Source organism: Selaginella moellendorffii, unplaced genomic scaffold (genome assembly GCF_000143415.4).
Source record: "Selaginella moellendorffii unplaced genomic scaffold, v1.0 SELMOscaffold_127, whole genome shotgun sequence".
NCBI lineage: Eukaryota > Viridiplantae > Streptophyta > Lycopodiopsida > Selaginellales > Selaginellaceae > Selaginella > Selaginella moellendorffii.
The window spans coordinates 9025-71574 of NW_003314388.1; the positions used below are offsets into that span (position 1 = coordinate 9025).

The 62550-nt window shown below is 46.2% G+C and overlaps 19 protein-coding genes and 1 long non-coding RNA gene across 26 annotated transcripts; 11 read left to right on the top strand and 9 right to left on the bottom strand.

Annotated features, from left to right (window-relative positions):
• The first annotated feature begins 7107 nt into the window (after positions 1-7107).
• LOC9650268 lies at positions 7108-8798 on the top strand. Its single transcript, XM_024665796.1, has 2 exons — positions 7108-7355; positions 7405-8798. The coding sequence occupies exons 1-2, from the start codon at positions 7154-7156 to the stop codon at positions 8721-8723; spliced, it is 1521 nt and encodes a 506-aa protein (XP_024521564.1). The 5' UTR covers positions 7108-7153; the 3' UTR covers positions 8724-8798.
• A 358-nt stretch (positions 8799-9156) lies between these two features.
• LOC9645231 (DNA-(apurinic or apyrimidinic site) lyase 2) lies at positions 9157-11384 on the bottom strand. Its single transcript, XM_024665771.1, is given in 7 exon segments — positions 9157-9892; positions 9895-10024; positions 10113-10292; positions 10445-10534; positions 10586-10662; positions 10734-11154; positions 11213-11384. Coding segments are annotated over 7 exon segments (1488 nt in total). The 5' UTR covers positions 11321-11384; the 3' UTR covers positions 9157-9410.
• A 479-nt stretch (positions 11385-11863) lies between these two features.
• LOC112343006 (peptide chain release factor 2-like) lies at positions 11864-12687 on the bottom strand. The gene is made up of 3 exons (XM_024665772.1): positions 12606-12687; positions 12123-12412; positions 11864-11998 (listed from the first exon to the last, which is right to left on the bottom strand). The coding sequence occupies exons 1-3, from the start codon at positions 12685-12687 to the stop codon at positions 11864-11866; spliced, it is 507 nt and encodes a 168-aa protein (XP_024521540.1).
• A 1046-nt stretch (positions 12688-13733) lies between these two features.
• Positions 13734-15489, top strand: LOC9650231 (protein JINGUBANG). The gene has a single exon (XM_024665773.1). It carries the CDS (start codon positions 14017-14019, stop codon positions 15487-15489), a length of 1473 nt encoding a protein of 490 aa, XP_024521541.1. The 5' UTR covers positions 13734-14016.
• On the top strand, positions 15486-16217 carry LOC9645232 (60S ribosomal protein L37-3). Its single transcript, XM_002991967.2, has 4 exons — positions 15486-15564; positions 15626-15761; positions 15835-15936; positions 16076-16217. The coding sequence occupies exons 1-4, from the start codon at positions 15562-15564 to the stop codon at positions 16117-16119; spliced, it is 285 nt and encodes a 94-aa protein (XP_002992013.2). The 5' UTR covers positions 15486-15561; the 3' UTR covers positions 16120-16217.
• LOC9645233 (protein JINGUBANG) lies at positions 16150-17625 on the bottom strand. Its single transcript, XM_024665774.1, has one exon. It carries the CDS (start codon positions 17623-17625, stop codon positions 16234-16236), a length of 1392 nt encoding a protein of 463 aa, XP_024521542.1. The 3' UTR covers positions 16150-16233.
• A 1124-nt stretch (positions 17626-18749) lies between these two features.
• LOC9650232 (pre-mRNA-splicing factor 18) lies at positions 18750-20091 on the bottom strand. The gene is made up of 2 exons (XM_002991994.2): positions 19260-20091; positions 18750-19167 (listed from the first exon to the last, which is right to left on the bottom strand). Exons 1-2 carry the CDS (start codon positions 20046-20048, stop codon positions 18787-18789), a joined length of 1170 nt encoding a protein of 389 aa, XP_002992040.1. The 5' UTR covers positions 20049-20091; the 3' UTR covers positions 18750-18786.
• A 14-nt stretch (positions 20092-20105) lies between these two features.
• LOC9650233 (thylakoid lumenal 17.9 kDa protein, chloroplastic) lies at positions 20106-21031 on the bottom strand. The gene is made up of 4 exons (XM_002991995.2): positions 20750-21031; positions 20566-20686; positions 20448-20517; positions 20106-20380 (listed from the first exon to the last, which is right to left on the bottom strand). The coding sequence occupies exons 1-4, from the start codon at positions 20998-21000 to the stop codon at positions 20142-20144; spliced, it is 681 nt and encodes a 226-aa protein (XP_002992041.2). The 5' UTR covers positions 21001-21031; the 3' UTR covers positions 20106-20141.
• Positions 21032-21067: 36 nt separating this feature from the next.
• Positions 21068-22778, top strand: LOC9650234 (peptide chain release factor PrfB1, chloroplastic). The gene is made up of 6 exons (XM_002991968.2): positions 21068-21289; positions 21345-21565; positions 21616-21819; positions 21884-22099; positions 22158-22344; positions 22399-22778. Exons 1-6 carry the CDS (start codon positions 21070-21072, stop codon positions 22695-22697), a joined length of 1347 nt encoding a protein of 448 aa, XP_002992014.2. The 5' UTR covers positions 21068-21069; the 3' UTR covers positions 22698-22778.
• Positions 22779-22811: 33 nt separating this feature from the next.
• Positions 22812-25184, top strand: LOC9645234 (DNA-(apurinic or apyrimidinic site) lyase 2). Its single transcript, XM_024665795.1, has 10 exons — positions 22812-22946; positions 23003-23114; positions 23218-23445; positions 23517-23602; positions 23654-23769; positions 23821-23901; positions 23961-24182; positions 24237-24388; positions 24448-24950; positions 25000-25184. Exons 1-10 carry the CDS (start codon positions 22839-22841, stop codon positions 25069-25071), a joined length of 1680 nt encoding a protein of 559 aa, XP_024521563.1. The 5' UTR covers positions 22812-22838; the 3' UTR covers positions 25072-25184.
• LOC9645235 lies at positions 25150-26095 on the bottom strand. Its single transcript, XM_002991996.2, has 3 exons — positions 25964-26095; positions 25810-25905; positions 25150-25743 (listed from the first exon to the last, which is right to left on the bottom strand). The coding sequence occupies exons 1-3, from the start codon at positions 26087-26089 to the stop codon at positions 25561-25563; spliced, it is 405 nt and encodes a 134-aa protein (XP_002992042.1). The 5' UTR covers positions 26090-26095; the 3' UTR covers positions 25150-25560.
• Positions 26096-26903: 808 nt separating this feature from the next.
• On the bottom strand, positions 26904-30822 carry LOC9650235 (protein TORNADO 1). Of its 2 annotated transcripts, none has more exons than XM_024665794.1 (2): positions 28312-30822; positions 26904-28248 (listed from the first exon to the last, which is right to left on the bottom strand). In XM_024665794.1, exons 1-2 carry the CDS (start codon positions 30638-30640, stop codon positions 26942-26944), a joined length of 3636 nt encoding a protein of 1211 aa, XP_024521562.1. In that variant the 5' UTR covers positions 30641-30822; the 3' UTR covers positions 26904-26941. The 2 variants fall into 2 exon arrangements, with proteins under 2 accessions (XP_024521562.1, XP_002992043.1); XM_002991997.2 differs by having other exon boundaries at positions 26904-28260.
• Positions 30823-31876: 1054 nt separating this feature from the next.
• LOC9650236 (DNA-(apurinic or apyrimidinic site) lyase 2) lies at positions 31877-33314 on the top strand. Its single transcript, XM_024665775.1, is given in 8 exon segments — positions 31877-31939; positions 32176-32287; positions 32409-32473; positions 32565-32622; positions 32694-32919; positions 32971-32996; positions 32999-33050; positions 33110-33314. Coding segments are annotated over 8 exon segments (726 nt in total). The 3' UTR covers positions 33234-33314.
• Positions 33315-33757: 443 nt separating this feature from the next.
• Positions 33758-34949, bottom strand: LOC9645236 (KAT8 regulatory NSL complex subunit 3). Its single transcript, XM_002991998.2, has 6 exons — positions 34760-34949; positions 34640-34701; positions 34449-34584; positions 34317-34392; positions 34200-34265; positions 33758-34135 (listed from the first exon to the last, which is right to left on the bottom strand). Exons 1-6 carry the CDS (start codon positions 34858-34860, stop codon positions 33920-33922), a joined length of 657 nt encoding a protein of 218 aa, XP_002992044.1. The 5' UTR covers positions 34861-34949; the 3' UTR covers positions 33758-33919.
• An 84-nt stretch (positions 34950-35033) lies between these two features.
• On the top strand, positions 35034-37247 carry LOC9650237 (cyclin-dependent kinase G-2). Of its 2 annotated transcripts, XM_024665789.1 has the most exons (8): positions 35034-35991; positions 36063-36191; positions 36243-36378; positions 36432-36520; positions 36576-36687; positions 36738-36844; positions 36903-37083; positions 37133-37247. In XM_024665789.1, exons 1-7 carry the CDS (start codon positions 35147-35149, stop codon positions 36994-36996), a joined length of 1512 nt encoding a protein of 503 aa, XP_024521557.1. In that variant the 5' UTR covers positions 35034-35146; the 3' UTR covers positions 36997-37083; positions 37133-37247. The 2 variants fall into 2 exon arrangements, with proteins under 2 accessions (XP_024521557.1, XP_024521556.1); XM_024665788.1 differs by lacking the exon at positions 37133-37247 and having other exon boundaries at positions 36738-37065.
• A 63-nt stretch (positions 37248-37310) lies between these two features.
• LOC9650211 (laccase-4) lies at positions 37311-39911 on the top strand. 3 transcript variants are annotated; one of them, XM_024665786.1, is made up of 7 exons: positions 37311-37527; positions 37575-37726; positions 37799-38199; positions 38246-39175; positions 39233-39361; positions 39548-39567; positions 39626-39911. In XM_024665786.1, the coding sequence occupies exons 1-5, from the start codon at positions 37447-37449 to the stop codon at positions 39358-39360; spliced, it is 1692 nt and encodes a 563-aa protein (XP_024521554.1). In that variant the 5' UTR covers positions 37311-37446; the 3' UTR covers position 39361; positions 39548-39567; positions 39626-39911. The 3 variants fall into 3 exon arrangements, with proteins under 3 accessions (XP_024521554.1, XP_024521555.1, XP_002992018.2); XM_024665787.1 differs by lacking the exons at positions 39548-39567; positions 39626-39911 and having other exon boundaries at positions 37799-38025; positions 38068-38199; positions 39233-39404; XM_002991972.2 differs by lacking the exons at positions 39548-39567; positions 39626-39911 and having other exon boundaries at positions 39233-39404.
• Positions 39912-40175: 264 nt separating this feature from the next.
• LOC112343015 lies at positions 40176-40900 on the top strand. Its single transcript, XR_002991148.1, has 3 exons — positions 40176-40220; positions 40292-40764; positions 40816-40900. It is a non-coding gene; the product is annotated as an uncharacterized LOC112343015 (long non-coding RNA).
• Positions 40901-41806: 906 nt separating this feature from the next.
• Positions 41807-42954, bottom strand: LOC9650212 (probable protein phosphatase 2C 10). Its single transcript, XM_002991999.2, has one exon. It carries the CDS (start codon positions 42952-42954, stop codon positions 42085-42087), a length of 870 nt encoding a protein of 289 aa, XP_002992045.2. The 3' UTR covers positions 41807-42084.
• A 141-nt stretch (positions 42955-43095) lies between these two features.
• On the top strand, positions 43096-46558 carry LOC9650238. Of its 3 annotated transcripts, XM_024665792.1 has the most exons (7): positions 43096-43154; positions 43201-43265; positions 43347-43528; positions 43595-44193; positions 44252-45524; positions 45580-46387; positions 46454-46545. In XM_024665792.1, the coding sequence occupies exons 3-6, from the start codon at positions 43361-43363 to the stop codon at positions 46375-46377; spliced, it is 2838 nt and encodes a 945-aa protein (XP_024521560.1). In that variant the 5' UTR covers positions 43096-43154; positions 43201-43265; positions 43347-43360; the 3' UTR covers positions 46378-46387; positions 46454-46545. The 3 variants fall into 3 exon arrangements, with proteins under 3 accessions (XP_024521560.1, XP_024521561.1, XP_024521559.1); XM_024665793.1 differs by having other exon boundaries at positions 43096-43265; positions 46476-46558; XM_024665791.1 differs by having other exon boundaries at positions 43096-43265.
• Positions 46559-48273: 1715 nt separating this feature from the next.
• LOC112343007 (pentatricopeptide repeat-containing protein At4g02750-like) lies at positions 48274-50268 on the top strand. The gene has a single exon (XM_024665776.1). It carries the CDS (start codon positions 48274-48276, stop codon positions 50266-50268), a length of 1995 nt encoding a protein of 664 aa, XP_024521544.1.
• Positions 50269-62550: the final 12282 nt, after the last annotated feature.

Sequence of the window (62550 nt, forward strand, 5' to 3'; positions counted from 1 at the left end):
CTAGTGAAGTCTGTGAAGCCGGGTGGGAAACTTGGTCATTTGTCGTCACCGTAGATGGGGTTGGTGAATGTACCTTTGAAGTGGTTGTATGCTGCTTGAAAAATGTTTTGTTGCTCGGGTGTAGTTTGTGTCAACTGCTCGAATGTTTGGTCAAGCTCAGGCACTTCGGTGGGTGCCATCGAGGGTGTTGGTTCAGGCTCGGGCACTTCGGTGGGTGCCGTCAAGGGTGCTGCCAGTGGTGTGTCTAGTGGTGTTGTGTAGTTGTTGTATTTTTCGCAGATGTTCGAGATTGGTTCATTGGAGTTAGCTCGTGGTAACAATTCGTGTCGGATGTAATTCTCTCTCTTGGAGGGTTTGATAACTTGATTCAACTTCTCTTGGTCTTTCTTTCTCTTTGTTTCTAAATTCTTCAAATCTTTATCTAAACATTGGATAAGCCATTGTCAATCTTCTTCCGACTTGCTGGATGTTCTTCTTGGTTTTGGATATATGCATTCTTCTACTTGTTGTCAGTGTCAGATTTGCATCCGCAGTCGGTCATGCAGTTCTGGCAGAACTTCGGGAAAACTGGCAGCAAGTCAATTGTTGATAAAGTTGTTGTGAGTTTGTTCTTTCTTTTTGGTGCAAATGTCAACAGTGGTGCATGTTGGGTTGGGTTGTGTTCAGTCGAGGTATGTGGGGTTGAGTTTGTTGGTGCAGTATGCAGACTGGTCTTCCACTTGCTAGTGCCAAGATGGAGTTTAATGAAAAGTTTCGGATACTCAGGTTTTTCAGGAATGATTTCTTCGATAATGTCATCGAGTTGTTCAAGTCCGGATTGGGCAATGGCGTGATTGGCGAGAGTTGTCGCGGCGAACGTGTTGACTTTGAACCGAGTTCAGACTGTCATTTCGGTGTTGAGCTGCTGACTCTGTCGGAGGGGTTGTCAAAAAATCAGTGGTGTGTGCTCAAGTTGTCCCTTGACGAGTTGTCCAATAGCGGGTAACAGAGTGATGGGTTCGTCGTTGGTGTAGGTTCTGAGGATGTGCTTCAGGATTGGGAGTGGGTGCAAGAACTGGAATCACATCAGAGCGCTAGGATTACTGGGTTGATGCCTGTATGGAAGAGGGGTTCATTTCAGCAGCGGTGTCGATTTGTGTCGAGCGCGTTGGTTGAGTTCTCGAGCTTGGAGTGTGTGTTCTTGTGCTTGGAGTTGGAGTTGGCCAATGAAGTTGCCGAGGGTGTTTGCCGATGAAAGTGCTGGTGTAAGCTCCTGAGTTTTGGACTTCCCGGGAGGTCACCCAACCCAATACTATTCAAACCCAAGGACGCTTAACCCCAAATATCCCAAGACCCTTAACCGATTGGAAAAGGGGGTGCACTCTTCTTCATGGGCCCTTTCCCTCTATATTTGAACCCCATGGATCGTCTCTCAAGTCGTTCCCTTTGGTTGCTTACAATCCACCATGCTTCCCTGCAAGTTCACGCCCTCGTGAACGGAAGCTGAGAGCCGCAGCTCTCCCGAGAGCTCTGCTCTCTTGACACCCTACCGCTCGGGTCTCTCAGCTCTCCCGAGAGCTCTGCTCTCTTGACACCCTACCGCTCGGGTCGAGCCTAGCGGGAGCAAACTGGACCAGCCAGATGTCAATCAACATGTGGTGTGAGTCCCCTAGCTAACCAACAGAGTCGGACCCGAGACCTCTCTGATACCAAATGTAAACTCTTGAGTTTTGGACTTCCCGGGAGGTCACCCAGCCCAGTACTATTCAAACCCAAGGACGCTTAACCCCAAATATCCCAAGACCCTTAACCGATTGGAAAAGGGGGTGCACTCTTCTTCATGGGCCCTTTCCCTCTATATTTAAACCCCATGGACCGTCTCTCAAGTCGTTCTCTTTGGTTGCTTACAGCTGGGTGATTGGAGTTTCTTGTCGAAAAGGGTTGTTGGTGTCCTTCATCGGTGATTGGACTTGGAAATCTTGAGAGAGAGCTTGGAGATTTTTCAAAAATCTCCTTTGGAAAGCATCTAGCTCTACTGCATTGGGTAGCACTGTTGATCCATGTTGGTGGTGGCATTTTCTTGTTGAATTTGGGCTAATTTTGGCGAGTTGGGTAGATTGCTTGATTGTTCTTACTATCTGTGCACAGAAAATGGAGAAAGAATGGAAGAATTTGTGAACTTGAAGGGGAATTCAGAAGTCGTGGTTGCCAAATGAAGAGGTGTGGATATTCCTCTTCGCTGGAAATCTATTGCTAGTAAGAAAACAAAAGAGAAAAGGGCCCGATCTCCAAGGGCTAAGAAGAAGGATAAGTGAAAGAATGTTGTGTATTGATAAGAAAATGATAAATGGAGATGGGGATCCACAATTCAGATTCCCTCCTTTGAAAGGCTAGTGGTTCTAACTGCTAGCATATGCTAATGAATGGTATATACTTATGACTCTAATGTAACCCTAAGGTTAGAGTCAAGGTACTTAAACTTTTTCTTCTATCGCTAAACCCTAGAAACCTCGAGCAATTTAAAAAAAAAGCCCTTTAATGGATATGGTCTAAAGAATTCCAAAAAGATCTTTTCGTTTCTTAGTACCACACTCGATGATTTCACGTGAAATGAATATACTCGCTTTTCTTTGCTTCTTTGTTTTGCGTATCCTCGTTCTTCGTCGCGGATGTTCTAAACCAAAAAAAAAAGCAAGAAAATCAAGTCAATAACATTGACGTGTTCTCTTCCAAGAAATGTACCTCCCAAGTCGCTGCCATGAAAGCATACCGCAAAAAAACTCTAAACAAATCCCTCCACCAAAAAGCTGTCTAGGCCGCTGTGGATGAGCTGAAATCATCCAAGCCAGCTCTTCCAAGAAATGTACCTCCCACGTCGCTGCCATGAAAGCCAGTCCCCCGTACCGCAAAAGAACTCTAAACAAATCCCTCCACCAAAAAGCTGTCTAGCCCGCTGTGGATGAGCTCGAAACCATCCAAACAAAGCGACCGCGCCTGAATCCGGTGCCGCACGGCGCTGGGCCTCCATCCTCATCCGACTGCATGATCAGGTTTGTCTCTCCGGATCTTGCTTTAATCCTCTTTTCTTTTCTTTTTTTCTTTCTTCCGGCAAGATGGAAGAACCTGTTGGCAACGGCGACCCAACGCCGTGGATGTGATATCCCTGTGGGTCTTCTTTCTTATTCTTTTTCTTCTTTCTTGGAAGATCTTGTTAGTTTTCTAGTTAAATGACATACTCTGTTTCCCCTAAATCATTTTCTCCATGTAAATATATGCATTTTTGCGGGCTAAAATCCATTCAAGATCGAGAATTTGAGAGCATGTAATTAAATCGTTGTTATTGTAAACTTCTAGACTCGGAGACGCTCTGAGTGAGAGAACGAGTGCTGCTTGCCATTCTTCTCTTCGCAAGCTACCTGGCCTGTGCTCAAACATCGGACGACATACGAAACTTGTACAGCTTGTCTAACGCATGTGTTTTGCTAATTGCTTACAAAAACAATTACCTTTACAAAGCAAAAGCAAAAGAAAGAGAAATAGATTTGGCATGATTGATGCCACTTTATACGACGTGCACCGTAGGGTTGCGTTGCAATCAGAGTATCTGATTTCATGTTTAAAGACAAGCAGCATGCCAAGCCACTGACTCATCTTTGCTAGCCACTTCCAAGTTGTCATTTGGATGTTGATTCATCAACGACATTTGTTATAATTTCTGAGGGTATTCCATTTGCATGTGGCTTGTGGTTATGGCGAATAAATGCCCAAGGCAAAAAAAAAAAGAAAGAAAGAATAAAACCTAGATATATTGTGAATGAATAGAATATTCATTCATATACTGTTTAGTCTCGGGGCGCTCACAAATGAAAGTCCGAGACCAAAAGATATAGAAATGCCGTTTTGGATGGATGTTTTCGAATATCATGGATAAATTCATATGAATTCTTGCCAAATTTGATCTCTTTGGACTTTTTGATAGAATAGAAGCGGTCAATGTCTAATTGAATGAAGGTGATGGTACAATCATATGGTATGAGTGATTGGCAAGATCAGCAATATAATGACCCCCTACCTGCTGCTGGCACCCTGCGATGCATCGAGATGCTCCAAGAAATTTACCACCACCCAGACAAAAGGAGCTGTAAAAAGAAGTGGTAAAAAAGGAGATATGGAACCCTCTACCTCGTTGCCATCGTGCTGGATCCATAGGCTTGGCCCAGTTTTATATCTCCTGGCGAGCGAGCTGGACGCCAGGATCGAATAAGAAACGAGGTGAAATTGGATGAAGGAAAGGGTAGAAAAGATTTAAGGGTGTCCGTAGCGCTTTCGTTGAGTTTGTGCTTAACAAATTTTTAATGCTGGCTCGTACGATCGAAGAACATTACGTGCTAATCGCCAAAAGAATGGCAGAGGCCGTGAAAGCCTTGTCTGGAAGTTATGGGGGAGCCAAAGCCGGCCCGGATAGATGATTACGAGAATTGGGAAGCATTTTCACTGAGACGCTTTTTCTATATTCCTGTGCTGTAGATTTAGCTCCTTTAGCGGGATCAACACTTCTTTTTTCGGACTAAAATCCATTCAATATCGAGAATCATGTAAGTAAATCGTTATTGTAAAATTCTAGACTCAGAGACGCTCCGAGTGAGAGAACGAGCTGCTGCTTGCCATTCTTCTCTTCGCAAGCTACCTGGCCTGTGCTCAAGCATCGGACGACATACGAAACTTGTACAGCTTGTCTAACGCATGTGCTTTGCTAATTGCTTACAAAAACAATTACCTTTACAAAGCAAAAGCAAAAGAAAGAGAAATAGATTTGGCATGATTGATGCCACTTTGTACGACGTGCACCGTAGGTCAGAGTTGGCATCTGATTTCATGTTTAAAGCCAAGCAACATCCCAAGCCACTGACTCATCTTTGCTAGCCACTTCCAAGTTGTCATTTGGATGTTGATTCATCGACGACATTTGTTGTAATTTCTGAGGGTATTCCATTGGAAGTTATGGGGGAGCCAAAGCAGGCCCGGATAGATGAGTACGAGCATTTGCCAAGCATTCGCTCTGAGATGTGGAACCATTCGGTGTGGAATGTGAGGGAGCTGAAGGAACAGAGATACAGAGCAGCAAACTTCGATTCAGAAGACTTCGAAGGCTTGCGCGAGCTGCTGCTGCAGGAGGACAACACTCTGGAGCACGTAATGCTGTCCTGCGAGGGCTACCACAAAGTAGAGGGGTTTCTAGAAGCAGCTGTGTCCAAGCTAAGCATCCTTCGCATTAGAAATTACAAATTTGGCGAGGAGGTGATTTGCAGCTTGGATGAAGCTATTGCTGATGCCAAGCACGAGAATATGCCAATCAAGCTCAAGACGCTTCTTCTAAATTCTTGTGTTGTAGATTTAGATGCTTTAGCAGGATCAACACTTCCAAAGTATTTAGAACGTCTGGAGCTTTATAATTGCCGTTGCTCGCGCAACCTGGAGAAGCTGCTGCAAGATCCAGCCTGCAAGATCTGGGAGCTGTCCCTCAATCAGAATGAATACTTGACTCCTGCCCTCTTCCAGGCTGGAACAAGTCTTCGGAAGCTTACGCTGGTCGACATCCCAAATGATCAGGCTCTACTCAGCCAAATCTGCGGAGCAATAGAGGGCCTTGGAATTTCAAATGAGCCCAGCCGTCACGACATCTCCGTGCTGGCAGGTTGCATGAACAACAATGCCAACTCCAAGGTCTGGTTCCTGGAGTTAACACATTTAGATTTATCTTTCGCGCAGCTCGTGGGCCAGCTGCTGAAGAACCCATATTGCAAGCTTCGAAGTTTCTCCTTGTTACCTGGGGTAAAGGTGAGTGGTTTTTTCAACATGTTCGTCTTGATATTGACACTCATTTTCTTAAGCAGAAAGAAAGCCCCTCCTCACGTGACCTTCATCTTCTCAAGGAGTATCAAGATGCGATTCTCAGCAATTTGGAGGCCAACTACAGCAGCCGGATCCAGAGACTGCGCATTCGCGGGGAATGGGCTTCCAAACTGTTGGAGGACAGATGGTTGAGGGTGAAGTACCGGAATGCTCTATTTCAGAAGAGCCCCGTTCTTGCACAAAGCGCTCCAGTCACACCATCAACTGCCAAGCTGTTCATGTGCGGCCACACTGCCTCGGGCAAGACCACCATCTCCACCAATCTGGTCCGCCCCTATGCAGCCCTCTGGCAGTGTGTGAAACCGCCATGTCAGGATCATGCATCAACGGTGGGAATTGAGAGGAGGACTCTCAGATTGGGAGAGGGGAAGAAACTCCTGATTTACGATCTGGGAGGCCAGGAGGTCTACCACGCTTTTCATCACTATTTCCTCAGGGGCAGCGACAAAGATCTCTTCATGGTGGTGTGCAAGGTTGGAGGTCCTGGAGGTGAGATGAAAGCTGAGCTCCAATACTGGCTTCGCTTCATAGCGGCCCACCAAACTGCAACACCAGCTAGGAAACCCACCATTTTCTTAGTACTCAACATCTTTGTTCGTGATTACCGTCTTTTCGAAGAAGCTCAAACAGCTGCGACGTCACTGTTCCTCGAGTATAAGGACAGGCTAGACTTTGTTCAGGGCCAACGTGATCATCACTATTTCGAGGTGAATGGGTTGAATGCTCGTCAGGTACAGAAGGAACTGAAGCCCAAGCTGGCAATAGCAGTGGGCGAAATGATCAATGAAGTTCCTGTGATTCCCTGGACTTGTGATGAGGTTATCAGAAGGCGGGCTTCATCCACACCATGGTATCATATCCACACACGGGCACAAACAATTGTCCAGCAGAGGGTGGTCGACCTACATGAGATGTCCAAGGCTTGGTTCCAGGGGGAGAACGAAGTTCAGGCATTTGCTGCACAATACACATTCATCTGCCTACATGACATGGGAGAAGCTGTCTACTTTGGGGCAGATGACACATATCAAAACACGGATCCAAACGACAAGGAAGCTGCATTGATTGTCAACAATGCAGTTCTAGACATGCCATGGTTTCTCCACACTGTGTTAGGAATTTTCATTCCTAAGCAAGACAGAAACGATACGATGAAGTGGGGGGAACCCAAGTGGTCTGCTGCGAAAGCAGTACAAGAGCTCAAAACACTGGGGAGACTGCAGAGGGCAACATCTATTTCCTGCTCAAGCTGCTCTGTGAGATGGGGGTTCTCATTCCTGATGGCATGAGGAGCTGGGACATAAGGTGGTCAGAGCCACGAAATCGGCCAGAACACCTCATTGTGCCTGCATTATTGAGTGATGAGTTCACAGGATGGATTGAAAGCGAGCAAACATATGATTGTTGGGGTCGGAGATTGCAAGCAGACGACACTATGAAGGGCTTCGTTCTTCTCCCATCAGGTAATTATGCTTTGACTTGTTGGATTGGACTAATACTGATTGAAAGCAGGACTATTTGCGGTTATTCAAGCCAAGGTGAAGGAAATGTGTGACAGATGGGGCCATGGAAGTAAGATTGGTGCTGGTTGGGTTTCCTTCCAAGAGGATCTCATTCAAGTTCTGGTGACTATTGGTGGGGATTATAAGCATTGGACAGATCGGCAATGGGTGGATATTATGTTGATGGTGCCCAAGGAGGAAAAGAGGGGACTCAAAGGGGAGCAGTTCATGAAGGAGATACGAGATTGTGTAATAAAGGAAACTAATAGGGCCTGTCCTTTCATCAAGCTTGAAGAACATGTTTTGAATCCAGGGAAGGTAAGACAGTTTGGAAAAGCATCAGGACAACAGGGGTCATGCAGCAAGAGCTCTCGGGCACTGCAAGAAGTTAAAAAGATGGTAGCTAGGGAGGGGTTTGATTATCATTTTACTTGGGATTTTGGTGACTCCACTAGTGCCATGGAACTCTTGATGCAAAGTGAAGTCAACGAGATTATTCAGCGATGTAAGGGTGTTATTGAAGAGGTTGTCACAGAATACAACCAGCACATAGTGCCAGTGTATCAAAACCAGCAGCAACAGCTTGTGCAGGTCGAGATCCCAAAGTTTGAAAGTGAAGACATGAACAAGCTTGCCAACTTTTGCTATCAATTACACAAGCATCAAGAGAAATCTATGCAGGGGATTCATTTATATATGGAGGACTTTAAGGTCTCCATAACAGATATCAAAGAATCTTTACAGAAGCTGCAAAAGGGCCTGAAGGACACAGAAAACGCATTGATCAAGAGCTGCTCATCACTGTTGGAATCCATTAAGCTGGAGTGTCCTAAACTCCCGCACCTTACAATGGAGTCAAATCTGTTGCTCAAATATTCACCACTGATTGGGAAACGAGCAAATATTAGCTACTTATGTGAGCATCCAAGCGGCTGTCACCCAGTTGATTTGAAGAAGTACCCAGGAGTACCAATCACTATCCCAAATCAATGGTTCAAAAAGTATCGCAACGTCTTCGTCCCAGGCATCACAATGTGTTTCACCCTTGCAAAGCTCGGTAAAGTGGCATTGCCTGTGGGAGGGGAGCTGGTCGGCACCTTGATTGAGCTTGGTGCAAATGGCTTGAAGGCTACAATCGACTCCTGCTTTGAAGGCGATCTCAATAACAGGTTGCAACCAGCATCAAAAGATGACATTATGGAGTTGTTTGAGTACGTGAAAAAGAATTCACCTCAACGATATGGCGAGGACCGAATCTTGATGATGAAGAAGTGCTTTGGACTCGTCAAAAGTCCAAGTGGCTGGGTCTGTGAAGATCACTATTATTGAAGAAGAAGGGCACAGGCTTAGTAAAACTACTAAAATGCAGAAGCAGTGAAGTGAAGGAATTTTTATTCAAAGAAAGAAAACAAAAGAAAGCAGCTAAGTTCTGGGCGAAATGTTTGGAACGATATGCCTGGGTTATCCACAAGGTTATAGTTCATATATTGTATGTCTAGAGCTCATATAATCCATCTGCTGTCCAGGGAAGTTAGAGATCAAACCTTAAGACCTCTCTCCACACCATCGGACACTCCAAAGTTTCCACAAAGCAACGGTGCAAGTCCTACGATTCAGCCCCTGTGCACGCATGAGCGTAGCATGTAAGTAAAAAATTCTCATTGAAAATTCTAGACTAGGGAAAGAGCTTTCTGCTTGGCCATTCTTCTCCTCCAGCCTCCTGGCCTGTGCTCCAGGATCAGACGGGGTGATCCAGGCCGGGAACATGTTCGTGTCGGGTCATGTTTCCTCGGGTCGTCGTTGGGAAGGAGAGCTGTGGGGATCGCCACGTTTAACGGGCAGAATCCGGGGACTTCGAGGTTGCAAAGGCGGTCTTTGCTTCCAGGCCGGACGTGAGCGACGATGTAATTACCAAGGCGTTCCAAGTCTCGGATCCCGAGCTTGTGAGCGAGCTCAGGAAACTCATCAAGTAGACTTGAGTCACCTTAGATATGATTGTCTGGAAAAAAAAAACATTCACAAACAGAAGGACCTGTGTAAAAACGCTCTCAGAACTTCCTTTCCTAATATTTTACTTTTCTGTGGTTTAGGGCTCGTGGCTCTGGAGTGGAGCGAATGGCGCTCGCCGGTAAGCTCCTCCCGCCCGAGCAAGCCAATGGAAGGGCCTACATTGCCACGGATTCCAGGGACGTAGAGGGCGACGATGGGGAAGTACTCTCCCATTGTTTGGGACCTTGACGACGGCAGGAAATCTGTACCTGCGCCGCCCTTGTCTATATTCTCCGAGGCGGCTGCTGCTGGAAAGGATGAAACACAGCCGATTGCCAACCGATGTGCTTTCCAGCGGTGGTGGTGACAAGACAAATCCGGGAGCCGAGATGAGGAGCAGCGGTACGAGCAGGAACTTAACGAGAAAGAGCTTGTGGAACTTAGCGACAACGAGGTATGGAGCTTACCGATACTTTGCTGACGACTGCGAAGCTCAGGCATAAATCGAGTGGAGCTTCATGTGGTGGAATGGAAGGTAAATGCTTAAGCTGCAGAATAACAGGAGCATGATCTGAACCATCCAGTTTTAAGCTTCTCCCACCACTCCATCTCCCATAGAGAAACATCAACACTGGCAACAACTAGTCTGTCTTTTTGGCGCACCTCGGAACGCTTAAAACTTGAGAAGAATGTCACACATATCTGTTCCACACTTTGCAAATCCGTCACAGGTACTATTGTCATGCGATCCATCAGTAGCCCGACAATGTCCAGTGCAGGGACCGGCAATAAGAACATGATCAATGCGACTGCCGTAGTTAAACATGCCTGAGACCAGTAAGCCTCTGCTCTGGACAAGATACTAATAAGCACGTATGATTTGCCCAGACAAAAACCGTGAACAGTTACCTTTCAGGATGAAACACGCGAAACGCGTCTGAAAACGCACCACCCTCACTCACCAGCAATGATGTAAGCCATTGACGGCTCATGTTAAAATGAACATGCTAGAAAGTACTAGAAATCAGTGAGTGATTTACGGATTGGTATCAAATTTTGGGCCAACATGAATCAATAGGATATGAAGAAATGTTCAAGTCCCCCACGATAATAATCCTCCTGCCTTGTTTTATGACGCTTTCCAGCCTACACTGCGAAGGAAGAAAAAGTTTGACAACAAACAGCAACGCATCTGTCAATACCTGTAACACTTTCAGCTTAAAGTCCTGCCGTTCAGCATCTCCACAGCCAACATTAGGACCATAGATATTGAAGAGTACTAGGTAGAAAGAATCCATCAACAAACAGAAGAGAACAATCAGTGCGAATGAAAGCGAGGAAGCTCCATACCAAAATGCCCGTGATCCGTGACGATGCATCGGCCTTCGTTGTCCAAATCGAGAAGTTCCTGCCTCGTAAATCCTTCCACGGTTAGAACTGGATCGTAGCTTCCAAGCCAGAACTCTTTGTCACCTTCACCAGCTCTGGCACTAGTCAAGGGACCCGTAAAGCCTTCCTCGGCAGCCACAGGCAACGCTACATTGTTGCCACACTCCACCTTGCAAAACGTAGCCACACCTGACCAGCAATGCGCTTTATTCCGATTCCAAGGATGAAGAAAAGTTCTAAATCGCAAAGTCTCTACCCAGTCCAACAATGCAAAACAATACCCGAGGCAGCCTTTCTTCACGGTGCGCGTGCAAGAGAAGAAGGATTCGGATATTGCTGTGGCAATATCCGCGGTGAGCTCCTGCCTGCGGATCTTAGTCTCCTAGCTCGAGAGCAAAGAACAAATCAGCAACAACAATCCAAAATCCAATCCAAATCACCTGGAGGCAGATGATGTTTGCGTCGAGCGAGTCCAAGAAGGCGCGCAGCGATCTCGCTGGAGACAATCGCGCTCTCAGTCCATTCACATTGTAGCTCACGATCCTCATTTCCCCGCCCAGCAACGGAGGAGCTCAAACGAAATAGGGCAAAAGCAATCTTATAGTCTATCAAAGAGTTATACTCCAATCTATAGTAGTTAACAAGGAATAGAATACAATGTATTTGTCAAGTAGCTTACACTGGCACTGGCGAGGAGCTCGACTGCTTGGACATGAGATACGCTGTGAGAAGTGGCTCCAACTTCCCGTCCATGATTCCACTGATATCCGACGTCTCCACGTTTGTTCTCAAATCCATGACGAGCTTGTAAGGATGGAAGACGTAGTTTCTTATTTGCTGCCCCCACTCCGCCTTGACGACGTCCCCTCGAATCTCTTTGATCTCGGCAGCCCTTTGGTCCTCGAGAATCACCAGGAGCTTGGATTTGAGCAGCACGATTGCTTTTATCTTGTTCTGGAGTTGGCTTCTTTTCTCTAGAAACATGAAGAATGTTTTAGAGCACTGCGCTGTTACATCGTTTCATGTACCTGAGCAGCGAAGAGCAATCCCGGTTGGAATGTGCGTGACACGAACAGCAGTCTCGACCATGTTTACGTTCTGCCCGCCTTTGCCTCCAGATCTACACAAGGTCGCCTTCGGGTCTCCACCTCGATCTCGCTCTCTGCATTATTGGAAAATGGATCTTGACACGCCGGGGATTGAACCCAGGACCACCACTGAGCTACCTGCCCTGGTTGTGTGCTGTTCAGCTTAGTTCTAACATGCATCACTTCTACTCCTGCAAAGCTCGTCTGTGAAGAGAAGCAAACGTTGAGACAAGAGTTTTGATAAAACGACCGTTTGGCTCACCTGTCGGAGACCTTTAGAGTTGAAAGGCAATTGTCTCACCAGCCTGTGCGTGCCTTTCTCTCCGGAGATATAACCATACGCATATCTCCCGTCGATCTCGAGTGTGGCCGATTTGATCCCAGCTTCCTCGCCAGGAGAACTCTCCCCCACATGTATTAACCATGGAACTATCTCAAGCAACTTACACCAGCACTCGATTGCTTGGACATGAGATATGCTGTGAGAAGTGGCTCCAAATTCCCACCCATGATGACACTGATGTCCGACGTTTCCGTGTTTGTTCTCAAATCCTGTAAGGATGGAAGACGTAGTTTCTTATTTGCTGCCCCCACTCCGCCTTGACAACGTCTCCTTGGCTTCTCTCGAACTCGAAGAAAGTTTTAGAGCGCTAGATCTCTAGAAACATTGTTTCATGTAACTTAGAAGCGAAGAGCAATCTGTTGGAATGTGCGTGACACGAACAGCAGTCTCGACCTTGTTTACGTTCTGCCCGCGTTTGCCTCCAGATAATCTCAAGGTCTTTTTCGGGTATCTCCGCCTCGATCTCGCTCTCTTCCAGCATCATTTCTACTCCTGTAAAGCTCGTCTGTGAAGAGAAGCAACCGTTGAGACAGGAGTTTCGATGAAACTAAAGATTGTGTCGTAGACCTTTAGAGTTGAAGGCGATTGTCTCACGATGAGCCTGTAGATGCGTTGTTTTACATACATTTCAGCACAGGATTGAGCTGAGATGCTTCTAAGGATGTACAAGCGATGGGTTACCAGTCAGGCCTTAAGTGGACTGTGGTGGAGAGTTCTCTAGGTGAGGAAGCTGGGATTAAATGGGCCACACTCGGTATGATTATATCTCTGGAGAGGCATCTCAAACCTTGGAAATAGATATCAGCAGACACTGTTCGGTTCAGTCAGCGCCTGCAATAATAGTGATCCGAGCTTGTTATATATTGGACAGACTAGCAATTTTTTGATCTTTCCCCTAAGCATTTCTTCAAGTTCATCAAGCCAATTGTGTATAATATTGGCTGGCTTACTGTGTGAATTTCTCTTATTTGTAACAAATTGCTGTTGACTAAAAGGAATGACAAAGAGAAGCAGTACATCAGAGGTCTACTAGCAACAATTTGCACCGGAAATCGTTGCTGTTCTTAACCTCCAGAACCTCTGGAGCAATGGATCTGATTTGGTTTGATATACGAAGTTTTCCTTGGCAGTGGTGGATTTTGCTGGGGAGGGTCATAAAACTTGTATCCAACTCTAGATTCTAGAATTATGGAAGAGCCGGGAGGACAAGAAACAGGATCAAAGCGGCTTAGCTGAAGCACTACCTGGATGAAAAGGTACGATTTCACACTCTCGTCACCTTGCAGTCAGCACAGCCTGATATAAGTTCAAGAAGACGGCGGCGTAGCTATACGTAGAAGTTTACCGTCTCTCTCTCCCTTCCGTCCACGTAAAAACTTTCCCTTCCAGGCTCCAGGAAAAGGTTCGTGGACCATGTCTACTAAAGCTCAGAAATCTTGTGTGTCTATTTCTTCCAGGGAAAGGAATCACGCGGGCGTCCAATCACAAACAAACAGCTCGACCAAAAACAGTGGCTAAGAAACTCTCGTATCAATCTAGCACTTTTTGATGTGTTTGATTTTGCGTGAATGCCCAGAACTTCGAAGGCAAAAAATATCATGTCCTGCAAACCCAATCGCGACACATTTTACTTTTAATCGAGACTTTCGAGCCAAAGTGCGGCCCAATGCGGCGCTGTGGTGATTTTTCGATAGCTAGCACACATTTCTCGCGGATTTTCTTCCCGAAAACACGTCCTCCACCTCCTTTTGTTCTTGATTGTTTGTTTCCAGCCAGCCAAGCCAGCGTCTTGTTAGACTTCTCGTCCGTTTAAATGTCAACACAATGGTGGCGACTTTTGTGGAACTTCTCTTTTCCCGTGCTAGATCCTTATCTCCGGGTGAGATTCCTCTTAACACCTGTGTTCTCCAGGCTCGGGATCTTTCGTCGTCAGGGAGGAGCTTCAATCATGAAGTGCTTGGCGCTCTTCAAACATCTCAAGTCTGGCTCCAAGGCGAAGGAACCACTGGACAAGTTCTCATCATCTAGCACGAGCGGTAGTAGCTGCAACAGCGGCAGCAAATTATCGTCGCGATCAAGCAGCCGAGACGATCGCAGCTCGGCCTCCTCGTCTTCCTCCTCGTCTTCCAGGTGCGATCGCAGAGCTAATTTGGAGTGTGTAACAAGCTTTCCCGGCGATCAAGCCGTGGCTATGGCACTCGCCTCCACCGAAGGGGAGCACTGTTTCCTTTACGTGTCATCAAACACTTCCAGCTCCCGGCGGATCGACGTGCTCGACTGTAGCAGCAGGGAATTGTCCACAGTTGGCAGCCTTGCTCCCAAAACCCCACCGGTGAGAGCAATCCTCGCGAGCGGCGCCAGAGTTTTCACCGCCCATCGCGATATGAAGATCAGAGTGTGGACGAGAAGGATCGCCGAGAGCCAGGACGAGCTCATGGTCGTCAAGCACGAGCTCTCCGCAACGCTACCAAGCCTCCAGGATAGAATGTGTTTCCGATCGCTTTCCATGAGTCGCGACCGCGACCACCACCACCACCACCACCATAGCCATCGCCTTCCAAGACGAAGACGACGATCAGACGCCTCGGACTCCACCAAGCTCGTCCAGCACAGGGACGCCATCTCGGGGCTAGCAATCAGTCCTTCTGGGAAGATCCTCTACTCGGGATCCTGGGACAAGACCATCAAGGTGTGGAGGATCGCCGCATCCTCCAGCTCCTCCTCCATCGCCATCAAGTGCGTGGAATCCTTCACGGCTCACGACGACGCAGTGAATGCGCTCGCGGTGGCTTCTTGTGATGGCGATGGATTGACGACACTCTACTCGGCCTCCGCCAGCGGCGAGATCAGAGCCTGGGAGTCATCAGATCACCGCAAGATCAAGCACCGCCTCGCCGCCAGCTTCCACGATCACTCTTCGGCCGTCAACGCATTGCTGCTCAGCCGCGATTCTACTCTCCTCTACTCGGGATCGGGCGACAAGACCGTGAGAGTGTGGGCGCGATCGAACGAGAATCTCCACGATCTGAGGGTGGTGGAGATCCTGAGAGGGCACAGGCGAGCGGTGCTGTGCCTGGCGGCGACCATCGACGGCGAGCTCCTGTGCAGCGGCTCCGCGGACAAGAGCGTGAGGATCTGGCGGGGCCATTGCTGCGTGGCCGCGCTGGATTTGCACTGTGCGCCCGTGAAATCGCTCGCCATGGCCCGCGATCTCGAGAGCTCCTCCTACACTGTCTATAGTAGCGCCCTAGACGGGAATTTTAAAATCTATACCGCTTTGCCCTAAAACGCGCAGAGCTCCCTTTACTACCGTCGGATATAGGGTTAGAGTTTTAGGGTTTGTGGGCGGCTCGCGGCTATGGTAATGCTCCTCTTTCGCGTCCTCCGCTCGTCTTGATTCTTCTCGATTCGTGTTCTTCCAGGGCAAGGGAACCGGGAGCTTCGGCAAGCGCCGGAACAAGTCGCACACGCTCTGCCGTCGCTGCGGCCGGCGCAGCTTCCACATCCAGAAGGCCAGATGCGCGGCGTGTGCCTACCCTGCCAAGCGCATCCGAAAATGTGAGAAGAGTTCTTCTCCCTTGTTCTTGGTGGATCCGCGAGCTCACGAAATCTCGAAATCTCTCGTGTGTAGATAACTGGAGCGAGAAGGCGATCCGGCGCAAGACCACTGGAACCGGGCGGATGAGGTACCTGCGCCATCTCCCCAGGCGATTCAAGAGCAACTTCAGAGAAGGTACTACTGCTAGCGCATCCATTTCAGTGTCATCGGTGTCTAGCCGGGGCTAATGAAAGAGGATTTGCCGCTTGCCACGGATTGATCGATCGATCGACCAATATGTGTTCTAAGCTCGTTCTTCTTGCTTTTTCCCTAGGAGAGCCTCTCCAGAAGAAAGCTCCAGCGTCCGCGGCCACATAGAGAAGCGCTCGAGCACCCATGAATCGATCAAGCAGGCATTTTGGTTACATCTGAGATTTCTTTCTAGGTGCCAAACACTAAGAAAAACTTTTTCTCTACGAGCGTGTCTCTCTCTCACCGATAGTCTAGAACAGAGCAAGGGCTCTCGCCAAAGATCTTGGGCTTGCTCCTCAGCGACACCCACCACGCCTTGAGAAATCCATCCAGCCCGCCGCTGTAGACCATGCATCCGTCCACAATCCCCTCGATCGAGACGATGACGCTCTTGATCGGGCAGCGGCTGTGCAAATCCTGGACCACGCACACGCAGGAATGCCGCTCGTCCTCGCGCCTCCACACCCGGATTGTCCGATCCGCCGATCCGCTGCACACGACGTCGCGCGCCGCCGAGATCGACAGCACTGACATGGAATGCCCGCACAGCGCCGCGAATTCCTCGCGATAAACCCTAATCTCTGGCTCTTCGCGAAGAACCCTAATTCCCTGGTTTTCCTCTTCCCCGGACTCCGACGATGATGGGTCCTCTGCTCCTCGCGGAGGCGATGCTTCGTCCTCCTGCTCGATCGCCACCATCCACACCGAGATCCTCCCATCGCTGCACCCCGCGTAGACCCAGCTCCCCCACAGCGCGATGCAATTCACGGGGCTGGGCTGCGCGAGCTCCACCACGAAGCTCAGCCCATCGCTCGATCCCTTCGTGTTCTTGTGGTTCTTCCTCGATCGATCGCACTTCCCCCACCTCCACACCTTGACTGACGAGTCCGCCGAGGCCGAGAACAGGAACCCGCCTCGCGGCGCCACCGCCAGCGCGTTGATCGCGTCCGTGTGAGCGTCCCCGATGGATTCCAGGCAGCGCAGGTCGCGCAGCCGCCACGCCTTGAGCGATCGGTCCCAGGAGCCCGAGTAGAGGATCCCGGCGGCCTCGTCCACGGCCAGCGACGAGATGGTGTCGAAGTGCTGGTTCCAGGGGCTCTTGCGGTGGCGCCGGATCCTCACCAGGCCCTTGCTGCCGCGGATGGAGGTCGCCACCACGTCCCGGATGGTGGGGAGAGTGGCGATCAAGCGGTGCTGCGATGGTGGCGATGGCGATGCCCGGCTCCAAGCCCGGATCTTGTGATCCTGGTGGGCGCTGTAGATCTCGAGGCCGGCGCGGCGTACGAGGAGGGCCTTGACGGAGCCCGAGGAGGCAGCGGCGAGGCGATCGCTGGGCTGGAGATCGGCGAGGCGATACGAGCAGACGAGGCCATCCTCGGAGCCCGAGTAGAGCGAGTGGTCGGAGATGGCGAGCGCGCAGATGCCAGACGCGTGGGGCTTGAAGGAGAGGAGGCAGCGGAAGCCCGCGGAGGATCTGGAGGAGCTGCTGGGGCGGAGTTGATCGATCGCGGTGGCGAGGAGGAACTGCTGCTGCTGCTGCTCCGATTGATCCTTGTCGGAGGTGGTGGTGTCCGAGATGGAGTCCGAGATGGGGAGATCATCAAATGGGTCACGGAAGGACGAGGAGGCCATTGCGATCGAGGTGGAGCTGGATGGAAAGCACGCGAAGCTCCTCTTCTTCATCAATCCGACCATAGCTAGCTAGCTTCCTTTCTTCACACTCAAGTCTTCTCTATTGGCGAAGAAGATGATCGCTTTGTTCCACACCCCACACACAACAAATGCGTGATCTTCCAGGACAGAAAAAGAGGGAAAACTCCCTTGAAACGACCCACCGGACGCTGACAATGTAAAGATGTTCTCCAGAACCGATCGACACCCAAAGCACAGGGAAAACAAGAAGGAATCTCTTCGATCAAACAGATCGTTCCCAAGGAAAGGAAAAGTCCTTCCAAGTACTGCTCCAAACCGAAAACTGGGGGAAAACAAGAACAGTGAGCATCACCAGCGACGAGAAAACGATTGCAATGCCCGATTGCCGCTCGATTCTCCGTGGCACAGCGCCTTCGATTCCTCGGTTTCTCTCTCCTGGACGCAACGGATCAAGAGGAAAAGCGAGAGAAACAGGAAAAAGAGGAAGAAAAAGCCCACAGCACTCTTTCTCCGCGGCGAGAGAGCAAAGAAAAAACAAAGAGAAGGGAATCCAACGTATTGATCACGGTAGCGTTAGCAGCATTCCACCCAGTCCGTGGGCTCCATTCTGCCCCGCCATCGCCAAAAGCCCTAGAAACAGAGCACCCCACAAACCCTAAAGCATGTTTAGGCGGCAAACGCGCGTGGGGGTTTACGAAATCAACGGGGCTACCGCTGGCCACGTGTCACGCAGGGTGGGGACCATAAACCGCCACGTGTGAAAGTAACCGTTGGGAGGAGAATATCCGCGCATCTGCTCAGTCAAGTAAAGCGCAATTTAAATAAGCGTTAAGCTTACGTCTTGGCGCCAAAGTTTGAAATTTTAAGATATTTTAACATTAGTCCAAGATTACATTTACCCGGAATCACTAAAAAGATTCTAAATCTAACACATGGAAATCGTGTTTGTTTGTTTGTCACTTTTTGTGATTTCCAGATCTCTACATTGATACTCAAGGTGGCATGCTTTGTCACTAAATCATCAGGTATCTCTAGCACTGGAGATGATCTGGTAGTGACATTAACACTAAGATCCAAAAAGAGATCTCTCTTTTGCAAAAATCTTCCGAGGTTATGGGATTTGCAATCTGTGTTTATTTTTTATGATTGATGATGAGTCCCTTCCAGAAGCTTTTGCTCCTCGTCCAGGAGCGTCTGGAGATCGCTACCATTTGCGAGGCTGTTAAACTCCACCGCGCGAGAGGGGAGCGAAGGATACCGTCGCTGGCAAAGCGTCATGAGCCGCTTGATCGACTGGAGGTACTTCCGCGTCGTCTCGTCGTTCATGATGTGAGCCACGCTGTTGGCGTAGATCTTCTCGCGCGCCGACCGCTCGTGGATGCCAACCATGGTGACACCGATCGGCCAGGGAGCGTTTCCAATCGCGAGCTTGATGTACTGGTCCATGGCGGCCAGGTAGTCGCGCCTCCGGCAGCAGTCCACCACGATCACCAAAGCCTGCCGGATATCATCCGGAAGAAGCTGCAAGGGAGAGAAACCATGAGAAAATCCATCTCCGGAGACAAACCAACTAGAAAAGCTTGCGAGAGAGAGAGAGAGTATCAAAGCGTCACCTTCTTGGAGCACAGCTTGAACAGGGGCTTGAGATATCTGGAGCACTGCTTGAAAGTAGCGACGATACGACCACCTCGCTTCTCGGCGTCGGGCCGCGCCTTGATCTCTTGCTCCCATTCCTGGATAAGCCTCTTGAAGAAGACCAGGATCTTGTCCTCGTCGCACAGCTCCTCGAAGTTGGCCTTCATGAGGAGATCCTTGTCCTTGTCTCCGCCGCTCTCGCCATCCAGCGCTTCTCCCCCGGCGTTATCGTCTCCGCGATCGTCGTCCTCCTTCTCCTTGTTCTTCTCCTTCCTGGGCTCCAATCCGTGCTTCTCCCTCTTCTTGAGCTCCGCCAGATCCATGAGGAAATCGTTCCTCTGGCCCTCCATGAGCTCGCTGTCCGTGTCGGTCACCCCCGCCCGGAGCGCCACCTTGAGCCTCTCCAGCCGCATTTCATCGTCCTCGCCAAACAGCGTGATGGGCTGCTTGAGGAGGCGGAGGCGGCGGATCACCTCCGCGTTTGGGAGGACGAGATCGTCCAGCTTCTCCTCCTCGCTGAGATTTACCCGGGATTTCGACGACGTCGCCGACGCCGACGGCCGCTCGCTGCTCTGGTCATCGCTCCTCACCTCGCCGCCCTTGCTGCTGCCCGCCGCCCTAGCTCTGGCCGCCGCCGCGTCCTCCTCCCTCCGCCGCTTCTCTAGCTCCTTCTTCTCCAACTCCGCGCGCTTCACGAACTTGCGGCTCCCGAATTCCTCCTGCATTTGCTTGCGCTTGCGCTCGATCTCCTGCTTGAGCGCGTCCATCCTCCCGTGCGCGAAAGCCCTAACCTGGGATTTTAGGGCTCTTCGAAACCTAGAATATATACTTGAGGATATTCTTTCATTTTAAATGTGACGCTATTCTTCTGGGTAATCGCCAAAGCCCTGGAACGATGGCGATGTCCATCCGAGGCGATTTTCCAGGGACACGATTCTACTCTGTTGCTTGCCAAAATCGGTGAGCGGCGTGGTGAGAGGATAGATGTAGACCACTTTCTTTGCGATTGATCTGTAAGTCACCGTGTTGTTCTTCACCAGGAACTCGATGGCGTCTCGTCCCAAAAATCCATCCATCTCGGCCAGGAGGTAGTCACCACCTGGAGAGATTTTGGAACAAACTTAGTTGAGCTTCGATCGATTCAAGCTATAGATCCATTGCTATACCATTTTCTAAGTGTTTGATTTCCACAATGGTTGGATTCTTCTCGGTAGACAAGATTGCGTCCTTGATTTTCTGGAAGATCGAGAGAGATTAAGAAAGTGAAAGAGAGAATTCTTCTACCTGGATAGCGGTAGAAGAATCCTTGTCTGGAATCGTCCACGGAATCGCCGCGGAGGCTCCATATCTCGAAGAAGTGGAGATGCAATTGGGATTAATGTCCAGTGGACACGGACGAATTCTCCTGCGAGCAAGAAATGTTTGCAAGCTTGGTCCAAAGAAAAGGAGATTTTCGTGAATCACTCACCCGTCCAATAATCCCATCTCCGGAGGCTCCTGCGCTCGAGAATACGGCGTCACAGGATCAGCATTTGCCCAGGCAGGCTGCGCGGCGAGCAAAATCGATCCGGCCAAAGCAACCAGTGCCTGCATTCTTCTCGCTCCTCGCGATTCTTCGCTCCAGCAGCACGAAACAGCTATCGATTTCGTGGAGAGCTCCGGCCGTGTGCCTGGACTCCTCAGCCGGAGCGGCATTGCGACGGGAGAGAGGAGCGCCATAGCCCATAGCCCTAAAAACAGAGGACCGAAATATTTCTATCTAGCCTAAAACCCTAGTTTCCGTTTGCCATGGAGGCTTTGAGAGCGAGCGCCTTGGCTATGGCGCCGACAACACAGCAGCGCCTCCAGTTGCCCTCGCAGGTATCCAAGAGGTTCTCAGTGGATACTGGATTTTGTGCAAGAACTCGATTCCATGAGCAAGCTCTCGAGGGGGGGAAGAGAATGTCATCGATTTCATGGACGGTATGTGCTGCTTTAGATACTGGCAGCCAATCGGTGACAGAGCTAGGTAAGTGTCTCGATTCTCTAGGAGCAAAGGCTGATGAATCGATCAAACTCGGCAGAATTTTACAGTTTGAGGAAGGATGTAGAGAATGTGGCCGCTCGCGTTCGCCAGCTCCTCGATTCGGCAGATCTGGAGCAACAGGAAGCTGTTCTGGCCGACCTGGAGAACCAAGCGAGCGATCCAGCGTTTTGGGAAGAGCGTTCCAAGGCACAGAAGATACTCTCCGAGCTCAACGAGATCAAAGATCGCGTCAATCTTTACAAAACTTTTCGAGCCAAGGTAATTTGCTGAGAAAAACAAACTACAAGCACTTTAACTTGGAAGAACAGGTTGACGATGCCCAATGCATAGTGGAACTTTTGGAGGAAATGGAGAGTCCGGACGCTGCTTTGAAACTGGAAGCCGCGGAGACGGTCTCGTGGATCACCGCGGCGATGGATAGGTTCGAGTTAAACAAGCTCCTGTCTGGAACTTATGACAAAGAAGGAGCTCGGATCACTATTACCGCAGGCGCTGGCGGAACCGATGCGCAGGTAACATCTTGTGCTGATATCTTTTTGGAAGGTTTGAGATTGTTCTACATACATTCCAGCACAGGATTGGGCTGAGATGCTTCTAAGGATGTACCAGCGATGGGCTACCAGGTCGGGATTTAAGTCGACTGTGGTGGAGAGTTCTCCTGGCGAGGAAGCTGGGATCAAATCGGCCACACTCGAGATCGACGGGAGATATGCGTATGGTTATATCTCCGGAGAGAAAGGCACGCACAGGCTGGTGAGACAATCGCCTTTCAACTCTAAAGGTCTCCGACAGGTGAGGCAAACGGTAGTTTCATCGAAACTCTTGTCTCAACGTTTGCTTCTCTTCACAGACAAGCTTTGCAGGAGTGGAAGTGATGCCTCTGCTGGAAGAGAGCGAGATCGAGGTGGAGATACCCGAAGGCGACCTCGAGATTACAACGTGTAGATCTGGAGGCAAAGGCGGGCAGAACGTAAACAAGGTCGAGACTGCTGTTCGTGTCACGCACATTCCAACAGGGATTGCTCTTCGCTGCTCAGGTACATGAAACGAAGTAACAGCGCAGTGCTCTAAAACTTTCTTCATGTTTCCAGAGGAAAGAAGCCAACTCCAGAACAAGATAAAAGCAATCGCGCTGCTCAAATCCAAGCTCCTGGTGATTCTCGAGGACCAAAGGGCTGCCGAGATCAAAGAGATTCGAGGGGACGTTGTCAAGGCGGAGTGGGGGCAGCAAATAAGAAACTACGTCTTCCATCCTTACAAGCTCGTCAAGGATTTGAGAACAAACGTGGAGACGTCGGATATCAGTGGAATCATGGACGGGAATTTGGAGCCACTTCTCACAGCGTATCTCATGTCCAAGCAGTCGAGCTCCTCGCCAGTGCCAGCGTAAGTTACATGAGATCGTTCCATAGTTCCATAGTTAATACATTGTATTCTTTTCTTTGGTAACTACTATAACACTTTGATATGATAGACTATAAGATTGCTTTTGCCCTATTTCGTTTGAGCTCCTCCGTGGCTGGGCGGGGAAATGAGGATCGTGAGCTACAATGTGAATGGACTGAGAGCGCGATTGTCTCCAGCGAGATCGCTGCGCGCCTTCTTGGACTCGCTTGACGCAGACATCATATGCCTCCAGGTGAGAGATTGGATTTTCGATTGTTCTTGCTGATTTGTTCTTTGTTCTCGGGCTAGGAGACTAAGATTCGCAGGCAGGAGCTCACGGCGGATATTGCCACGCCGCAAGGATACGAATCCTTCTTCTCTTGCACGCGCACCGTGAAGAAAGGCCGCCTCGGCTACTCAGGTATGATTTTGGTATTGTTTTGCATTGTTGGACTGGGTAGAGACTTTGCGATTTAGAACTTTTCTTCATCCTTGGCATTGGATTAAAGCGCACTGCTGGTCAGGTGTGGCTACGTTTTGCAAGGTGGAGTGTGGAAACAATGTAGCGTTGCCTGTGGCTGCCGAGGAAGGCTTTACGGGTCTCTTGACTAGTGCCAGAGCTGGTGAAGGTGACAAAGAGTTCTGGCTTGGAAGCTACGATCCAGTTCTAACCGTGGAAGGATTTACGAGGCAGGAACTTCTCGATTTGGACAACGAAGGCCGATGCATCGTCACGGATCACGGGCATTTTGGTATGGAGCTTCCTCGCTTTCATTCGCACTGATTGTTCTGTTCTGTTTGTTGATGGATTCTTTCTACCTAGTACTCTTCAATGTCTATGGTCCTAATGTTGGCTGTGGAGACGCTGAACGACAGGACTTTAAGCTCAACTTTTACCAAGTGTTACAGGTATTGACAGATGCGTTGCTGTTTGTTGTGAACCTTTTTCTTCCTTCGCAGTGTAGGCTGGAAAGCATCTTAAAACAAGGCAGGAGGATTATTATTGTGGGGGACTTGAACATTTCTCCATATCCTATCGACTCATGTGACCCTGGCCCAGAATTTGATACCAGTCCGTAAGTCACTCACTGATTTCTAGTACTTTTTTAACATGTTCATTTTAACAGGAGCCGTCAATGGTTTAGATCATTGCTGGTGAGCGAGGGTGGTGCGTTTTCAGACGCGTTTCGCGTGTTTCATCCTGAAAGGTAACTCTTCACGGTTTTTGTCTGGCCAAAACATATGTGCTTATAAATATGTTGTTCAGAGCAGAGGCTTACACATGCTGGTCTCAGGCATCGGGTGCGGAGGAGTTTAACTACGGCAGTCGTATTGATCACGTTCTTATTGCCGGTCCCTGCGCTGGCCATTGCCAGTCTCCTGATGGATCGCATGGCAATAGTAGCTGTGACGGATTTGCAAAGTGTGGAACAGATATGTGTGACATTCTTCTCGAGTTTAAGCGTGCAAAGCTGGACACCCTTCCGAGGTACGCAAAAAAGACAGACTAGTTGTTGCCAGTGTTGATGTTTCTCTATGGCAGATGGAGTGGTGGGAGAAGCTTAAAACTGGATGGTTCAGATCATGCTCCTGTTATTCTGCAGCTTAAGCATTTACCTTCCATTCCACCACATGAAGCTCCACAACTGGCTGCTCGATTTATGCCTGAGCTCCGCGGTCGTCAGCAAAGTATCGGTAAGTAACTTCTTATAGCGAAGGACGTTTCTGACAACCGCTAGCGCTGACTGGTGCAGTTTCCATTTTCCAAAAGCTCAACGACAAAGCAACAGCTAACACGGAGCCTGATACAAGCCGAAATGTTTCCAAGCCCGCTTTTACACAGGAAACGGGCAGCAGGAAACTACAGAGGCTGTCACAAAGCAGATTGACACGGTTTTGCTATCAAAGGCATGAATCTTCTGACAAAATGAGCTGCACAGAGGTCGCAGTGCATGGGCAGAGCTCCAGCCTTACGGATGAAATCCAGCAATCACCTGAATCATGCGACAATAACAACTGCTCAGAGGTTGCAGCTTGCGGGGAGAGTGCCAGTCTGATGGATATGTCAGATGAAACACCGACGGAAAGCTCTCAGCAAAGCTTGGAAAAATCTGCAGCAGGCTGGGAAAGACTGAAGAGCCTGATGTCGCGAAATCTTCCATTGTGCAAGGGACACGGTGAGCCTTGTGTCGTGAGAACAGTTAAGAAGGCTGGTCCCAATCTTGGCCGTGGTTTCTACGTCTGTGCTCGAGCAAAGGTGATCTTCCTTGAAAGATTCTTCATAATTTATTCGTTGTTTCGAGCAGGGCCCAGCTTCCAATCCTGAAGCGAGGTGCGATCATTTTCAGTGGTCTTCGTCCAGGACAAGAAAGAAGTGAAAAGTTGCTTCTATATCTAAGCTATTAACGTGCATTCGAGTACACCGATTGTTATATCTCAGCTTCGCTGCTTAGGTGAGAGCGTCTTAACACAGGTACTTCTATTATGAGTTTCCTGAGCTCGCTCACAAGCTCGCGTTCCGAGAACTGGAACGCCTTGGCAATCACGTCGTCGCTCTTGGGAAGTTCCCAGATTCTGGCTGTTAAACGCGCCGATCCCCACAGCTACCTCCTTCGCAACGTTGAGCTGAAAGTGGACGACCCGAGGAAACACGAACATGTTCCCGGCCTGGATCACCCCTCTGAACAAAGAGGAGCTCTGTGACGAGCGACCTCAACTTGTTACACGTTATTATCGTCCTCGAAGAATCTTGTTGGACATCTTGAATGGCTTCCAAGCTTTCTTCAAGTACGAAGATGGTCGAGGATCTATGTCTTGGAAGCTAAGCTGTCAATGGAAGCCTCAAAGATGTGTGAGCTTTGAAAGTACTATCTACTTTCGTCTGGAGGCGACGAGGCCATGGCGTTTGATCGCTCCCCCGTGATGACTGGCATCCACAGCTTAGAAGTCTCTCTCAAGAGGCTCTCGGCCTCTTCGTCCTGGGCCAATTCCGCGACTTTGGCTTCCAAGAGTCCCATCCTCTCGCTCAAATCGCTAAGCTGGTTCTCGATCTATACACAAACAAAACACACACACTCAGTGAACAACAAGAAGGTTAAAAAAAAAAAACCTCTTACATCCTCCGCAGGCGCAGGAACTTTGCTCGTTTCGGCGAAGAGATCACTGAGCTTGTCCCGGAGCTCCAAATCGGCAGCCCCTTCAGCCTCCTCGAACTGCCAATTCAAAGGAGGTAGCACCAATCAATTCCACAGACTTGAAGGCTAGCTCTACCTGATTCAAGATGGCGTGAAGGCAATTAAACAGATCAGAAGTGGTGGCCGCCTGCTGGGGTGGCGCTACATTCTCCACGGGGGCCTCTTCTTCTTCTTCTTCAGGCGCCAAGCTCGTCATAGCCATGAACCCTAAATTTGACAAAAGTAAATCATATAATCTTAAACATATTCAAAAAAATTCTGAACCCTAAATTTGAAAAAATTAAATCATATCATCTTATACGTTACCTAATTCACTCCACGTGTTCTTCATGCTCCAGTCCAACCAACTTCCCTTCTCTCTCTCAGATCGGGTTGGTGCATTCAAAATACAAGAATACAATTCGTGTTGAACTAAAAGTTTAATACAGAATTGAGTGCCATTCCAGAATGGCTCCTCTTTTTCTCTGTTTCTTTGTCCTTTTACTGTACAAAATGGCCTACCTTGCGACGAACAAGGCTTTGTTAGTTTCCTTGTTACGCATCAGGCGAAGGAGACGACTGAGTCGAGATCGATGGCGATGATGCCTCGAGTAGAGATTGTGGAACCGGAATGAGGGAGTTTCTGCATCTCTCACACAAAAGAGTCCTCGTCCGATCCTCGAGCACAGGCCAGGAGGCTGGCGGCCGCTCCTGCGAAGACTAGAATGGCCAAGCAGCAGCTCATTGAGAAAGTTTGCTGGCTCTTTCCCTAGTCTAGAATTTTCAATGAGAATTTTTTACTTACATGCTAGGCTCATGCGTGCACAGGGAGTAACTGAGGAACAGCTAAATCGCAGGACTCCTTTGCACCGTTGCTTTGTGGAAACTTTGGAGTGTCCGATGGTGTGGAGAGAGGTCTTAAGGTTTGATCTCTAATCGACATACAATACATGAACTATGGATAACCCAGGCATATCAGCAAAAACATTCCACCTGCTTTCTTTTGTTTTTTTTCTTTGAATACAAACTCCTTTTCTTCATTTTAGTAGTTTTACAAAGCCTGTGCCCTTCTTCTTCAATAATGGTGATCTTCACAGACCCAGCCACATGGACTTTTGACGAGTCCAAAGCACTTCTTCATCATCAAGATTCGGTCCTCGCCATATCGTTGAGGTGAATTCTTTTTCACATACTCAAACAACTCCATAATGTCATCTTTTGATGCTGGTTGCAACCTGTTATTGAGATCGCCTTCAAAGCAGGAGTCAATTGTAGCCTTCAAGCCATTTGCACCAAGCTCAATCAAGGTACCGACCAGCTCCCCTCCCACTGGCGATGCCACTTTACCGAGCTTTGCAAGGGTGAAACACATTGTGATGCCTGGGACGAAGACGTTGCTATACTTTTTGAACCATTGATTTGGGATAGTGATTGGTACTCCTGGGTACTTCTTCAAATCAACTGGGTGACAGCCGCTTGTATGCTCACATAAGTAGCTAATATTTGCCCGTTTCCCAATCAGTGGTGAATATTTTAGCAACAGATTTGACTCCATTGTAAGGTGCGGGAGTTTCGGACACTCCAGCTTAATGGATTCCAACAGTGATGAGCAGCTCTTGATCAATGCGTTTTCTGTGTCCTTCAGGCCCTTTTGCAGCTTTTGTAAAGATTCTTTGATATCTGTTATGGAGACCTTAAAGTCCTCCATATATATCTGAATCCCCTGCATAGATTTCTGTTGATGCTTGTGTAATTGGTAGCAAAAGTTAGCAAGGTTGCTCATGTCATCACTTTCAAACTTTGGGATCTCGACCTGCACAAGCTGTAGCTGCTGGTTTTGGTACACTGACACTATGTGCTGGTTGTATTCTTTGACAACCTCTTCAACAGCATGCTTACGTGGCTGAATAATCTCGTTGACTTCACTTGGCATCAAGAGTTCCAAGGCACTTGTGGAGTCACCAAAACCCCAGGTAAAGTGATAATCAAAGCCCTCCCTGGCTACCATCTGTTTGACCTCTTGCAGTGTCCAAGAGCTCTTGCTGCATGATCCCTCTTGTCCTGATGCTTTTCCAAACTGTCTTACCTTCCCTGGATTCAAAACATGTTCTTCAAGCTTGATGAAAGGACAGGCCCTATTAGTTTCCTTTACTACACAATCTCGTATCTCCTTCATGAACTGCTCCCCTTTGAGTCCCCTCTCTTCCTGCTTGGGCACCATCAACATAATATCCACCCATTGCCTATCTGTCCAATGCTTATAATCCCCACCAACAGTAACCAGAACTTGAATGCGATCCTCTTCAAATGAAACCCAACCTGCACCAAGCTCACTTCCATGGCCCCATTTGTCACACATCTCCTTCACCTTAGCTTGAATAACTGCAAATAGTCCTGCTTTCAATCAGTATTAGTCTAATCCAACAAGTAATCCAGCATAATTACCTGATGGGAGAAGAACGAAGCCCTTCATAGTGTCGTCTGCTTGCAATCTCCGACCCCAACAATCATATGTTTGCTCGCTTTCAATCCATCCACTGAACTCATCACACAATAATGCAGGCACAATGAGGTGTTCTGGCCGATTTCGTGGCTCTGACCACCTTATCTCCCAGCTAGTCATGCCATCAGGAATCAAAACCCCCATCTCACAGAGCAGCTTGAGCAGGAAATAGATGTTGCCCTCCGCAGTCTCTCCAAGTGTTTTGAGCTCTTGTACTGCTTTCACAGTAGACCACTTGGGTTCCCCCCACTTCATCGTATCGTTTCTGTCTTGCTTAGGAATGAAAATTCCTAACACAGTGTGGAGAAACCATGGCATGTCTAGAACTGCATTGTTGACAATCAATGCAGCTTCTTTGTCGTTTGGATCCCTGTCTTGATATGTGTCATCTGCCCCAAAGTAGACAGCTTCTCCCATGTCATGTAAGCAGATGAATGTGTATTGTGCAGCAAATGCCTGATCTTCTTTCTCCTCCTTGAACCAAGCCTTGGACATCTCATGTAGGTCTACCACCCTCTGTTGGACAAGTGTTTGTGCCCGTGTGTGGATATGATACCATGGTGTGGATGAACCCCGCCTTCTGATAACCTCATCACAAGTCCAGGGAATCACAGGAAGTTTATTTATCATTTCGTCCACTGCTATCGCGAGCTTGGGCTTCAGTTCCTTCTGTACCTGACGAGCATTCAACCCATTCACCTCGAAATAGTGATCACCACGTTGGCCCTGAACAAAGTCTAGCTTGTCCTTATACTTGAGTAACAGTGTCGTCGCAGCTGCTCGAGCTTCTACCAAGAAACGGTTATCACGAACAAAGATGTTGAGTACTAAGAAAATGGTGGGTTTCCTAGCTGGTGTTGCAGATTGGTGGGCCGCTATGAAGCGAAACCAGTATTGGAGCTCTGTTTCCAAGTCACCTCCAGGACCTCCAACCTTGCACACCACCATGAAGAGATCTTTGTCGCTGCCCCTGAGGAAATAGTGATGAAAAGCGTGGTAGACCTCCTGGCCTCCCAGATCGTAGATCAGGAGTTTCTTCCTCTCTCCAAATCTGAGAGTCCTCCTCTCAATTCCCACTGTTGATGATGCATGATCCTGACGCGGCGGCTTGACGCACTGCCGGAGGGCTGCACAGGTGCGGACAAGATTGGTGGAGATGGTGGTCTTGCCCGAGGCAGTGTGGCCGCACATGAACAGCTTGGCAGTTGATGGTGTGACTGGAGTGCTTTTTGCAAAAACGGGGCTCTTCTGAAATAGAGCATTCCGGTACTTTACCCTCAACCACCTGCCCTCCTGCACTTTAGAAGCCCATTTGCCTCCAATTTGCAGTCTCTGGATCCGGCTGCTGTAGTTAGCCTCCAAGCTGCTGAGAACCACACCTTGAAGTCTTGAATTTCTTATAAATTCACTCCTGAGAAAAATAAGTTGAGGACTTTCCCATAACGGAGACAAGGAGACACTTTCAAGCTTGCAATATGGGCTCGCCAGTAACTGACCCACGGGCTTCATTAAAGTTACTGGATCGATTGATTCTAACTCCAGGAACCAGAGCTTGCACTTGGCATTGTTGTTTATGCATTCTGCCAGCAGGGAGATCTCCTCATGGCTGGCCACATTTGAAATTCCAAGGCCTTCTATTGATCCGCAGATTTGGCTGAGTAGCGCCTGATCATTTGGGGTGTTGACCAGCCTAAGCTTCCGTAGACTTGTTCGAGCCTGAAAGAGGGCAGGGGTCAAGTATTCATTCTGATCCAGGGACAGCTCCCAGATCTTGCAGGCTGGATCTTGCAGCAGCTTCTCCAGGTGGGGCGAGCAATCGCATTGTTTAAGCTCCAGACGTTCTAAATACTTTGGAAGTGTTGATTCTGCTAAAGCATCTAAATCTACAGCACAGGAATATAGAAAAAGCGTCTTGAGCTTGATTGGCATCCCCTTGTGCTTGGCAGCAGCAATAGCATCATCCAAGCTGCGAATCACCTCCTCACCAAATTTGTGTCTAATTCTAAGGCTGCTCAGCTTGGACACAGCTGCTTCTAGAAACCCCTCCACTTTGTGGTAGCCCTCCCTCCACACGAATACGTGCTCCAGAGTGTTGTCCTCCAGCAGCAGCAGGTTGCGCAAGCCTTTGAAGTCTTCTGAATCGAATTTTGCTGCTCTGTATCTCTGTTCCTTCAGCTGACTCACACTCGACACCCAATGGTTCCAACTCTCAAAGCGAATGCTTCCCAAATTCTCGTAATCATCTATCCGGGCCTGCTTTGGCTCCCCCATAACTGACAATGGAATACCCTCAGAAATTACAACAAATGTCGTTGATGAATCAACATCCAAATGACAACTTGGAAGTGGCTAGCAAAGATGAGTCAGTGGCTTGGCATGCTGCTTGGCTTCAAACATGAAATCAGATACTCTGATCGCAACGCAACCCTACGGTGCACGTCGTACAAAGTGGCATCAATCATGGCAAATATTTTTCTTTTTCTTTTGCTTTCGCTTTGTAAAGGTAAGCAATTAGCAAGCGCGCTAGACAACGCATAAACTTATGTATGCGTATGCCACTTTACTCACATGCATAAGAGTTGACAATGCAGAAGTAGACAATGCACAAGTACTCTTCAAGAGATTCCACGTGCCGCGCGAGTTCGTCAGCTCCTCGATTGGGTAGACCTGGAGCAACAGTAAGCTATTCAGGCTGACCTGGAGAACGAAGCGAGCGATCCTGCCTTTTGGGAAAAGTGTTCCAAAGCAAAGAAAATACTCTCCAATGGAAGCCGCGGAGACGGTCTCATGGATCACCGCGGCACTGGATAGGTTCGAGCTAAACAAGCTCTTGTCTGGAAATTATGACAAGCTCGGATCACTATTACTGAACAGTGTCTGCTGATATCTATTTCCAAGGTTTGAGATGCCTCCCCAGAGATATAATCATACGCATATCCCCGTGGATCTCGAGTGTGGCCGATTTAATCTCAGCTTCCTCACCAGGAGACCCTCCACCACAGTCGACTTAAAGCCCGACCTGGTAGCCCATCGCTGGTACATCCTTAGAAGCATCTCAGCCCAATCCTGTACTGAAATGTATGTAAAACAACGCATAGGCTGGTGAGACAATCGCCTTTCAACTCTAAAGGTCTACGACACAATCTTTAGTTTCGTCGAAACTCCTGTCTCAACGGTTGCTTCTCTTCACAGACAGTGATGCGAGATCGAGGAGATACCCGAAAAGACCTTGAAAGTATATGGAGGCAAACGCGGGCAGACTGCTGTTCGTGTCATGCACATTCATGATGTTTCTAAAGATCTAGTGCTCTAAGACATTCTAACTAAAGTAAAAAATAAAAGCAATCGCGCTACTCAATCCAAGCTCCTGGTGATTCTCGAGGAACAAAGGGCCGCCGAGATCAAAGAGATTCAAGGAGACATTGTCAAGGCGGTCTGGGGACAGCAAATAAAAAACTACGTCTTCCATCCTTACAAATCCTTACAAGGATTGTGGAGACGGTGATCATGGACGGAAATTTGGAGCCACTTCTCACAGCGTATCTCATGTTCAAGCAATCCAGTGCCAGTGTAAGTTGAGTGAGATAGTGGTTAATACATTGTATTCTATTTCTCGTGATACTCTTTGATAGGCTATAAGTAAACATGAGCTACAATGTGAATGGACTGAGAGCGCGATTGTCTCCGGCGAGATCGCTGCGGTCCTTCTTGGACTCGCTCGACGCAAACATCATATGCCTCCGAGAGATTGGATTTTGGATTGGCTCTAGCTGTTCTTGCTGATTCATTCTATGTTCTCGAGCTAGGAGACTAAGATTCGCAGGCAGGAGGTCACCGCGGATATTGCCACAGCGCAAGGAAACGAATCCTTCTTCTCTTGCTCGCGCACCGTGAAGAAAGGCCGCCTGGGCTACTCAGGTAAGAATCACATCACTAGGTATTAAAGATTTTGGTTTTTTTTGCATTCTTCGACTACAGACATTGCGAGTTAGAACTTTTGTTCTCCCTTGGCAAGGGATTAAAGCGCATTGCTGGTCAGGTGTGGCTACGTTTTGCAAGGTGGTGTGTGGAAACAATGTAGCGTTGCCTGTGGCTGCCGAGGAAGTTGACTAGTGCCAAAGCTGGTGAAGGTGACAAAGAGTTCTGGCTTGGAAGCTACGATCCAATTCTAACCTTGGAAGGATTTACGAGGCAGGAACTTCTCGACTTGGACAACGAAGGCCGATGCATCGTCACGGACCACGGGTATTTTGGTATGGAGCTTCCTTGCTTTCATTCGCACTGATTGTTCTGTTCTGTTTGTTGATGGATTCTTTCTACCTAGTACTCTTCAATATCTATGGTCCTAATGTTGGCTGTGGAGACGTTGAACGGCAGGACTTTATGCTACAGGTATTGACAGATGCGTTGCTGTTTGTTGTGAATCTTTCGCAGTGTAGGCTGGAAAGCATCTTAAAACAAGGCAGGAGGATTATTATCGTGGGTGACTTGAACATTTCTCCATATCCTATCAACTCCTGTGACCCTGGCCCAGAATTTGATACCAATCCGTAAGTCACTCACTGATTTCTAGTACTTTTTTAACATGTTCATTTTAATAGGAGCCGTCAATGGTTTAGATCATTGCTGGTGAGCGAGGTGGTGCGTTTTCAGACGCGTTTCGCGTGTTTCATCCTGAAAGGTAACTCTTCACGGTTTTTGTCTGGCCAAAACATATGTGCTTATAAACATGTTGTTCAGAGCAGAGGCTTACACTTGCTGGTCTCAGGCATCGGGTGCGGAGGAGTTTAACTACGGCAGTCGTATTGATCACGTTCTTATTGCTGGTCCCTGCGCTGGCCATTGTCAGTCTCCTGATGGATAGCATGGCAATAGTAGCTGTGACGGATTTGCAAAGTGTGGAACAGATATGTGTGACATTCTTCTCGAGTTTAAGCGTGCAAAGCTGGACACTCTTCCGAGGTACGCAAAAAAGACAGACTAGTTGTTGCCAGTGTTGATGTCTCTCTATGGCAGATGGAGTGGTGGGAGAAGCTTAAAACTGGATGGTTCAGATCACGCTCCTGTTATTCTGCAGTTTAAGCATTTACCTTCCATTCCACCACATGAAGCTCCACAACTGGCTGCTCATACCTTCTATACACTTCAGAATTGACAACAAATGCTGTTAATCAATCAACATCAAAATGGCAACTGAAAACGAAGAATTGCAAGGCAGCATGACAAGCGTGAGAGCATGCCATGCAATGCGAGTCAGTGGCTCGGCAGTTTGCTAGTTTTAAACATGAAATCAGATGCCAACCCTGATCTCAACGCTACTGTACAGTGCACGTCGCACAAAGTGGCACCTTTAAACATGGTATCATGATCGAACGCTACGCTACAATGGACGTCGTACACAGTGGCACCAATTTAATTACTGTAACCTGGTTTTGCAACCGATTGGCCTGCGACGTGAAGAATGGCCAAGCAGGAGCTCATTGAGTTCTCTCGCTTGGAGCCTCCCAAGTCGAGAATTTTTAAAGAGAATTGTTTACTCACATGCTAGGCTCATTGCATGCACAGGGAGTCCGCGAGGAACAGCTGGATCGCATTTACGGCGTGGAGCTCAAGGGACTCCTGCGTTGTGCTGTTCTTGTCAAGCACCTTCTTTGGGACTTTGAAGGAGTGGTCTCCTCCTTCGATGGTGTGGAGAGAGGTCTTGACTGGCATCTTTGTGACGACGCTGTGGAGCTTATCGAGCGGACACATCGTGTCTTTGGTCCCCTGCCAAAACGAAAAAGAACAAAAGAGAGCTGTGAAGTTCACAGTGATGGTTGATCGCAAGTACCTGGACGAACATTGTTGGTACTGGAACTTCAAGCAAGGTTTGATCTCTAAGCGATCCCTTGCTTCCCTGGACACCGGATGGATTACATACCAGGCTATATAAACAGGAGAACTATACCTTAAGCGGATAACCCAGACATATTACAGCAGCTATCTGGTGTGAGCCAGCTTTCGCAGCTACCATGCAACCCACCCTGTGAAAATGGAGAAGAACTTGTATAAAGATGACAAGAGGAAAAAAGAAAAGAACCTTGAACCCATAGATTTGCCCACGAGAACTACTGGGTGTCCTGGGTATTTCTCCACGCCCTTGTTAACTTGCTGGAGATGGAAATCGACGAGCTTCTCGGCCTTGGGTGGAGCACCCTTCTTTCCTCCAGAAAGATCTTCCAAGAAAGAAGAAAAAGAATAAGAAAGAAGACCCAAGAGCTTGCTTCTTACAGGGATAGTCGAATGTTATCACATCCACGGCGTTGGTCGCCGTTGCCAACAGGTTCTTCCATCTTGCCAAAAGAAAGAAAAAAGAAAAAGAGGATTAAAGCAAGATCCGGAGAGACAAACCTGATCATCCAGTCGGATGAGGACGGAGCCCCAGCGCCGTGGGCAAAAACGAGCAGCGGCGCCGGATTCAGGCGCGGTCGCTTTGCTTCACGCTCTTCCATTTTAACACTTACCCGATAGAAGAAAACGTTTTAAGTACCTAGAAATCCTCCTCGTCGATAGACGAGAACTTTCTTTCCTCCTCTCATAAAGAATCGAGAAACATAAAATGCAATAATGATTAGACCAAAGGTTAGAAAGGGTAATATTTTACGTCTAGGGTCTAGGGCTTCTTCACTCTGTGTTTTAGGGCTCGTGGCGCTCGCCGGTAAGTTCCAAATGCGCTAGCTCTCCTGCTCCCGCCCGATCGAGCTGGATGGATCGCAGTAGCTTAGGGACTAGCAGGAGATGCATCTGGTGAGGGGCATGGATCTCGATAGGGATAGACCAGACAATGAGCGCAATGGAGTCAGGGCCTACATTGCCACGGATTCCAGGGACGTAGAGGGCGACGATGGGATTTCGAGGAAGAGGAAGTACTCTCCCATTGTTTGGGACCTTGACGACGGCAGAAAATCTGATGCGGCGCCGCCCTTGTCTAGATTCTCCGAGGCGGCTGCTGCTGGAGAGGATGAAACACAGCCGATTGACACCGATGTGCTCTCCAGCGGTGGTGGTTGTGCTCAGGACAATTCCGGGAGCCGAGATGAGGAGCAGCGGTACGAGCAGGAACTTAACGAGAAAGAGCTTGTGGAACTTAGCGACGACGATGGTAGTGCTCCAGACGAGCGCTCGGGGTCGGACTCGGACTATGACGATCGATCGCCGCCCCCGCAGCTACGTAGTATTGATATGCTGCGAGGCTGCCGAAGCGTGGACGAGTTTGAGAGGCTTAACAAAATCGACGAGGGGACTTACGGGGTCGTCTATCGTGCTCGGGACAAGAAAAGTGGAGAGATTGTCGCCCTCAAGAGAGTGAAGATGGACCACGAGAGAGAAGGATTCCCCATGACGTCTCTACGGGAAATCAACGTTCTTCTCTCGTTTCACCATCCATCGATCGTGGATGTCAAGGAAGTGGTGGTCGGCAGCAACTTGGACAGCATCTTCATGGTGATGGAGTATATGGAGCACGATTTGAAAGGATTGATGGACGCCATGAAGCAGCCTTTTACTCAAAGTGAGGCGAAGTGTCTGATGCTACAGCTCTTCGAAGGCGTCAAGTATCTGCACGACAACTGGGTTTTGCATAGGTATGCCTTCTATCTTTCCTTTCTGTTTTCTTTTTTCTTTTGGTCTTACTGTAAACAAGCGATCTTTTCAGGGATTTAAAGACTTCAAATCTCCTACTAAACAACCGTGGAGATTTGAAGATATGTGACTTTGGTTTGGCAAGACAATATGGTAGTCCTCTTAAGACGTACACACGCATGGTAGTCACGTTATGGTACAGGTATGCATTCCTTTTCAGAGCACATAGATGGAAGTCTGAAACCTGTTCTAGGGCCCCCGAGCTGCTTCTCGGCTCAAAGAAATACAATGCTGCCATTGACATGTGGTCCTTGGGTTGCATTATGGCAGAATTCCTCGCCAAAGAACCTTTGTTCACCGGGAAGTCTGAAATAGACCAGCTGGACAAGGTCAGTAATTCTGAAGTACATCTACAATATATCTGTGTCTTTCTACACTGCAGATATTTAAGACATTAGGAACGCCAAATGAGAAGATCTGGCCCAATTTTGTAAACTTGCCAGGGGTCAAATGCAACTTTGTGCGCCAACCGTGAGTTTCGTTTGTCCTGGGACTCGGCAATTCTAACTGGTGTAATCTTTGATAGGTATAATAGGCTTCGGGAAAAGTTTCCTCCAGTTGCTTTTGGAGGAAGACCGGCTTTATCCGAGAAGGGTTATGACTTGCTTAACAAACTCCTTACCTACGATCCATCGAAGGTATTTATTCCACACGGCAAGGCCTCCTAACTGACTCCAGGAATTTGCAGAGAATTACAGCTGAAGAAGCGTTGAATCACGAATGGTTTGACGAAGTTCCACTTCCAAAAATGAAAGAGCTTATGCCGACTTTTCCAGTACGAAGCGATCAGGACAGGTACACATTGTTCAGTAGAGAAGAACATTACGTGGCTATTATGGTTATCGTCTGCCAGGAGACTGAGAAGAGCCATGAAAAGCCCGGATCCACTCGAAGAACAAAGAAGGCGTGAGTTACGGGGCGAGTTTGGGGCAGGAGTGTTTGGCTAACTACCGAGCTGCAAGCATTTTTGTTTCGGAATTGTACAACTCGTGCAGCACCTTTTGACTATCGAAGAAGCCGCGTCCAGATGGCAGGTTTGTAGTTTGTCTATTTCGAACACGCGGGCTCATATATGGCATGCAGGATCTTTTTTACATACAGTTTTCTAAGCTCGTCGGGATTTGTGCTGAGTGTACTTGCGGCTGTAAAATACTTGTAGAGGTTCTTCTCTGGTAATGATCATGACCATTCGTTTTAATCTCTAACACTGCATGGGAGTTGCCGTGGGGCATGAAAGTCTTGATTCTATCCATTGTTTTAGTGTGGCAAGAGTAATTGTAGTCACTCACGCAACTCCTGAATCCCACTGAGGTGGTGTGAATGGTCAAAATGAGAACGGAGGGTGGATAGACTTGAATATATAGCAAGGTAAGTTTTGAATGTTTATTTAGACTGTTATGTCGATTCTAACAATATTATTTCTTGTAGCGACTACTTTTCAAACTGTTCATTCTTCAACTAAACACTACTATTTTACTGTAAGCCTTGATCTAGGAGGCTTTCCGAGTAATAGTTTCTCTTGCAGGTAGAGAATAAGACTATCACTAGACTCTGTCGAACCAGAACGATTGTTACTGTGAACGGCGAGTTTCCAGGCCCGCAAATTGAAGTAGATGAAGAGGATAGAGTGATTATTGAAGTAACAAACAAAGCGAGTTCTGGCATCAGCATTCACTGGTAAGTGCTAGAAAGCGTTTCTTTCTTCCTTTTTTTTCTGAGCTTGATTTTAAGAGACGACTGGAATGGTAGGCATGGTGTGTATCAAAAGCGGACATGCTGGTTCGATGGTCCGTCGTACGTCACACAGTGTCCCATTCAGCCTGGAAATTCCTTTACGTACAACTTCACGGTTGTTGGTCAGCGGGGTACCTTATGGTGGCATGCACACGCAGGCTGGCTCAGAGCTACCGTTTACGGAGCTTTTATAATACAGCCTAGTTCTAATCCTCTCCCAGAGGAGCACACTATCATTCTTGGTATGTCTAACTTCTTTGCGTATTTCTTACATGATTTTCCAGGACAATGGTGGAACTCTGATGTTTCTGCGATGGTGGACGAAGCTACAGCAGCTGGTGTACCACCAAACATATCAGATGCATTGACGATAAACGGGCTTCCCGGCCTCCTGTATGGTGGGTGCTCAGAGTCAGGTATGCAGGCACACTCATTGCTATATGAACTGATAGTTGTCCACAGATACCGCTCGTGTAAGGGTAGCAGAAAGCAACACACATCTCCTGCGCCTTGTCAACGCTGCAATGCAGATCGAGATGTTCTTTGGTATTGCAAATCATACCCTTGAAGTGATCGAGATCGACGCCTCGTATGTTAAACCTTTTAACACGAGCACAGTGGTAATCGGACCAGGCCAGAGCATGAACGTGCTGATCACTACTGGAAGTGACGTCGGTTCATACCTTATGGCTGCCCGAGCATACAGTGCGGCTCCGAGTATACCTATTGACAACACGACAAGTTCCGCAATACTCGAAGTTGGTGACTCGTCCGACGTTCCGGCAGATTTACCAGATCTTCCTGGCCACTTCGACACAGCTTTTGTGACAGAGTTTGAGGACAAGGTACTGGGGCTCGTCGAGGGGGCGGTTCCTACAGAAATCGACAAAGAGATGGTGATAACGGTGTCGATGAACGTCCTCGACTGTCCTCCGGACGCATCAGAGGAAAGCTGCCAGTTTTTTGAGGGGCGGGCCGGAGCATCCATGAACAACATAAGCTACGTCCATCCGAACACCTCCATACTCGAGGCTTTCTACACCGGTGCCAGTTCTGGAGTCTACACCACCGACTTCCCACAGTATCCTCCTGTTGTTTTCGACTACACTGGGCCTCCGCCTGCTAATCTCAACGCTGTCCGGGGAACTAAGGTGCACGTTGTGGAGTATGGAACGAGGATGCAGGTTATTCTTCAAGGGACAAGTCTTGTGGTAGCGGAGTCTCACCCCATGCACCTCCATGGTTTCGACTTTTTTGTGGTCGGACGTGGGCTTGGGAACTACAACTCGTCACTGGCTTCGACGTTTAATCTCTGGGATCCTCCTAAGCACAACACGGTACAGGTTCCAGCGGGAGGGTGGACTGCTTTGAGATTCTTAGCTACTAATCCAGGTACTTCCGTTCTGTGGAGCTCTTTCATTACCTTTAAAAAGCTGTGGGTGCTTTTAGGTGCTTGGTATTTTCATTGCCATCTTGATTTCCACCTCTCGGTGGGATTGGGCATCGTGCTTATAGTCGAGAATGGGGATGAGCCCTCGGAACAACTTGTCCCTCCTCCTGTCATGCCTGCGTGTTAAGGTACTTTTTTTTTGAATAACAATTCCTTTAGATAATATGATAAGATCATTTGTCTGTAGTACACTTTAGCTTGTGTTATTTGCTAGTGATAGCCGCCGCTTTTGCTTTATTTAAATCTCTGCAGTGTTTCTCACCACAAAATGCAATTCTTTCTTTTTGTGTTCTTTTTGCGTTACTGCAAAGGAGATGTTTCGAGCTCGTTAAAGGTTTTTATTGTTCATTTTCTCTACTTTAATCGGTCTTTGATTATTATTCCTCTTGTAGCCGTATATTTTCTACCTTGGAGGTCAAAAGGGCATATCGACCGAAACACTGACCAGAACTCACTATGATCTACTCGCGCAAGGAACTACCAGTTTGATCCTTCGTGTTTATTTTCTTTAATTTTTCTGCTCTCGGCCTCAGCAGCGATGATCTATAGTTATAAATATGTATTTAGTGGATTCTCAGCCAGACTTACCAAAGAACAAGCTGACGAGTTATCCAGTACGTGCTGGAAACTTCAGTCTAATCTAAACAGTTTTTGTCCTGATCTGTAGGAATGCCGGAAGTTCTCAGTGTTCATCTCTCTTTACACTCTGGGATTTCTTGGGCCTTCCGATCGACGCAGAGTCAAAAGCAGCAACGCTTTCGTCCGAGCACAAAATTCTGGGTGAGGACTCCAGTGACGTAATTATTGGACTCCTTGACTTGAACTCAATATTCGTCTTTCGAGGGGTCACACTCCTAATGCACAAGGTATATGGCCTGAATCCGAAAGCTTCCGTGATGATGGAATGAGTCCAGTTCCTGCGACATGGAAGGGCTCCTGCGTCAATGATCCAAAGACAAACGCTTCCGTTGTAGTTCACTGCAACAGGTACGAGACAGTTCGTCTGCACTCCATCACTTTCTTTTTTCCTGAAATTTGTGAGGTGCGAAATACTACAGAGCTGGCCTGTCTCCAAACGCTTCGGTGGCATACAGTAATCCTAGAGACTTCGGTGGTCATGGAACGGCCACAGGTTCTATTGCCGCTGGTATGGCAGTGGCCAACGCGAGTATGGGGGGACTGGCTTCAGGAATTGCAAGAGGTGGTTTTCGCAGTGCCAGGATTTCTGCGTAGAAAGTGTGTTGGATGTTCCAGTGCTACGACATCAACATTGTAACGGCTTTAGACGACACAATTCACGACGGTGTGGACGTGATCTCGCTCTCACTTGGAGACGTGACTCTGCCGTATAACATCGACATTATCGCGATTGGTGCCTTCCATGCACTGGAGAAAGACGTTATAGTCTGGAGAAAGACATTATAGTCTCGAGTACTTCTGGAAACTCTGGGCCGCTCAACGGAACAGTGACGAATGTAGCTCCTTGGATACTTACTGTTGGTGCTAGCTCAATCGATCGAAACATCACACCGTGAGTCAATACTTCAAAGTTGTTTGCTTGACTGATATCTTGTTTTTTCAGGAACTCAACTGTGTTTCCTATAAAGCCCGCACCAGTTGCTGCAGGTTCCTCTTCAAGAGGACCCAGCTTTATCAGTCCCGACATTATAAAGGTAATGCTCGTCATGATCAAAGCTGCTTTGCTTTTTTGTTTTCACTGGAAGACACAATTCTGATTTCCTTGGATGTTTCTCAGCCGGACGTGAGTGCTCGAGGCGCGAGCATTTTGGCGGCATGGAGCGGTGCGCGTCCAGCAATGGATCCAAGTGGGAAGTTTGTGCGCGTGAACTATGCTATTGCATCTGGAACGTCCTTCGCCTATCCTCACGCAACCGGTACTGCTGCTTTCGTCAAGTCGGTTCATCCAAGATGGAGTCCGGCAGCAATCAAGTCTGCGATCATGACAACTGGTAGGAGATCATTGTCACGATGAGCAAAAGCGGGGACTGATGCTATCTCTCGAAACTTTTTAGCGAGATTTTCTCGACAACACCGACAGCGACGGAATGCCAGCAAGCTTCTTCAGCATTGGCGCCGGAGTGATCCAGCCGATGAAAGCCATCGATCCGGGACTGGTCTAGGAGACCGCTACCTCGGACTACATCCTCTACATGTGCAGCACGGGCCGCAAGAGCACTCCCGCCAGCCTCAACTATCCCTCCATCGGATTCTACATCAGCGTCGTTAGGAGCGCCATGATCCAGCGAACATCGGCGACGCGAGCTCGATCTACAGATCCCGAGTCGAGGCTCCTAGCGATTCGCGGCTCGCCATCCCCGTCTTTCCCCAGGAGCTACACTCCTCGAGCAAAGGGGAGAAGCTCTCCTTCAACGTGACGATTGCCATGAGTTCTTCACAAGCGCCCATTTCTTTTCCATGGGCGTTTTCGTCGCTCACTTGGGACGATGGGAAGCACAGCGTTCGGTGGCCATAAGTTAGTTTGCCGTGTCAGCCGCCACGTCCCTCCTGATATGTAGGGCACGCGAGTTCCACGTGGCGGTACATTCGAGATTTTAGGGCTTTTGGCAATGGAATCGAGAGAGAGCGATCGATCATGAGCGCTGTCCTGAATGCGCGTCTTTTCAGCCGAGGATCTTTGCTTTGGTATGTGGAGGTGGACGAAGTGGTGAGGATTTTGCCTTTCTTGCCTGAGGATAAGATCGAACCACGCTCTTTATATGAATCGTGTTCGCATCAATTTAGAGATCTGTGTAACAGGTTCTCAAGAATTTCGGGATCGACTATCCCTGCTTGCTAATGAATGAGCTACTAAGCTGTGCTTCTTCCAAACTTACAATGGAACTACAATCACAGAAACGTTGTCCGAGCTCCCCCTGTTCAAGGCTCTTCGAACTATCCTCGATGCCATTTCGTCCAAGGAAGTCGATCCGCTACCCATCGTCCTACACACCTCCTCGTTGGACATGGTCTCAAACACTCCGTCCGAGGTGAGCAGCAAGTAGGATCCAGCCCCGGCCTCGGCGATGCTATACTCCGTGAACTCCGGCGTCGCGATCACGCCATGCGACTTAAACTCCGCGTCACCGATGGCCCGAGACACGGCCAGAGCTCCGTCCACTCGGTAAACCGCCCCCGTGAAAACAACCCGGCCACCCGCCGCTTCGATCCGTGCTCGCTCCTCGGGCACCTCGGGGTGGTGGTCTCGGCTAAGCTGCACGGCTTTCAAGCGTGGAGAGCTCGCGGGCGATCCGGCAGCGCAGACGAGAGCTCGAGAGTCGCCGACGTTGGCCACCAGCACGAACTCGGACGTGACAACGGCAACACACGCGGTGGATCCGGCCGTGATCTGGTTACCGAGAACCGCGTCCTCGACGTCGCCCAGTGTGGATCGCAGGGATTTCTCGAATGCATGGCGGCGGAGATCGCCACCCTGGGAGGAAAGGTGGCGGACGAACCTGGGATAGAAGAGCGAGGCGGCGAGATCGCTGGCTTGCGCGCCGCCGTGGCCGTCAAACACGCCGAAGACTCCAAACTGGGTGTGATTGGCCACGGCCAAGATCCTGTCCTCCTGGTAGCGGCGGAGGCCTTGATCGGTGGCGGTGCCGAAGTAGCGGCGCGGCGGCGATTGCTCGTTGATGGATGATATGAAGCTCGATGTCAAGAACGCGAGCGAGAAGAGGAAGAGCGCTCTCCACACCATAGTTTTGTCTTGTCACACATGATAAAGGGGACCAATGGCGGCGCGCCACATTATTTATAGTTTTCCTTGTGCTACTGACGTGGCAAGCAGTCACTTTTTAAACGATCCACTCGATATTGGCCGTCGATGTTTAGGGCAAGGAAGACGAAAATATTTCTGGGAGGGAAGAGCGCCACAAGGTCTTGGAATCGATCCGAGAGGTAGCGGCTATCTTCTCGCTCGATTGATTGATTGTAGCTCCATCAGAACGCCCGCACAGTATGGGATGTAGAATTGAGGGGTTTCGTCGATCCCTTATCTAAGAATGCCAGGTACTAAAGTCTTCGGTTGTTCTCTTTCAGGGTGCGTTTCATTCTTGCTTGCATTTTTTCTGGTATCGCGATTTTTCTCAGGGCTTTGGTGAACCATGGGAAAGCCAGAGATCATTTGTCCACCACATATCGATAGTATCTGTCCCATTTGGCTCAAGGTTCCACGAGAGACTCAAGCAGTATTCATCGATGCCACATACAAAATCCAACAAATAGGTGAACTTGGTCTCCATGGTGGTCCACCAATCTCCTTCCGGCTCCAGGTTTCTTTTTTCATTGTCACTTTCATTTTTTTCCTGTTCTAACGATCGATCCACTGGTACATGCAGAAAGAGCACTGGCTCCATCTCGCTCACGAATTTCTACTGGAGAAAGTGAAGCTGAACCATGCCAGCAGCACGTTGTCATGGAACCAAAGCAAGCAGCTCGAGAAACTAGAGCAGTGGAACGAGCCGTGGTTCTTTGAGATCCTCGGTGATCCCGTGAAGGACGTTTCGGCCGAGCTGCGAAGCATAAGGAGACTTCTGGACGATCAACGCCTGGATCCATGTGACGCTTTGAGAGGTTTCATCAACTTGCACCTCAAGACGGAAGCGTACAAAGACTGTCCTGGAGCTTACTGGGCACTGGACTACACCCAGATGCTCGTTTCGCAACTTCTAGTATCCCAATCACCTTCGCAAGTCTACCACCTTGTTCTCGATTTCGTCAAGGACTTTTGGACCCCTCCCGAGCTTCTGGACGAGGCCAAGGCCTGGGCCTGCTTTTACGTTGGCGTGGGTACCAGCAAGAGCAGCAACACGGACGATTCTACGAGCTGGTTTCGGAGGAGCTTGGAACTTGCAAGAAGCTACAATCTCCTTAGCCAGGCCAGTGAGATGCTGGGAGATATTTATCTCGGAGAACGGGAGCTGATTTCTCATAGCAGGTATTGGGATCTTTCGAAATCTTTGCTGGGTAAATTGTCTTTAGTTTTTTCGTTGCAGGAAACAGGCTCAAATGGTTTATGGAATCCAGCACTGGGCTGCTGTGAAGCTCCAGAGAGTGGATGTGGCGCTACACGCACTCTGCAAGCTCTTTCAAGTTGAGTTCTACGCCGGAAACCTTCATGAGGCCGAGGCACTTGCCAACAAGCTGCAGGGAAACCATGCCGGGGGTTACGTCGCTGCTCAAATCCACGAGATGCATGCATGCATCAACTTCGCTCAGAAGAGATTTGGCGAGGCCGAGGCGGCCAGCCTCGAAGCTCTCCAGATCCTGGAGCAACTTTCGACAGACATGCTACCCGAGAGCTTCTCATACTTTGAAACGCAACAGCCGGACACGAGTCATCCCGTTTGCTGGCCGCAAGTCATGGAAAATGTCATGGAGTCAGCTCGACTTGTCTTGGGGATTTCACGGCTATCCAGGGAGTTTTCAGCTAATCACGAAGGAACCCAGGAAGCAGAAGAGAAGTTGCAAATGCTTGTCTCCATGCAAGGGCTTGTTCCGAAGGCCAATCACAACGCTCTAGCTGCGGAGCTCGTCCGGAACCGAGCGACAGCCGAGATTTATCACCGAGGCGACCTTGAAGGAGGGGAATCCAGCACTGCTCAACTCTTGGACCTCTGCAGCAAAAATACCTCTTCCAAGTGCGTACGAATGATCAACATGACGGAGGCTGTGAGCTTTGTGGTGGAGTTGGCAAAGGCAAATGCCCACAGGAACAAGCTAGACGGCGACAAACTCCAAGAACGCAACTGTGACTCGATCATCGACAGCATTCTTACAGCAAACCAGGATCTAGCAGGGATGTTCACTGTTGGAGATCTCCTGAAAGCCAGGAGAAGAAAGGCTTTTCGGCCTTTGCAGCGGGAAAAACATCTGCTGTGCTGGTACCAGCAGGAGAGCAGACGTCCGGGGCCTCGTGATATCGATAACGTGGACACCATCTGGGAAGAACTGGAAGCGGTCTACAAGTCGGCGAGAGACGACACTGTGTTTCTCGTCTACCTTTGGGACTGGGTGTATCCGTTCGTAGAGCTTCCCAGCCAAAGTAAGATGCACAGCTATCTCTTGAATCCAAATGAAGAAGAAGCCCGGTGGCACGCTCAGGCTGTTGGACAGCTCTACTCCAAAGTTTACGACATGCGGAGAAACCTTGCCGAGGACGAGGATATTAGGAAGTGCCTGGAGGAGCTTCATCAGCTGCTCATCTCACCCTGGTCGGAGGAGCTCAAACGAATCCAACCAAAGCGGCTGGTTGTCATCCCAACTTCGGTACGTCTTTCTGAAATTTGCCAGGAAAAGCTTGCAGAGTTTTACGAGCTCACAGGTGGTGGCGATGGTGCCGTTTGCTGCATTGCTGGACCCGGAGGACGGACTCTACCTGGTGGAGAAGTATGCAATCTCGTACTCGCCATCCCTGAGAATGGTCGAGAGATTCATAGGTAACAAAAGCGACCAGGTGGTCATCAAGCAGGCTATGGTGGTGGGAAATCCAGACGACTCGCTGGAATCGGCAGAAGACGAGGCCGTGCTCGTGGTCAACAAGCTCATGCAACGAGGATCATGTCAGGTGGATCTCTTATTGGGTCTTCAAGGCAGGCGAGCCCGTGAGATGGACGAAGCTGCCGCAGCAACTCGTGCAGCAGTGATGGACTCGTTTTCCAGCAGTCGCTGGATCCACATCGCGGGACACTCGTCGATCAACAACAACTTTCCTTGCGGTGCTCTGCATCTGGAGGACGGGAGCTTGTCAATGGAAGAAATCGAAGAGAAACTTCGCCGTCACAGAGAGGTGGCGAGCTTCGGAGTGGTGCTGAGTGGATGCAGCACTGCCCTGGGACAGATCGAAATGCAAGGGATAACAGGGCTGTGCCGGTGTTTCCACGACGCTGGGGTTTCGGTGGTGGTGGCTTCTCTCTGGAACGTGGACGACTTTGAAACACAGCTGCTTGTGGAAAAATTTTATGCCGAGGCATGCAAGGGTGTGGAGATTGCCGTGGCTTTGCAGTCCGCGATGAAGTCGATGATCCACTCGAAGAACTTCATGGGAGCTCCAGCTTACACTGTCAATCAATGGGCAGCTTTTACAGTCTCTGGAGATCTTTACTCTGCTCTCAGCTTTTGAAACACAACTGGTACGTATCGACTTTTGGACTGGATCGTCGTCTCACAGACTTTGCTTTTATCATTTGATCAATCAGACTCTCATGAGTTTCATCTCAGCTTTGTGCACCAGTCTGATCTGAGTCGACTCTCCGCTGAAAGCAACTTCCCCAAGTCCACAGAAGCTCACGACCTTCTCCTTGCGGAGCAGCACCATCCTTGTCTCAATCGTCACCTCGAAACGCAGATCGTCCAGGATCACGTCCGGGTCCTGAACTTGCCACTGGATTCTCTCCACGCCGGTGATTTGCGGACCAGTGCCGAGATATGGAAGTTTTGGCCACTCTCCAAACTTGGTCATGGCCTTGTGAGGCTTGTCGCAGTGATAAGGCTTCTTGTTTGCCCAGGTATTCATCTTCCACTGGATGCATGCAACGCCAGGGTCTCCCACGTTAACTGGACTAACTGTTGTCAATCTTACTGCAGAGTTGTCGGCCTCCTTCCTAGTGATTCCAATCTCCAGCTTCGCAGCTGTTGGGATCTTCACGCTCACTCCTGCTCTATACTCGTGCTGCGCGTCAGACGCGATCTGGTAGTCCGGAACCAAAGATAAGCTCTGGTCGGGGGTGATGAAACAGGGAAGAATCCGGGTGCTCGGCTTCATACTGGTAAGTAAAGGCTGAATCGTGATCTTGACCGAGTCCGGGAAGAAGCCAAACAAGTGCTCGTGTTTTGTTTCGTCCAGGAAGTCCTCCATGGAGATCCCCACGCAGAAGGTTGACAAGCGCATCAAGATGCTTCTTGGGTGATCATGGTTGGATCCAAAGATGTCAACGCAGAGGCCAATCCCCAGCTTTTGCTCCGGCATCCCGGCCGTCGACAGAATGGTCTCTTGGATTTGCTTGCGCTCGTCGACGACAAAGCTCTTGTATCTCACCGCGTAGTTGATGGCCGGGACTTCGATCTTCGTCCTCTTGGAGTTGTACATGCAGTGGAGCTTCAACTCCAGCCTCTCCTCGTCGAACGCTCTCGTGCAGTAGATCTTGTTGCGCTCCGCGTGATCGTGATCATGGTCGCCGAGAAGGATGGCTCGTGTCTCCTGGGCAATGGTGTATTGGTAGTACTCCAGGAGCTCCAAAACAGCTGTGTCCTCGATGAGCTCCTCGGGCAGCAGGATGTCCATGATGCCAGATCTACAATCGACTCGGAGTGCGTCCATGTCCAAAGGAGTGGAGATCTGGGCTAAGCAGAGGACTTCCGAGAGCTCCTCTTCGTGGTCGTTTGCCGAGACAATCTTGGCATTATATCCATCCCGTGCTACAGACTCTAGAAGCTCTGGAGTTACCTGGTCTTTGGAGATGACAAGCACCATTCTTCCTCTTTGCAACCGTAACCTAGAGGAAGTTGTTCGCCAATCAAGAAATTCATCACGGCAGACGCGGAGGGAGTGTCTCGCTCGTTGACTTTCATGAATTGATAAAAAAAAAGGTTACTTCTTTATACGGTGCCACGCATCTCAGATACTTCAAAAGTGCTTGTATTCTTGAGTCCCACCCTAGTGTATTTCAACACTGACCAAATAAAATTCCAACAAACCTTTCTCAAGGGAATTGCTGGCGCTACACGATTCAAAATACAAGCACATTTTATTTCTCTCTAATTGAAAAAAGGGCAATTGATTAATCTTAATAGCTAGTTGATTGAGAGAATTTGCGTCTTTCTCTTGGTTAATCGAGTGTCAAAAATAATTAAAATCCAATGAAGAAGAACAAAAAAACAGAGCACGTGAAGCAAGAGCTGGAACTGTAGCGATGCTATACCCATATGACACGTTGTTCCCCACATTACCAACCAACTGACTCCCACGCGTTGCGAACTCTAGTTAGGGCTGCCCAGCATATACTTTGATCCTATGTGCATGAACGAGGGCAACAAGCTCCAGGTCTATGATCTATCTGCGTGCACTGATGCCATCGCCGAGCATGCCCGGGCCGGCCACATCCAGCTTGCCAAGAAGGTCTTCGAGCAAATGCCACACACTGACACAATCTCCACCAACGCGGTGCTATCCGCCTATGCCGCCTTGGGCTATGCCGAGGAAGCCCAGAAACTTTTCGATGAGATCCCACACAAAGACGTCGCGTCGTGGAACATTATGCTCGGACTTTGTGCCAGGTTGCGAACTCTGGACCAAACCAAGGCTTTCTTCTGCTCGATGGAGCGCCGGGATCTCGTGTCGTGTAACCAGATGATCTGGGTCTATGCCAAGAGTGGGCATTTTTGCGAAGCTCAGGAGCTCTTTTACGACATGCCACAGCATGACATTTTCAGCTGGAATACGATCCTGGCCGCAAGCTCAAGTAACTCGGACATCAAAGAAACACTGGCCATATTCCACGCGATGCCAGTCTTGACGCTTGTGTCCTGGAATAGCCTCCTTACAGCATTTGCCCAGAGTGGCCAAACTGCGCAAGCCGAGACTGTGCTCCAAACAATGCCAGCTACGAACTTTGTTACGTGGAATGCAATGCTTACGGCATACGCACAGTGCGGGCTTACAGCCCAAGCGGAGAAAACGTTCGATCGAATGCCCGAGCACAAGCTCATGTCTTGGAACGTGATGCTGTCCATGCACGCCCGCGATGGACGCCTGGAGGCCGCCAAGGCGGTGTTTGAGAGCATGGAGTGCCGCGACGTGGTATCATGGACAAGCATGATCACCGCGTACGCGCATGGCGGCCACATCTGCGCGGCGCGGGCGGTGTTTGATGCCATGCCTCAGCACAACCTCGTCTCTTGGAACGCGATGCTCGCAGCCTTTGCTCTCGAACCACGGCGGGCAAGCGGTGCTAAGGCCCTCTTCGATGCCGCCACCCAGCGAAACATCATCTCCTGGAACGCGATGCTTTCCATTTTCCTGAAAACCGGCGCGTTGCGAGAGGCCCGAGAGCTCTTTCAGCAGATGCCGCGGCACAACCTCGCGTCGTGGAATGCGATCCTGAATGTGTGCCTCGAGGAGGAAAGCCTGGAGGAAGCGCGGGCGGTGTTTGATCGCATGGAGCAGCGGGATGTGGTGACTTGGTCCGCGATGCTTTCGGCTTATGCGCAATCCGGGTATGTTTCTGTGATGGAGAAAATGTTTGCGCAAATGCCCCAGCACGACCAAGTCACCTGGAACGCGATGCTCTCGGGCTATGGCGGGAGCGGCAACTTGGAGCTCGCCTGGGAGATCTTTGAGAAGAAAATGCCGCAGCGGGACGTGGTTTCCTGGACAGCCATGGTGGCCTGTTTTCTCAAAAACAACTACATCCTGGAGGCAAAGGTGGTCTTTGATCAGATGCCAGTTCGCAACTCCGTGTCGTGGAACGTCTTGCTCTCTGGATATGCCCAGAGTGGGCAAATACTTCTTGCAAGTAAACTCTTTGAGCAGATGCCCGAGCAAGACTCAGTGTCATGGAGTGCAATGCTTGCGGCTTTGGTCCACAGCAACGATCGCATTCACTCAATTCAATCCAGTCTTGAGCTGTTCAGCTCCATGATCCTGGTGACAATGCCGGACAAATCGTGCTTCCCGTGCTGCCTCATCGCTTGCAGCCGCACGGGGAAGCTCGCTGCTGCGAGGAGCTGCTTCGTTTCGATCGTCATGGATTTTGGAGCCAGCCACATCAAACAACACTATTGCTGCATTGTGGATCTGCTGGGGCGTGCGGGATTCCTCGATGATGCCCATGATCTCATCCATTCCATGCCGTTCAAGCCTAGTGCTTCGGACTGGAGCTCGTTTCTGAGAGCTTGCCGAATTCAAGACTCTAGAACCGTAGTCAAGCACTGCTACTTTGCGGCAAAGTCTACAATGGACTCGGCTTGTCACGAGGGGTATGTGTATGTTCTTCTTGGAAACGCATGTATATAGTTCAATCCATATCTTTTTCTGGCTCAGGCTTTCTTGTCCAATTCCAAGCTGGCCGTTCAAGAGGTCACAAAATGCTGGAATTGCCATATTTTCCTTTTATTAAGAAGAAGCATGACTATTAAACCTTGTTTATGTGATTAGATGTGTATTTAATATTAGCATGGACCCATACTTAGATTAGATTTTTGGATTATCTAAAGGTTGAATTAGAATAGTTTCTATATAAAAATAGAGTTGTGTACCAAGAGTGTTCACAAATTCATCTTTTCTTTTTTATTGTTTTGGTATTTTATTAATAATTTCATTGTCTCCCTTTTTTTTACAATGAACTTTTAGTAATTTAAACATTATCACATCAATGGCTTCTTCAAATCTTCTTCTTCAACTCCAAACATGTCCAATACTCTATAGACATTATATAAGGTGTTCGAACAATCCAAAATGGCATTTCACTGATAGCTTTAGCAAATTATTTAACACCAAGTTTAAAGCCAAAGATTAGTATGCTAACAAAATTTGATGATACAAAGTCTAAGTTCTATGACTTCCTCAACCAAATCAAATTTTAAATTATTATGTAGTTTAGTTGATATTTCATTCCAACTTCTTATATAAGTCTGATCAAATCTCTTCATACTAGAATGCCTCTCTCTTGGTTCTTTACCCTTTTTTTTAAAAATGACATTAAGGGAGTGTATGGTAGATTAAAAGTATAGATAACTACCTAAAGCATTAATTTTGCTCTTGTTAAGTTGTATCATTCCTTGTTGTATATCCAATTTGTTTAATCCACACTCCATGTTGTTAGCCGGTTTAAAGTATGTGTTAGATCACTAGAATTATACTAAACTTTATTTAACATTGTTTTGTGTGTAAGAGTTAAATACAAGGAGCTGGTGTTCATAGGGGATTTGAGTATATAGTGGACACTTGTTTTACAGTACATCAAATATAGAGTCTAGTTTTAAATTCATGTGCTATATTGATATTTTTTTTCAAGATTTAGATCTCTTTATTCAACACTTCACTAATATATTCAAGAGTACACTGCCATTAATAAAATTTAGCAATTATGCCAGGGCTCCAAATTTGCATCCCACCTATACATTAAAGTTCTAGATGGGCACCATTGTTATTTCATGGAATAATGCAACACTTAAGGAGTATTTTATTTCATGAAGATCTCATGCTCTCATATTATTATTATTAAACCTTTGTTCCTCATCTAATAGCCTTAATCTTAGAATAACTAGCTTATGAGAAAGATATAGTTTCAATAAAGATTAAAGCCACATGTCAACACTATCTTTTTGAGGTTAAATGACAACATTGAACCTCTAGATATATTGTGGCAATGCAAACCATTTCTATCTTTGCTTTTACATTCACTTTCAAGCTTGTAAAATGGATTAACACATGTGAAGATAAGAACATTTAATCCAATTAAAGATTGTTCAACTAGTAAACTCATTTCCTCTTCCTAATATTAACTCTATTTCTTTTTCAAGGATTTTTGAGTGTTTCTATATTATTACTCATTTTTAATCTATTAAGTCTAATTTGTATTTTTGAGTTTTAAGTGATAGTGGTGTCAATGCAAACTTCATTAATTGGGAGTTTACATTTTTTTATAGTATTCTTTTACCACTAACACAAGGCCCAATTTGTGCTGAAGTGGTGGATGGTCTACACATCTCCTCTAGGTTAATTACACTTGAAATTGAGTTGGTAAAAGTGACAATATTTAGGATTTGTCGCAATATCTCTTTCAATGTTGCCTCTATTCTAAAAACCTCTATCATTATGAATTTTCTATGGTTTGAGATAGTGAACTTGATAATGGATTAGTGTGATATTAATCAGATAATTTTGCCCTTCTCCACCTCTTCTCCTGCTTCTCCAATCTAAATTTCTCATATTTCTTTGCATGACTTCCAAGATGTTAGTTGTTAGAATCCTTGTTTCATCTTCACAATTATCATTTATTCAACAATAACTTTATCTATTGGGATCAAATCTATTCTTCCCTCTAAGTATAGTGATTTAGAGGAGAGCTAATAACTTGCTATCACATTGACTTTATGATTGTTCTATAGATCTTATAGAGGGGAAAATCACCACCATTTAGTTCCATATATAATCTTTCACTCACAAAGTTGGAGGCATTATATGAACATATAATAAAGAATCTTTCTAAAGGTTTTATTTAACATTCTTAGTCTTTAGTTAGTGCACTTATGTTTTTATATTCAAAAAAGACAAATCTTTTCATTTAGTGGTTGACTACTACAACTTATTCATTCCCAATTGATATCCACTTTTACTGATCTGTAAGATAATAGAGTGGCTCTCCAAGACTTTATTCTTCACCAAAATTGACTTATAGTACTTATAACTTTATCTATATTTGAGAGGGTAATAAATAAAAATAACCTTTGTATTTGTTAATTCCTTTTAGTCTCCTATTTTTTTCTAACATATAATGAATAACATATTTTATGATTTTTTTTTATTTCTTTATTCTCATCTAGATATTGTTATCTTTTCTAAGACTCAAAACAAGTACAACCATCATGTTCACCTTGTTCTAGAAATGTTATTTTGATCAAAATTTAATATATCATTTCTTCATATGGCATCACTATAGATTCTATTAATGTTTTCACCATTTTTGAATAGCAACATCTAATTTTTATTTGTGATGATCTAAGTGTTGTCTTAGTAAAGTAGTATATATATTCTGCAAGTAATCAGGCTCATACGTTGAATGAATTTCAATTAAATTTTGTAAAATTTAATGCTATAGTTCCCCCTTGCTAGATCTATTTTGATTTACCATTAATGGTCTTTATTAAAAGTAGTCTATTTGTCAATGGGGTTTTTCATATTTATCCTTTAAAAAACCATAGAGTCAGATTTTAACATGCTTGAAACCAAAAAAAAGTAAAGAGGGGGTGATAACAAAGTGAGGATCAATGGAACTAAAGTCTGTTTTTGTGTAACCTAGATCCATGCTATTCACTCCACAAATGCATGCTCTTAATCCTTATAGGTTGTGAACTCTATGCATTATCTATGTCCCCAGCCTCATGTCGTTTTTGTATGATTACACTCATTATACCAATATAAGAGTTGATTGTGGAATCAATTAAGGTACACCACCCTCACTCAATCTCCATCCGTATGACATTTATGTTAGGGCTCTAGCCTCAACCTTCTCTCACTTTTGCACTAGTGTGCTTACAGAAATGCTAATCTTTATATCTCTCACACTCAAGTGTGTCTTTTATACAAGAGAGGGAATATTTTGAGGATCAAAATATTTTTAGCATCTAGCTATCTCTACAACATATAACTAGGGAGGAATGTGCCAGACTTTGTCACGCATGAGGACCTATGACCAAATTGTTGTGTTGATGCTTTATACCAGTTATTGCTGGAAAGTGAAGAAACAACAAAAAAAAAAACAAAGGAGGAAGACAAAGGAAAAGCCAAAGAGAAGTGATGAAACCAAGAGAAAGAAGAGGGGGGGAGAATGTGAAGTTTTGGAGTTCCATATGGGAAAAACCACATGGGAAAAATTAACATGGCTTAACACAAAAAAGTGGCTACCCCACTGACTAACATGTTAGTTTATACCTAAGGTAAACACAAAACAAAGAGCAATATAACCCAACGAGACATAAACTAATATCTTAAATAGTTGGTTATGCTTCCAATTATCCCTATTATACATTTGGGATGTTGGAATGTTGGAATGATATTAGATTTAGGATGATGTTAAATTGCGAATTAGGACTTATAAACAATACTATCATATTCAAGATATTCTCTATAGTTTATAAAGATGCTTTATTAGTAGATCTAAATGCTTTCTATAAATAGTAATGAAACATAAATACATAATGAGAGTGTAAGGAATATAATAAACTACCATTTAATGATATTGAGGGGCTAAACTCAATATCACAAGGGCTTTTTCCACTAGTCAGTGCAAAACAAAAGAGCTCTTTATTGGATTAAGCATGCTTGACTAAGAATTTCCTTATACTTCTTTAGTTTAAGTATACTTGTTATGCCCAATTAATTTCACAGCACAAAGACTAATAGAAAAGCCAAAAAGCATCAATCTTCTAGTGATATAGCAATAAAAGAAGAATGTTAAAAAAAAACTAGTTCACAAATATTGTTCAATAACCAAAATAAGATTTGAGGCACTAAGCTTGTTATCCATAAATAATTCTTGTGTAAGTAGCAATGGTATTTGTAAATGAGGACCTTCTAGATCGTTTGATATATCCATTTGAAAGTTGGGTGATTCATGATACAATTCATGGATATCAATTGATATGAGACCAAGCTCCTTGTAAATTTGGTGCTAACCAGATCAAGGGTCATGTTGTAATAATTCTAATACATAAGAAGGTATATACTTTATTCAGGATGAGAGCAAGAATATGTCAAGCAAAGTGTCAATGGTGGTGAAAGCACTTGTGTTTTGGTCTCTATTTAGATTAGACTTACCCTACTTTAGTGCCCTTTTTCCATGTTTTATGCTGTTATAGAAGGTCATAGAGTTATGGTAGTCACCCTACCATATTAATTTATATATTAGCTTTCTCTCTTCTTGTTTTCCCTCTTGTCAACATTATTAGCAGTGCATTTTTATATACTGATTAGGAATAGGCCTAGAGATACCATTATTTGGGAATCAATTACAATCTAACAAGTTTAAAATATTCTCTAATTAAAATTCCTAGACCAATTAAGTGCTCCAAAGCTGGTGCTCTATATTAATATTTCAGAGAAATTTTTTAATAACATCAATATAAGACTAGCATATTTAGTTTGATTCACTAATTGACATAAAGCAGATTTTGAAGTTTTGATTCTAAATTAGAATATCAACCATTTAAAAATTTGTGTTATAACCACTTATACTTATTATTACATATTTAAGGTCATCTAGCTAAGAAAAACAGTTTTCAAAGATGCTATACTTACCTTTTGAAATACATGTGTGGATAAGAATCTTGATTGAAGTCATGACCAACTTCCTTTGAGATGGATTTCTAAATCCAGATCCAAAACTCTAGTTACTATCTTTAGTCACCCTAAATGAAAGAATTGTTTCTCAAATAAGATCTTTGAATTTTTTCTCAAGTATTTTCTGGAAGAAGAGTCATTTCTTCCCAAGTTTCATCTAAATGAAACATATTAGAATATTCATATATTCTAGACATATCCACTCTCTAGAAAGTATATTAAAAAAAGCTAATTTTTTTAATATAAAATTTGTTGAAAGCAAAACAAATCTGTTATAATATTTAATGTAAATATTTTGTTAAAATTATTTTAACAAAAAAGAATTTGTCTTTTGCAATATTGAAAAAAACTTTAAATTTTAAATTATTTAAATTTTAGTTATTAATATTTTACATTAAATTTAATATATAAATATATACAAATCCTAAATATTTCCGTATGGCTAAATATATTAGATGTATATTATTATTATTATTATTATTAATATTAACATATGGTGATGATCCTGAATTTGATTTTCCTAATAGCATAGATAATATTGATATGAGTACAATTGTTGATGCTATTGATGAATTAATACGTTTTATTGATCAAAATGAAAACTATCCAATAAATTGGTCTAATAGTATATCAGTGCTTTTAACCAGTGGAATTGTTTTAATTAAAATTTCACGTTATTCTGGATATGCTCCTAATTGTGAAGCAAGTGGAGGACAAGGTCATACTTTGGGGCGTTCTTTGTATGAAGGCCTCAGAAGATTATTTCGAAAATATTTTAATCAAATATTATTAACTGCTGCAAATTCTATAAAGCTCACTTCTAAAAATTTTGAAATCTCTTATGATAGAGATGGTATATCAGAACCTGAATTTAATAATAATTCAGTAGTAAAGAAACCAAAATCAATATATGATTGTAATATTTTTCAAAGTATAATTATAAGTGGTAAAAAACATAACCATTATCATACATTATTTCAAGATAGCTTTTTATTATCTCCAAATAAAAATAATATCTTACTTCTAAATTTAAGTTGTAATCTTGTACTTTATTCTGGAAAAAATATAATTTGGGAAATTAAAACTAACAAGAAATACAATTCAAAATGTTTTTTACAAAATCAAATTAACGGAAATATAGTTCTCTTTTCATTATTGCATAATGTAGAGTGGACAACTAATTTACATTGTAAAACATATTCTAATTGTATTTTCCTTACATTTTTAAGCCTTCAAAATGATTGTAATTTGGTTTTATATTCATCAAGTTTTCCTAATAAAGCATTTTGGTCAAGTGGAACTTATAAACATAATTTATGTGTAAGATAAATGGATTCAAGTATTTAATTTTTAATTGATTTTAAATATAAATAAAATTTCTATATGAATATAATGAATAAATCTTAGGTGTGTAGTGTATATTAAACATAACATATATCCTTAATTATAGCAATATAGAGCTGGGGGTGATTGTCCTCCACACCCTTGATAGTAAGCCCCTCTAAAGTGGTGCCTAAACTTGTGATCAATGAATACATTTTGTATAAGTAGTAATGGTATTTGTAAATAAGTAGCTTAGAGATGGATTGATATGATAGACAGCTGATCCTGAAAGTAGTATAACAAAAAGCACACTAATTGAGTGTGTTATAGCTAAGAGTGCAAATGAGGTTTCTTCCTCTTCAATGGTAGTGCCTTCTATTCAACAGAAATGCCTATCACTCAATCCTTTGTCGATGGTAGTGCCATTTTATTCAATGGCAATGCCTACCACTCAATCCTTTGTCACTTTTTGAACCTCACTTTCTACTAACATTCTTGCATATTTTGAAATGATGAGCTCCTTGTAAGTTTTTGAATTTGCACCCAACACAATACTATTCAAACTTAAAGATATGTAACCCCAAATATCCATGACTTTTAACTAATTAGAAAAGAATGTGCACTTGTGAATAGAAGCTATGAGCCATAACTCTTTTGAGCCCTGCCCTCTTAATATAGCCCCAAACATCCTAAAACCCTAAACCAATTGGAAAATGATGTACACTTGTGAACAAAAGTTAAAAGCTACAACTCTCCCAAGAAATCTGCTCTCTTGACATAAAGAATCAATGTGGTATTCCTTTTATACTAAATGTAAGCTCAGAAATTTAGACCTCTCTAATACCAAATGTAAGCTCATGAATTTGGACTTCTTAGAAGGTCACCTAACCTAATATTATTCAAACTTAAAAACATTTAACCCCAAGTGTCGCAAATGTGATTTTGGGTATTGAAAGTTATTTGTTGACTAATTCTTTTGAATATTCTTTCCTTACTACAACAATGGTAGGAAGTCAGTATTGTTAGACCCTTTATTAATCCCTTTGTAAATGACTAAATTTTCTATTCTACTTTAGTCACTTAACCATACTTTCAACCACTTAAAGAAGTCTTACTCACAACTTTCATAAATCTTATTCCGAACTTGGGGACGTGCTAGCCTCGAGAATGGCATCTATGCCCCTCAACCTTTGCACTTGATCCAAGTGCTCCACATGTCTGATCTCATAACTGACACCACCACCAACATATTAACCCGTTATGCTAAAGTTATGCCCATTCACCTTTGTCACACTGGTGATCCAACACCATTTACACCACAATCCCATCTTTCAAAAATTGAGCTATCCATCCATGAGTGATCATTCTAGATCCACTCCTTAGCATCCTTAGGATGCCCACAAACATAGGGAATGGCTTTCCCCAATATCCCTTTTTTAATCCCCACCAAGTTCCTTTTCATCCATGGCCGTGTTTACCAACACTACCACTAGGTTAAGGTCCAAAGGCCCGACCACTATATCCCCTTGACATCTAAGACTTCCTCACCATGGGACCGTATCTTTGGTCTCTACACCAAAGGATTGCTCCTCTTCCTTTCCACACTCCAAGACTTTGGGATAACATTTCAGAACACTATAGCCTTATGCGAGCCTCATGGGTACTCTCCCCACCTTCTGCTTTTGGGTGCCCTAGCCATAGGCTAGAACGAGATTCCATTGAGCCACGCCAAGTATCCAAGTAGGTAGTGCCACCCACACTTGGATTGGGAGTATCAACTATTCGATCTCTCGAGGGAACTAAAACCGGCTCTTGAATATTTTACCAAGTTACCCCATTTGTTGGTTCGTATTCACTCTAGTTTTGGACTCGTCAATGGATATATCATCACCCAACACATGGGTATAGCCTTCCTTAGTCATACTAGCCTTTTCTAACCAAACTAGTTCCACTGGAGTCTAATCCCCACATTCTCCCTACTATACTTTTAGAACCACTTGCAACCCCCCCCCCCCCCCCCCCCCCGGGGGACGATCACTTTGGGCTTTCACCCAATAGCCTACATTAGTATTTGGACTCGGACTCGGTTTTGGTTTTGGTTTTGGTTTTGGTCTCGGTCTTGGTTCCATCTCGGACTCCATCTCAGGTCCATCTTGGACTCCATCTCGGGTCCATTTAGGACTTTATCTCGGGTCCATCTTGGACTCCATTTTGGACTCCATCTTGGGTCCATCTTGGACTCCATCTCAAACTCCATCTCGGGTCCATCTTGGGTCCATCTCGAACTCCATTTTGTTTCCATTTCGACACTTCCACGTGTCATGTTTTGGTCCTCTTGTATCCCTTTTCTAAAGACTCACTTATTGCTTGCTTTGTGCTTGCTCCTTAAGCACTTCATTAAGTGTTCCACTTCTGCTCTTGATTTTTCAAGTTGGAGCTTTTAGTCCAAATCTGTTACTCTTGTTTGGCTTCTGCTTTTGCCATTACCATGTGGCACCCTTTCAACTCCACTTTTGGGGCTTTGGGATTTGTGTCTCACACCCTCTTATTTAGGGGGGGTTTGGGTTCCAAATGTATAGTAGAGATAGTGGGTAGGTCAAGTATACCTGACCAATCTGAGGCATAGTTTTAGCTCCTGCTTGCATGCTTGTCCTTGTCCTAGGTTCCGCTCTATTGTCCTTGAACACATGGCATGTGGCATATAAAGGGTTTAGGTTCTGCTTCATGGTTAGTGGATCTCAATTGGGAACTTCCTTCCAAGAACAAAAAGCTCGGCATCAGCTATAGCTGATATGAGGTATTACAAACATCTAATAATGACTTCCATCATAATCATTGGCATGCTTAATGTATGGTAAATCACTATAGGATAAAGGGTGAAAACCACGTGTGCTACATTTAGTATTAGAGGATGAGTCTTAGCTAGTACTATCCAATGAGATTGAGTAACTAGTCTCATTGCATATGCAGAAATGAAAACAATGATCCAAATGGGTATATGTTTGGGTGCTAAGACTTCGTATTCGTTCATTGGGTATGGATTTAGTTACTTTTTTGTACCATATTATATGACCTAAGGATTTTCTTACCTTTTTGTACCATATTATGTGAGGTTGCTCTTGGGCTCGTAGGTGTAAGCTCATGAGTTTGGACTTCCTAGGAGGTCATCGAGCCCAATACTATTCAAACCCAAGGACGCTTAGCCTTAAATATTTGTCACGAATATGACTTCAGGTATCAAAAGTTACCTGTCGACCTGTCCTTATGAACACTCTTTCCTTACTGCCACAACGGTAAGAGGTCAGTATTGCTAGACCTGTTATCAGTTCCCACTTGAGCTAGTTGAGAAATTGGTCAATGACTATACATTTAAATTACATAAACATAAGGTAGGAACTCTATGTGTTTCTTGCTGAGCATACTCGGCCTGGTTTGAGAAACTTATGTCATTGGCTTGCACTTGCTAGTATCAAGAACCCCCGTGATATTGATATTGGTCCCTTAATATTTGCTAAATGATAGCTTACTGTGTTTGCCAAACACCCTCGTTCTCATGCCTTTTGTGTTAGTCTAATTTCAGTCCCAAATGTTAATTATAAAAAGTGTCTAGATTTGCTCATTTGGCATATCTACAGAATGTAGAGATTGTTTTAAACATAATATTGTTCATCCCGTGTCCAAATTTGCAATCTAAGGACATTCTATATTTAGTAAGTTTTGAGTTTGTCTCAAAGATTAACTCCTTGTACTAAGGGAGGCTTGGGGTGAAAGCCTAAAGCGGGTGGGTCTACTCCTAAACTCCACACTATGCTAGCTGGTGGAGTACCCATATCCTCACATTAGGCCACTAATATGCTGAAATAGTGCCAAACTCCATTTGGCTCCATTTTGCGTACTGATATTAGCATTGGGATGTTAGGTACTTTAGGACTATTCCAAGTCACTCTATACTCTTGTCCTTTCACTCCTTAGGCTGTATGCTCGAGAGTTGCTCTATGGTCTGGTTCCTTTCCTTTTTGGCTCCACACTTGGGAGTTTGGCACCGTTCCTTAGTTCAATGGCCCAAAGCCCTAAAAATCAGGTTCCACACCACTATCCTTTGGATACGTGGCATGTGATACATAACATATGACACGTGGCATATAGAGGGTTTAAGTTCTGCTTCGTGGTTATCTTATAGTAAATCACTATAGGATAAAGGGTAAAAACCATATGTGCTACATTTGGTATCAGAGTTAGAGTCTCAGTGAGTACTATCTAATGAGATTAGGCAACTAATCTTGTTGTATATGCAGAGATGAAAACGATGATCCAAGTGAGTACACGTTTGGGTGCAAAAGCTTTGCAATCATTCCTTGGGTACAAGTTTAGTTACCTTTTTGTATAATATTATGTGACCTTGCTCTTGGGCTCATAAGATAGATTGAGATGTTCTGTTTAACACGAATTTGTGCTTGGGCTCGTGAGTGAAGCACATTAGCAACTCAAGGTTACATTTTGAGTTGGCAGGATTAATGTTAGCCTATTGGTGGTTCCATGAGTTGATTCATGTACTATGGGAAAAAGTAAACCTTCCCTAGGTTTGCTACAAGTGGCAAATACGCTAGTCCATAGCTGTTTAGCACAATATTAATAGATCCTTCTTAAGCATGATTACAAGTGGATCAACCAAGATTATAGAGATTAGTCTGTTGGTTCAAATAGTCATTGCTGTGCTCTCTTATAAACTTTTCTTGGATCGAATTGAAGGCAGTGTGAAAGCAACCTTAAGGTTTGGTCAAAGATGAGACCGAAAAGAGAGTCGTTGGGGACAAAGGATCAAATACGTAAATCATTTTCTCTTCTTGGAAAGATGATCTGCAACAAAGTGTTAATTCATTGCTTGTGTTCATATTATGCAATCAAGAGTCCCTATCTTGATGCATGTTAGAGATGATTGTCTTATAAATGGTGAGTTGTGGGATGGATAACGATGAAGTGCTATACCATTTTATCTAGGCTTGTTACTGAAGACTTGGGTTATAATGTTTCTAGAGAACCTTGCTATTGCTCCTTGAGTAGCTTGGTGTTGGATTAGTTTTGAGTTTGTTTGGATAAACAGTTGTATGAGCTTGTTCGTATTGTGAACAAAAGTTAATGGTGTTGGGTGTTGTAAGTCTCTATTGGTGGAGTGTGGTATTTATGTTGCATTTTGTTGAATTAAGTTCACATTTGATACTTATATAAACCTTTGAAGTAATGACATCGGCATTGCTCGTGGTGTTGCTTGATTGATGATCAAGACATTGTGATTTTTATATCATATATATGTAATAATGAGCAATGTGTTTACGAAGTTTCTTAGTTACACAATGATCAACCCCAATGTGGTTGATAGTGAAGTTAGTCTAGTTGCATGTAGCAGTATTATAGTAGCTTTGATTGGATTCTTGATGGTGGTCCATTATGCTAAGCTTGAGTTAATACCTTATTTCCTTGAGGGTTTGCCCATTGAGATGTAGGAAAGGGTTATAGCATTCACTTGCTATAGCTTGTCGATGAATTCATTGCACTTAGAATAGATTATTGGATGGAGAACATATGTAGTTGAGGCATTAACAATGCTAGCACTTGTGTTAGTGAAAGTGACATTATTGTTTCAAATGATGAGGAATTTCCCTTAGACCTTGATTTTTCATGTTGTTTTTCTTGTTAGTGTTGTCAAGACCCCCAACAAGATCAAGACTGGAAAATGCTAAAGACAAAGAGAAAAAGCTAGTGAAAACAAAGAAGAGGCCTTAGACTGGTGTTGATTCAGATTGTGGAGAAATGGAACAAGGCTAACCTATATATACTATAGGTTGATGAAGCTCCACCACTCTTGGATCGAGGACAGCCTAAATACAGCTGAGGTCGAGGAGGTGCCACATCATC

Excerpts from the sequence above, each read along its gene's own strand:
- LOC9650268 (XM_024665796.1), top strand. The coding sequence starts at position 7,154 with ATGGGGGTTCTCATTCCTGATGGCATGAGGAGCTGGGACATAAGGTGG. Across the intron at positions 7,356-7,404 it reads CTTCGTTCTTCTCCCATCAG|GACTATTTGCGGTTATTCAA; the intron begins GTAATTATGCTT and ends GATTGAAAGCAG.
- LOC112343006 (XM_024665772.1), bottom strand. The coding sequence starts at position 12,687 with ATGATGCTGGAAGAGAGCGAGATCGAGGCGGAGATACCCGAAAAAGAC. Across the intron at positions 12,413-12,605 it reads GAGGCAAACGCGGGCAGAAC|GATTTGAGAACAAACACGGA; the intron begins GTAAACAAGGTC and ends CCATCCTTACAG. Across the intron at positions 11,999-12,122 it reads ACTCTAAAGGTCTCCGACAG|GTAGCTCAGTGGTGGTCCTG; the intron begins GTGAGCCAAACG and ends CAACCAGGGCAG.
- LOC9650231 (XM_024665773.1), top strand. The coding sequence starts at position 14,017 with ATGTCAACACAATGGTGGCGACTTTTGTGGAACTTCTCTTTTCCCGTG.
- LOC9645232 (XM_002991967.2), top strand. Across the intron at positions 15,762-15,834 it reads TGCCAAGCGCATCCGAAAAT|ATAACTGGAGCGAGAAGGCG; the intron begins GTGAGAAGAGTT and ends TCTCGTGTGTAG. Across the intron at positions 15,937-16,075 it reads CAAGAGCAACTTCAGAGAAG|GAGAGCCTCTCCAGAAGAAA; the intron begins GTACTACTGCTA and ends CTTTTTCCCTAG.
- LOC9645233 (XM_024665774.1), bottom strand. The coding sequence starts at position 17,625 with ATGGCCTCCTCGTCCTTCCGTGACCCATTTGATGATCTCCCCATCTCG.
- LOC9650232 (XM_002991994.2), bottom strand. The coding sequence starts at position 20,048 with ATGGACGCGCTCAAGCAGGAGATCGAGCGCAAGCGCAAGCAAATGCAG. Across the intron at positions 19,168-19,259 it reads TCAAGCTGTGCTCCAAGAAG|CTTCTTCCGGATGATATCCG; the intron begins GTGACGCTTTGA and ends TCTCCCTTGCAG.
- LOC9650233 (XM_002991995.2), bottom strand. The coding sequence starts at position 21,000 with ATGGCGCTCCTCTCTCCCGTCGCAATGCCGCTCCGGCTGAGGAGTCCA. Across the intron at positions 20,518-20,565 it reads ATTCTTCTACCGCTATCCAG|AAAATCAAGGACGCAATCTT; the intron begins GTAGAAGAATTC and ends TCGATCTTCCAG. Across the intron at positions 20,381-20,447 it reads AATCAAACACTTAGAAAATG|GTGGTGACTACCTCCTGGCC; the intron begins GTATAGCAATGG and ends AAATCTCTCCAG.
- LOC9650234 (XM_002991968.2), top strand. The coding sequence starts at position 21,070 with ATGGAGGCTTTGAGAGCGAGCGCCTTGGCTATGGCGCCGACAACACAG. Across the intron at positions 22,100-22,157 it reads ACTCTAAAGGTCTCCGACAG|ACAAGCTTTGCAGGAGTGGA; the intron begins GTGAGGCAAACG and ends TTCTCTTCACAG. Across the intron at positions 22,345-22,398 it reads GATTGCTCTTCGCTGCTCAG|AGGAAAGAAGCCAACTCCAG; the intron begins GTACATGAAACG and ends TCATGTTTCCAG.
- LOC9645234 (XM_024665795.1), top strand. The coding sequence starts at position 22,839 with ATGAGGATCGTGAGCTACAATGTGAATGGACTGAGAGCGCGATTGTCT. Across the intron at positions 24,389-24,447 it reads CGGTCGTCAGCAAAGTATCG|TTTCCATTTTCCAAAAGCTC; the intron begins GTAAGTAACTTC and ends TGACTGGTGCAG. Across the intron at positions 24,951-24,999 it reads ACGTCTGTGCTCGAGCAAAG|GGCCCAGCTTCCAATCCTGA; the intron begins GTGATCTTCCTT and ends TGTTTCGAGCAG.
- LOC9645235 (XM_002991996.2), bottom strand. The coding sequence starts at position 26,089 with ATGGCTATGACGAGCTTGGCGCCTGAAGAAGAAGAAGAAGAGGCCCCC. Across the intron at positions 25,906-25,963 it reads TTCACGCCATCTTGAATCAG|TTCGAGGAGGCTGAAGGGGC; the intron begins GTAGAGCTAGCC and ends TTGAATTGGCAG. Across the intron at positions 25,744-25,809 it reads TTCCTGCGCCTGCGGAGGAT|ATCGAGAACCAGCTTAGCGA; the intron begins GTAAGAGGTTTT and ends GTTTGTGTATAG.
- LOC9650235 (XM_002991997.2), bottom strand. The coding sequence starts at position 30,640 with ATGGGGGAGCCAAAGCAGGCCCGGATAGATGATTACGAGAATTTGGGA. Across the intron at positions 28,261-28,311 it reads CTTCGTTCTTCTCCCATCAG|GACTATTTGCAGTTATTCAA; the intron begins GTAATTATGCTG and ends GATTGAAAGCAG.
- LOC9645236 (XM_002991998.2), bottom strand. The coding sequence starts at position 34,860 with ATGGAAGAGCGTGAAGCAAAGCGACCGCGCCTGAATCCGGCGCCGCTG. Across the intron at positions 34,702-34,759 it reads TCATCCGACTGGATGATCAG|ATGGAAGAACCTGTTGGCAA; the intron begins GTTTGTCTCTCC and ends TCTTTTGGCAAG. Across the intron at positions 34,393-34,448 it reads GGCAAATCTATGGGTTCAAG|GGTGGGTTGCATGGTAGCTG; the intron begins GTTCTTTTCTTT and ends CCATTTTCACAG.
- LOC9650237 (XM_024665788.1), top strand. The coding sequence starts at position 35,147 with ATGCATCTGGTGAGGGGCATGGATCTCGATAGGGATAGACCAGACAAT. Across the intron at positions 36,192-36,242 it reads GTAGTCACGTTATGGTACAG|GGCCCCCGAGCTGCTTCTCG; the intron begins GTATGCATTCCT and ends AACCTGTTCTAG. Across the intron at positions 36,688-36,737 it reads TTACCTACGATCCATCGAAG|AGAATTACAGCTGAAGAAGC; the intron begins GTATTTATTCCA and ends AGGAATTTGCAG.
- LOC9650211 (XM_024665786.1), top strand. The coding sequence starts at position 37,447 with ATGTCGATTCTAACAATATTATTTCTTGTAGCGACTACTTTTCAAACT. Across the intron at positions 37,727-37,798 it reads TCTGGCATCAGCATTCACTG|GCATGGTGTGTATCAAAAGC; the intron begins GTAAGTGCTAGA and ends CTGGAATGGTAG. Across the intron at positions 38,200-38,245 it reads TGGTGGGTGCTCAGAGTCAG|ATACCGCTCGTGTAAGGGTA; the intron begins GTATGCAGGCAC and ends AGTTGTCCACAG.
- LOC9650212 (XM_002991999.2), bottom strand. The coding sequence starts at position 42,954 with ATGGTGTGGAGAGCGCTCTTCCTCTTCTCGCTCGCGTTCTTGACATCG.
- LOC9650238 (XM_024665793.1), top strand. The coding sequence starts at position 43,361 with ATGGGAAAGCCAGAGATCATTTGTCCACCACATATCGATAGTATCTGT. Across the intron at positions 43,529-43,594 it reads CAATCTCCTTCCGGCTCCAG|AAAGAGCACTGGCTCCATCT; the intron begins GTTTCTTTTTTC and ends TGGTACATGCAG. Across the intron at positions 45,525-45,579 it reads TGGTTGTCATCCCAACTTCG|GTGGTGGCGATGGTGCCGTT; the intron begins GTACGTCTTTCT and ends ACGAGCTCACAG.
- LOC112343007 (XM_024665776.1), top strand. The coding sequence starts at position 48,274 with ATGAACGAGGGCAACAAGCTCCAGGTCTATGATCTATCTGCGTGCACT.